At 38.2% G+C, this 72,089-nt stretch overlaps 5 protein-coding genes across 6 annotated transcripts; 2 read left to right on the top strand and 3 right to left on the bottom strand.

Annotated features, from left to right (window-relative positions):
• Nucleotides 1-24,053: 24,053 nt before the first annotated feature.
• Nucleotides 24,054-28,957, top strand: LOC141647564 (uncharacterized). Of its 2 annotated transcripts, none has more exons than XM_074455793.1 (7): nt 24,054-24,371; nt 25,412-26,026; nt 26,178-26,327; nt 26,474-26,632; nt 27,081-27,287; nt 27,388-27,701; nt 28,700-28,957. In XM_074455793.1, exons 1-6 carry the CDS (start codon nt 24,240-24,242, stop codon nt 27,652-27,654), a joined length of 1,530 nt encoding a protein of 509 aa, XP_074311894.1. In that variant the 5' UTR covers nt 24,054-24,239; the 3' UTR covers nt 27,655-27,701; nt 28,700-28,957. The 2 variants fall into 2 exon arrangements, with proteins under 2 accessions (XP_074311894.1, XP_074311895.1); XM_074455794.1 differs by having other exon boundaries at nt 24,070-24,371; nt 27,388-27,697.
• A 440-nt stretch (nt 28,958-29,397) lies between these two features.
• Nucleotides 29,398-30,871, bottom strand: LOC141647565 (non-specific lipid-transfer protein-like). The gene is made up of 2 exons (XM_074455795.1): nt 30,421-30,871; nt 29,398-29,501 (listed from the first exon to the last, which is right to left on the bottom strand). Exons 1-2 carry the CDS (start codon nt 30,768-30,770, stop codon nt 29,498-29,500), a joined length of 354 nt encoding a protein of 117 aa, XP_074311896.1. The 5' UTR covers nt 30,771-30,871; the 3' UTR covers nt 29,398-29,497.
• A 1,230-nt stretch (nt 30,872-32,101) lies between these two features.
• Nucleotides 32,102-32,848, bottom strand: LOC141648973 (non-specific lipid-transfer protein-like). The gene is made up of 2 exons (XM_074457679.1): nt 32,481-32,848; nt 32,102-32,207 (listed from the first exon to the last, which is right to left on the bottom strand). Exons 1-2 carry the CDS (start codon nt 32,846-32,848, stop codon nt 32,102-32,104), a joined length of 474 nt encoding a protein of 157 aa, XP_074313780.1.
• A 1,159-nt stretch (nt 32,849-34,007) lies between these two features.
• LOC141646053 (uncharacterized) lies at nt 34,008-36,171 on the top strand. The gene is made up of 4 exons (XM_074454143.1): nt 34,008-34,570; nt 35,513-35,662; nt 35,748-35,830; nt 35,908-36,171. The coding sequence occupies exons 1-4, from the start codon at nt 34,141-34,143 to the stop codon at nt 36,142-36,144; spliced, it is 900 nt and encodes a 299-aa protein (XP_074310244.1). The 5' UTR covers nt 34,008-34,140; the 3' UTR covers nt 36,145-36,171.
• Nucleotides 36,172-39,186: 3,015 nt separating this feature from the next.
• Nucleotides 39,187-40,421, bottom strand: LOC141646052 (non-specific lipid-transfer protein Lac s 1-like). Its single transcript, XM_074454142.1, has 2 exons — nt 39,995-40,421; nt 39,187-39,388 (listed from the first exon to the last, which is right to left on the bottom strand). Exons 1-2 carry the CDS (start codon nt 40,342-40,344, stop codon nt 39,379-39,381), a joined length of 360 nt encoding a protein of 119 aa, XP_074310243.1. The 5' UTR covers nt 40,345-40,421; the 3' UTR covers nt 39,187-39,378.
• Between the last annotated feature and the right edge of the window lie 31,668 nt (nt 40,422-72,089).

Below are 72,089 nucleotides of genomic sequence, written 5' to 3'. Positions count from 1 at the left end.
TTACCAAGCCAACAGAATGTCAAGAATATGCAAGGTAAGGGTAAAGGGACTCAAAATAGCGTAGAAGTTCAACGTTCCGACTCAACCTAAATGCAGTAATAAACGTGAATTTTTTTGAATTTAATATAAATTTATATAAATTTTTTTGAATTGAAACAACAATGCATGCGAAAATAGATAAACGTGCAAACTGAAATGCAACAAAACATGCAGACACAGATATGGACGCATACCACCCCAAACCAAACCGTACAATGCCCTCATTGTACCAAAAATAGGGAAAGAAATGCAAACTGAAGAGAAAAGGAGAGCGGGAGTCGGAAAACTTACAAGATGACGTAAATGAGGGACCTCCCCAAACCGACTATGAACATGGGAGGTCACAGATAGCCCACATATCAACGCAGCATGTGAGATATGGTAGCAGGACTACGCAGGTACTCGACCGAGGGCTAAGGGGTTCGATCGAGTGAAAATGGTGCCAGGGGCTCTTGATCGAGCAAAAGTGCCACTCGATCGAAAATAGGAATTCTGCGGGTACTCGATCGAAAGAAGGAAGTAATCGATCGAATAGAAGCGTCAGCAAAAGTGCTCGATCGAGTGAGAAAACCACTCGATCGACACATTTCTCGTGGGAAACCTGTAAAACGCGACAAAAGGTACTATGCAGCTCGCTAAAGTACGTACAAGTGCAGAAAAAGTTCGTAAAAACATAGTCTAAGCACACAAAAACCAAAGCAAAAAGTTTAAACAAGAGTTCAACAAAACAGTCTGGGTTGCCTCCCGGATAGCGTAAGTTTAAGAGGTCCCACACGACCTTTATGACTTCAATTAGCCGGCTCATCAGGATTGTCGAAGTAGAGAACTTGGACTCTGCTATCTACATCGTTTGCTTCATGATAATGCTTTACATACTGGCCATTGACCTTGAACCTGTTACCATCGGAACTCTCTAATTCAACGGACCCAAATTTAGTGACAGTTGTCACTGTATAAGGGCCACTCCACCTGGACTTCAGCTTGCCAGGAAATAAGCGCAGTCGGGCATTAAATAGCAGCACCTTCTGCCCGACATGAAATTCTCGAGGTATGATCCGTTTATCGTGCCATCTCTTCGTCTTCTCTTTGTAGATGCGGGAGCTATCATAGGCATTTAGCCTAAACTCCTCCAGTTCATCTAGCTGCAATAAACGGTTCTGACCACACAACTTAGGATCAAAGTTTAGTTCACGTATAGCCCACCAAGCCTTACATTCTAACTCAATAGATAAATGACAGGACTTACCATAAACTAGCCGATATGGTGACGCACCAATCGGTGATTTAAAGGCAGCCCGATAAGCCCATAATGTGTCCTCCAGTTTAAGACTCCAATCCTTCCGTGATTTAGAAACTACCTTAGCCAAAATCTCCTTAATCTCTCGATTAGAGACCTCAACTTGCCCACTAGTTTGGGGATGATACCCGAAACCGCGCCGGTGTTGGACATCAACCTTAGACAATATAGAGGTTAGTTTCTTTTCTTTAAAGTGCATTCCCCCATCACTAATGACCACCCTAGGGACACCAAATCGGGGAAAGATAATCTTTTTAAACATTTTAATCACGGTCTTGGCATCACAGTTAGGCGAAGCAATCGCCTCCACCCACTTAGAAACATAATCTACAGCTACCAAGATATACCTGTTGCCTCTGCTAGACGGGAAGGGTCCTTGGAAATCAATGCCTCAGACATCGAAAACCTCGACCTCTAGGATACCTTTTTGTGGCATCTCATGTCTCTTAGACATATTCCCAGAGCGTTGGCAAGCATCACAAGCTGAAACGAACAATTTAGCATCAGCAAACAAAGTAGGCCAGTAAAAGCCAGACTGAAGTATCTTAGCCACGGTGCGCGATGGACTGTGGTGACCACCATAGGAAGATGAATGACAGCCCTCCAAGATTGCTCTGGTCTCCCACTGCGGAATACACCGTCTGTAGAGACCGTCTGCACACTCCTTAAATAAATAAGGATCATTCCAGAAGTATTGCTTAGCGTTATAAAGAAAACGCTTCTTCTACTGATAAGAAAGGTCAGGTGGTAGCTCGCCACTAACAACATAATTAGCTAAATCTGCATACCAAGGATCATGGTTAGGATGAGAAGACATAATAGCAAATAAAGAGTAATCGGAAAAAGAATCATCAATAGGTAAAGAATCTTCTCCCTCTTGCTGCGATAGTCGCAACAGATGATCAGCTACTACATTCTCTGCACCTTTTTTATCTTTAATCTGTAAATCAAACTCCTGAAGGAGGAGTATCCACCTCAGAAAACATGGTTTGGCTTCCTTCTTAGCAAGAAGGTTTTTCAGCGCTGCATGGTTAGTAAAAACAGTAACTTCTGACCCTATCAAATAAGAACGAAATTTTTCTAGCGCATAAACCACAGCTAACAGCTCCTTATCAGTAGTGGTGTACTTCACTTGAGCCTCATCCAGAGTTCGGCTCGCATAATATATTGCATTCAAATCTTTGTCTTTCCTCTAGCCTAGCACCGCTCCTAGTGCATAATCACTAGCATCACACATAATTTCAAACGGCAAGTCCCAATTGGGAGACTGTATAATCGGTGCTGAAAACAAGGCTTGCTTCAACCTTTTAAAAGCAGAAATACACTCATCAGTAAATGCAAATGGGGGCATCCTTAAGCAATAGCTGTGTAAGTGGTTTAGCAATTTTTGAAAAGCCCTTGATAAACCGGCGATAAAAGCCAGCGTGACCAAGGAAACTCCTCACTCCTTTGACATTAACAAGAGGAGGTAATTGCTGAATCACTTGCACCTTTACTTTATCAACCTCAATGCCCCTGTTAGAAACTAAGTGCCCTAAGACAACTCCCTCATTGACCATAAAGTGGCACTTATCCCAATTAAGCATAAGATTAACCTCAATGCAGCGCTGCAACACTTTATCAAGGTTAGACAGACAATTAGAAAAGTCACTTCTATAGACACTAAAATCGTCCATAAAGACTTCCATAATAGACTTTATATACTCAGAAAATATCTCCATCATGCACCTTTGAAAGGTGGCAGGGGCATTACATAAACCAAAAGGCATCCTGCGATAAGCAAAAACACCTTAAGGACAAGTAAAAGTAGTCTTTTCCTGATTGTCTGGATGAATAGGGATCTGAAAGAACCCTGAGTATCCGTCTAGATAACAGAAAAACTTATGAGAAGCTAATCTTTCTACCATTTGATCAATGAAAGGAAGGGGAAAGTGATCTTTCTTTGTGGCGGCATTCAGCTGTCTGTAGTCTATGCACATCCGCCAACCAGTTACTACTCTAGTAGGTATCAACTCGTTTTTTTCATTCTTGACCACAGTAGTCCCTCCTTTCTTACGAACTACCTGAACTGGACTCACCCACTTAGAATGACCAACAGAATATATAATACCTGCGTCAGGCAGCTTCATTACCTCAGCCATTACAACGTCCTGCATCTTCTGGTTCAGTCGGCGCTGACCCTGTCTGCAAGGCTTGCGATCTTCCTCAAGCTCAATTTTATGCATGCAAATGTCGGGACTAATGCCCTTAATGTCATCTAATGAATAACCCATGGCCTTCCTATTTTTCTTAAGCACAGCTAACAAAGCAGTTAGCTGATTATCATCCAATTTAGCACTAACAATGACTGGATATTGTTCTGTATCATCTAAGAAAGCATATTTAAGATGAGAAGGAAGAGGTTTACGCTCAGGTACCTTTACCTCTATGGCGCAAAGAATATTGATCATTTGTACCACTCTCTCTCCTTCAGCGTCGGTGAGTTCACGCTCATCTAAAGCAGCTTCTAGCAAATCCAACACAGCATCATTGTTCTCTGGGTTATCTGCACACTCATCTAAAAGAATCAAAGCTTCTAGTGGATCCTTTATAAAAGAACCTGACCAGAAGTCATAAACAGACTCGTTAACAATATCAACTGAATAGCAAGTATCCTCTATCATTGGCCGAGCAAGTGTACCAGGCAGACTAAAAGTGATCGCATCATCCCCTACTGCAAGAGTCAAACGCCTGTGTTTGACATCAATAACGGCCCCAGCTGTACATAATAATGGTCTTCCTAGTATAATTGGGGTCCGGGTATCCTCAGCTATGTCTAAAACAATAAAGTCCATTGGTATAAAGAACTTGCCTACTTTGACAGGCACGTCCTCTAAGATACCCAAGGGTCGTCTTACAGATTTATCAGCCATCTGTAACGTGATATTAGTCCTTTTAAGGTGACCCATATTAAGCTTCTTGCAGACAGAAAGAGGCATGACACTGACACTGGCTCCTAAATCACAGAGAGCCTTGTCTATCACTTCATTCCCTATGGTACAGGTAATAGAGAAGCTACCCGGGTCTTTCATTTTCGGCGGAGCTTTGTTAAGAAGTAAATTACTAGACTCTTCCATAAATGCAACAATCTCGAATTCACTAAGCTCTCTCTTACGCGTCAAAATGTCTTTCATAAATTTTGCGTAAGTAGGTACCTGGGTAACAAGTTCAGCAAAAGGGACGGTTACCTGAAGATTCTTGACCACGTCCACAAACTTACCGTACTGTCGCTCGACCTTAACATCCTTCAGACGTCCCAGATAAGGAACCCTAGTAGCAACAAGCGGGCCTGCGACCTTCTCTTTACCTTTATCAGAACGTGGCACCTCCACAACAGGGGAAGATGACACGATAGCGGAATTAGACTTTGAAACTGAACTTCCGCTGGCACAATTGTTCGATCCCACTCGATCGAACAGTTTCTTCAGGCAAAGTACTCGATCGAGGAATGTGCACCTCTCGATCGAGTTCTTCAATTTCAGCATATTTCGATCGAGGGTCGAAATCACTCGATCTAACAGTATTTTTGGCCAAGTTACTCGATCGAGAGGATTGGTCTCCTCGATCGAATTATTCAATTTGAGCATTTCTCGATCGAGTAGGGATTATGTCCGATCGAGTACTTGGGGAGGATAAATCACTCGATCGAGTTAAAAGATCACTCGATCGAGCTGCAGGATGATGTTCAACAGGGACATCGTCACTTAACTCCTCAAAATCAATATCCGGGATCTCATCAGCTGTCACAACCCCGTCTTCCGGCATTTTCGGTCCATCATAAGTAAGACCGCTTCGGAGATTTATGGCATTGACCGGGTCACATGGAGAAGATTGATTCACTTGACTTTGCGCGAATGAAAGACGCGCAACTTGATCTTGCAACTCCTCTATAGCGTTTTCATTTTTATCGGACTTCTTTCCGAACTGAAGCGTTAAGTTTAACACTAGGGACTTCAATTCTGCGAGCTCTCCATTTGTAGAGGTTGAATCAATGGGTCATGGTATTGGTGTAGATGGGCTAGAGGTACTTGTTGTTGTCAAATCTTCATATAGCTTAGAGAATGGAACTCCTTGCTTGAATTTTTGATAGGCACGGACGCGCTCTATATCTGCCATACAAATAATAGGGTCATGCCCCTCTGTACCGCATCTACCACATATCACTTCCTGTTCAGTTATGGCACAAACTTGTTCATGCACACCCGTAGTTTGTAAAATCTCCGCACTATCTAACCTTCCACTAGGACTTTCCACCTCAGCTACCAAAAACTCATTTACGCGCCTACCACCTCTGGGATTTCCATATTCAGCAACGTGGATGGCCATTTCTTCAATAAGGTGCCATCCTTGATCATCCTCAACATTTTTCTGGAACCTCCCCTTGGCCGCATTATCAAGAATAGCTCTCTGGTCAGGATATAACCCATTGTAGAATTGGGTACATAAGAACCAATGCTTAAAGCCATGATGAGGTACAGATCGGACGAGTCTCTTGAATCTAGTCCAAGCCCCATTCAAATCTTCAGTAGGCAATTGCTCAAATGCAGTAATTTGGCCTCTCAATGCATTAGTGCGCTGTGGTGGGAAATATCGTCTGTAAAAGGCTAGAGCAAGGGAATTCCAGTCAGTAATATCGGCAGCTTCCCTGTCTAAATCTCTCAACCACTCCCGGGCATCATCAGTCAAAGAAAAAGGAAAAAGGACTCCCTTAACCTTATCCTGCGTCACCCCAGCAGCTAAAGGAATGGTGGAGCAGTATTCTGTAAAGAGCTCTATATACTTACAAGGATCATCGCCAGGTACCCCCTGAAGAGATTTCTCTCAACCAGCTGTATATAAGATGGATGGATCCCAAAGGTCCCCGAATCTGTAATGGGTAACAAGAAACCTTTAGGCAGAGAATCCACCGTAGGTTCTGAATGACTGGCGATATTCGGCATTTCAGCAAGTAGAGTCTAGAGAAAGGCAGGTATGACAATGTTCTCTTCTAGAACAGATTTCCTGCAAGATAATAAAGCAGTTGGAAAAATATGAGATCAATCTCAACGAATAAATTCCTTGAGACGAGAGACAAACTTAATATAAGCAAAAAAATTACGCCACCTCCCCGGCAACGACGCCAAAATTTGATACGGTTGTTATGTACCAAAAATAAATACCTAAGTATAACTAACAGAAGCTAGTGATAAGTTGGGTCAATCTCCACAGGGAGATGGGAAAATGTCTACTAAACTAAGTCCGTCTGAGTCACAATTTCTTGGGGGGGTTTTAGTTGATTGTTCTAATCTAGGAGATCAAGGAAGAGAAATACAGTAAGAGAATTAAAGAAGAGAATTGATAGCGATTAAGCAGAGAGAAAGTAGCTAAGACAGTCGGTTCACCATGATTCTCAGGAATCGTGTTCTAGGGTCTCAGGTCAATGCAAATTCGATCTACAGAGCAATGAATATCTCCTTCCGGTCTCAATTCACCCTAAAGCACTATTAGCTTAGCTTTCGCCCTCACTAAAGTGCCCTAATGTTCGCTACAGGTCTTACCTTTTCCAATCTTCCGATCTAGGTCAAGGTGTACCGCGATTTATTACCTATTTGCGTCGACTCAAATAGACAAGAACAGTTATATGAAGCGATTAACAACTTAGATCACATTCACATCAATTCTAATCACCTAAGACACAATTTCCTTAAAATCATGGCTCCCATATGTCTTAGCAAGAGAGAATTAGCTATGCATAATCATTGAACAAGCAACAACCATACATAAACCGCAGAAATTCAACATAATGAAGGATAACGAGAAATTAACAACAATAATGGAGATTAAAGAGAAGAAAGCAATAGAACAAAATAATAGATTAACATTAAGAATAAAGAGTAGAATAAGAGTACCGATTACAATGAGAAAATCCGTAGTTAGGGTTCAAGAGCAAAAGTCTCAAAGAGTAGAGAGAAAGTGTCCAAGGAAGGGAGGAGAGGAAGAGAGACCACTATCCCCTGCCGTCATAACCTTATATCTAATTACAAAGGCCAAACTCGAAAATAGTCCAAAACCCGCATAAAACACAAAGTCTCTCGATCGAGTGAAATGAAACCACTCGATCGAGGACAACTCTTAAAAATCCTTTCGATCGAATGAAGATGGAGCTCGATCGAACACTTCAAGTAACAGCTATCTCGATCGAGTAACAGCAAAGCTCGATCGAGTGATTCTTGATGGATAAAGCATTCGATCGACCATATAGAGTAGCAAAACTGGTTGATCGAGCTATATAAGCACGAGTGGACTACTTGACACCTTCCGAGGCTACTTCACGCATCTCTAAGTGACAGATTCCAAGCTCCGATTCCTTATTCTCCAAAATGCATGCGATTGGGACAAGTTTAGGCTTGATTTTGCTCCTTTCTGGTCCGTACCTGCAATTTGCACTAGACAAACCAAAGTAGACTATTCGGGGGCATTTGTAGCTAGATGCCACATAAATAACCGAGAGATGCATGTAAAAATGAGGTAAAAACCTTATATAAAATACACACATCACATACCCAGTTAAGCGAAATGCCTCTTACCTAGACCTATCAAAATATGACCTAAACAGTCGACTCGTTTTTTATAGGGTTGAGACTAAAAAAGCTTGGCCATTACGTATTTGACCTGTGCTCGAAAACCCCTGTAAATTTAAAGTTGAAACTCGATCCGACCCGCTTAACCACATGAGTCTAATATAAGTTTATGTTTAATGTGAATGTAAAATAGGCCCCACGTTTGATTGAGTTCTTGTAAATACGGGGCCATTAATCATCTGATTTTATATTATATGTGAATGTAAAACCGAGCCAACCCGCTTGACCCAATAAGTCCCATGTTAGTAATAGAGTTTCAACGTGTCACAAAAATTGACTATAATTATTTGTTTTTGAAGTATTACCATTATTTGCAATGCGATGAAAATGAGTTGAACTTGGGTCTTTACAATCTCGGAATTTCTTTTTATATAAAAAAATAATTATAAAAATTGTCTGAATCATGGTTGTTAATACAATACATAAAATTGGGTCTTATAATTATTCAATGTAATTTTGATTTTATCGAATTCGTTTATCTTTTTGTAATTATTTTTGTATAAGTGTATAGGTTTGTGGTTTGTAAGTTAATTTGGTTGATTTTTTATACAAAAACGGGGAGAAATGAGAGATGAAGTGAATTGTTAAAGTTCAGAGCAAAGTTGAAAATGTCCCGGTGTCTAATAATTTGTCGATGGTTTTTAACGACCCGATATCTCAAAAGAACCAAATACTCGGCCCAAAGTTTCAACCCTATCCCAAACTAATACCCTCATGCTCAAGCTAATACCCATAGATAATAATGGCCCATATATACGTTGCATTCCTAATACCATTTCACCAAACCCTTGAGTTTGTTCCTAGCTCCTTGCCTCCTTCACTTAATTTGTTACCCCACACTCATATTTCCGCTGAACTCTAACGCCATTCATACCCTTCTTCCAATCTCACCTCTTTGAGTCCTTTCCATTTCACTCTAAGGACTTACACAAATCTAAAGCCATCGATTCAAATAACCACATATTTCCACTGTACTATCTCGAAATTTGTAGATCTACCTTCTTATTGTATTTAAGTCTACCTAGTTTTTAAAAGGTAATATCAAAAAAGATCAATTGATGAAAACACCCTTTAATGTTGCACTTTTTAGAATTTAACACCTTATGAAAAGTTTTTTAAAATTTAATACCTTAATGTGCATTTCATTCACATTTTGGTACCTTAAGTGGATTTAGACCAAAAAAAATAGGATATTCCGACCATTTTTAAAGACATGACAACGCATTTGTGATGCACTCCATTCACATTTTCAACCTCTTCCCTTCCCTCTTATAACTACAAGTCACAGTTGATTCAATCTCGGCAGTATTTCACAAATTTTTTTGGCCTAAATCCATTTAAGGTACCAAAATGTGAATAAAAATGCACATTAAGATATTAAATTTTAAAAAAAATTTCCTGAGGTGTTAAGTTTTAAAAAGTGCAACATTAAAGGGTCGTTGTTGGTTCGGGTTATTTCGGGTCACAGGATGTATCGGGAGTCGGGTTTGGGCGGGTCATTACTAGAGTCGGTTATTCTATCACATTACTTCAATTTTTAATCATTAAACTTAGTTTTAAACCATTATTTGATTTACTTATTTCATTGTTAAGTCAAACGTATCAACTTAAAGTTCTAAACCACTTTCCTTTTGATCAATATTTAAGCTTAATAATCGTCGGGTCAATATAGGATCGGATTAGGCTTGGGTTCGGGTCACTGATAATCACTTCGTGTCGGGTTACGGGTCGGGTCAGGTCGGAATCTGTTCGCAACATTCTCGGGTTTTGTTTGGCCGAGTGTGGTCGGGTTCAGGTCAGGTCACTCGGGTCATGTCAGACTTACCAGCTCTAATTGTAACATATTTAAAAAAGTGTTGCTATTGCATCCACTAAATGCAACACTTTAAAAATAATGTTGCTATATGTAATGAAGAAACGCAACAATTTTACAAAAATGTTGCAATATTGGTATAAATGCAACATTTATGTGATAAGTGTTGCTTAGCTAATATCTCTAGTTAAATTTGCAACAATAAACGTAAGTGTTGCAAGTAAAATGTTGCAATAGAGCCATTTTGTAGTAGTGTCACCAATTGATCCTATTAAAAAATATACTCCGTATTATTTTTATATTTTCACTTGTATTTTATTTATTTTGTTTCTCTCTTTAATCTTCACTTGTATATCTTTTCTCCTTTAAAATCATTACTTGTATATCTTTTCTCTCTTTAATCATCACTTGTATATCCAATTAAAAGCTCTATGATATAATTATTATTTTGTTTTAATTTTTTGATGAAAATCTAAGTCTGTTACTCCATTAATTTTCAAAGCTTTCTAATTTTTGGATTGTAATTTCTAATTTCAAAGATTGTTATTTTTGGATTCATGAATATCTATTGTAATGTAGAATTTTTTTTTGTTTTCTTAAATATTATTATTGTTTTAATTTTTTTAATGAAAAAGTAAGCATGTCATTAATTTTCGAAGTTTTGTAATTTTTAGAGTGTAGTTTTTAATTTTAGAGATTTATTTGTACTACAATTTGTAATTTCGGGGATTATAATTTGTAATCTTTAGTTCAGAACAAATAAACGATGTTTTAAAAATTGGTTCAGCCTCTACTCCGAGGCCTACATCCAACCGTTATTTTATTGCTTGTTGATACCCGTCGTTGTGAGTACCAAAAATAAATTTATAATCTCCAACTACAACTATAGCTAGCGGCAGTCGGGTCGAACCACAGAGAGGCAGACGTAAATTCTAGTTGTTTAAATTCGGTCTAATGGTAACAATAAGGTGGGGGTTTGATTGGGTTGGTCTATAGCTAATGAGCAATAAAATAAAGTAAACTAAGCAAATAGATGAAATCAAATATAAAAGGGGGTACTAGGATGGTCGGTTCGTTATAGCTTCGGCGGCAGCATACTAAACAGGACTAAATCGAACACATGTGAGGCGGGAAACAAGAGGTCCTCTCGGTCCACTCTTAACAAATAGCATCTTTCGATCTCGTTATAGGTCCCTAATATCACTAATACGACTCTCGTCCCCGAAAGTGACTAACGGTCTAAACTCTACCTATCTTTCGATCTCAAAGACAGTTTAGTCATCTTAATTGGTGATCTAACAACTTTCCCTATCTTTCGATCTAATGGGTCAGTCATAAATTAAGCATCTAACTGGTCGCATGCATTCGATTCGTTAAATACAACATTAAAATCAATTAAAACGAAAGGTAACCTCACGTGGTCGATCGATCGACGGGTATGGCGATCGATCGATCGACACGCGATTTCATCAATTTTAATACTACGCCGCCTACGCCATAATTCCCCTACATCCTAGCACAATTAATTTAGCTACTCATGCTGAAGGTGATAACAACAATAAAACTAGGGTATAAATGTACTGAATTCATAATTAAAGCGGTAAAACAAACAAATAACATGCAATGATAAAACGGTTTCGGGAATCTAACTAGCAATTTTATACTAATAACGAAATAGAAGTGAATTGAAATAGGGCCGAAGAATACCGAGATTGCAGAGGAAAGATTAAGAATAAGAACGAAAATTCCAATGCTAAACAATATTCCAAACCCTAATAAAACTTAAGGTTACTGTGTAAAACTTAGATAAGAATCGGATCCTCAAACTGGTGTTCTAAGTTACGTTATATAGCAAACATGCGTAACTTTTATTTCCAAAACCTAAACTCAATGGGCTTGCGCTTCCTCGGTCTTTTAATTCTCGTCTGGGATAGCAGATTGGTCGATCGACTGAGCATGGTGGTCGATCGACTGATCTTCATTATGCAGTAGCTTCTGGAACCCGCAGGTTGGTCGATCGACTAATGGCAGTGGTTGATCGACTGCTTGAGCTGCTACTTGACTTCTATAATCTCGTGGATTTGTCTTTTGGGCCTTGAATTGCGCACTAAGCTCGTTCCTTAAGCGAATACTTCACGCCAAATGCAATGCAGGATACTCGGGGACGGATTTAGCTCGATTTCCGCTGGATTCTTCACATTTCTGCAATAATGTACAAAAATACGGAAGTAGACGGAAATAGGGAGAAATGGCAGCTTAAACTACACAAATGAGCTCTGAAATGCGTGTAAAATGGGATGTAAAACATCATATAAAAGACACGCATCAAACTTCCCCAAACCAAACCCTTGTTTGTCCTCAAGCAAGAACTAGACTCGATCTAATTACCTAATGGAACGAGTTCAATCTCAGAGCGAAATGCAACATGTAAAACCTAAACCAATTTAATGCACAACTAACAATCAATTAGCAAATGAATCATGCAAACGAGTTATGGAGCCGTTAAAACTACTGAACCGTCAACTGTAGAGACTCATCAAATTGGACTCTCACGGGTCGCTCATATCACTCAAACAAGCCCAGGTGAATAACGTAAAGATAGAAAGAATTGGTTTTGTAAAGACTCTCACCTAACTACGACCTATAATAACATGCCTGCAGTCTAATATGAAAGCAATCTCTACAACCGTACATACGCATTCCAACCAACAAGAGACCATGACACATGCCGAGGTATATATGTGGATATGTGAGGTATGGGTAAGAAGAGGCAAAACATTTATGGAAAAGTGGAGGTACAGGTGATCAAGCTAGTACCGAAACGGAACCATATGGCAACATCCAACTTCTTGCTCAAAAACAAATGGAACGGTAGTGCTATAGCAAGCAAAAATCTCACAATCTCCAGGTATAAAAGTAATCAACTAACTCCCCTCAAAATATGAATAATACATGGGAGTAAAAATCGCCAAAAGATAAGGATTTTGAATTATGCGAATTGATTCTTTATCTTTTTCTCGAACCTCAGTCGATCGACCAAAAGGGGCAGTCGATCGACCGCATGAACAGTACAGAACTCTTTTTTTTTTCTTTTTCCGAATCATTTTTTCATCTTTTTTTTTTCTTCTTTTCTATTTCTTTCTTTCCTCCTTTTCATCTTTCCAACAATATCTCAAACATGAGCATATCCTACCAAAACTAAGTAATAATCCCAAGAACACAGACTACTAGCTTGACAAGGGCAGGCTAAATGTAGGATGTAGTAAATGGGACAAAAAGGCTGTTTTTGGCAGTGTGGGGTTCATGGGCAAAACGAATAAGGGGAAACCTCTACCACATGTGTCAACTAACCACAAACCGAATGCGTACAGGTATTAAGCAGATTAAGTTCATATTTATGCACATTTATGTGACATGCCTCATAAGGAGTACTACTCACATTCCTAAATAAACTGGTCATAGATGTCACCAGTTATAGGCTCTAAATCTCAGAAATATGATGTAGCTTGCCAATTTTCAAAGTCAAGTCTCAAGTCCAAACAAATAATTAACGAAACTCGTAGGTATGCATTTATACGATTCTACTAATAACATGTTAATCAAGCAAGGCTCAGGCAAAACAGGTGCAAAATGCAATATCATCCTTGAAATACTACCGTTCCGACTCGACCTATATGCTAAAATAAACGTGCATTTTATGGAAATTTTTGAAATTTTTCAATTTTTTTGAGATTTTTTGAATTTTTGAATACAAGAATGAAATATTTTTGAATACAAGAATGAAATAAACAATGCAAAACAAAATGTAAACGTGAATGCAAGCAAATGATATGCGACGCAAAACCCTTCCCCAAACCAAATCGCACAATGTCCCCATTGTGCAAAATCATATAGTGAAATAAAAGATAAACGGGAAGTTGCGAGAAAATGAAGTAAATAAGACATGAAGTGGAAATCGGGAACTTACAAGACTTTAAACGCAGCAAAGGAAACCTCCCCAAACCAGCGTGAGCTAGGAGGTTTCAAAGAGCGATGCTACTAATAAGTACCTGAAAGACAAATAAAACCCACGCATAAAATTGAGAAGACAATTTTGAAGCGGTAAATATGTGCACAAATGAGAAAATTAGAAGAAATAAATAATTGGACGGAAAATAAAGTGGAGTAGAAAACTCCCTTAAGTCCGCATATCGACCAAACACAGCAGGGGAGAGGTCGTGAATAGGTACAGCAGCGTCCTTGGTCGATCGACGAAGAACGGCGGTCGATTGACCAATGTGTCAGGAACAGTAGCTCCTGGAAAGTGCAACTCAGTCGATCGACCAATGTAGCCAGTCGATCGACTGAAAATACTGCTGTACTCCTTATTTCTTTGTATTTGCTCAATAACTTGAGCTAATGAGGTCTAAAAACCTGTAAATGCACAATAATACGCGCCCAAAATTTCGCAAAACCCAAAATAAAGTCTAAAGCGCACAAAAATCCTAAGCAAGCAAAATAAAAATTCGAAGTTTCGCGCACACAAAAGCAATAAAAAGTGTCTAACAAAAGCAAATAAAACGTTTGGAAAACATGCGATCAACTAGTAGTTGATCAAGAACGGCCACGGGATGGCCCACTTCGTCGGCTTCTGGCTACTAGAGATAGCCTCAACGGTGCTTATCTTAGCAGCTGCACCTTTCTTAGCTTCCACGTCCGTATGGCTCAATGGATCAACAATTCCATCATCTCCCCAGTCAATGACCTCTTCTTGCTCATCGGAATCCAAGTCGGACTCTCTTGCCTTGACCAGCTCGTCATCAACTTCCTCGTCAGTGGCATAGCTAAGGCAACCAAGACCTCCTCGTGAAATGATTGGCTTCTTTGCAGCTAGAGTGACTTGCAGCTCTTCCTTCCCCAAACCAGCTCCTGCGATATCAGAAATAGACAAATCTTCCTCCAATTTGCTCCCGATCAGGGCGGAGGGGTTACAACAGGAATAGAGATAGGTAAATCAGGAAGCACAAAGTACGATTTCTTGTCAGAAACCGTGTTACAAGTCACAGGCCACATGAGGTCCTTTTTCTTAGCCGGTTGGGCAAAAACAATAGAATGCTTGCCTACTTTGAAAGTCAAGGTACCCAGACCAACATCTATGACTGCACCAGCAGTGTGCAGAAATGGCCTACCCAAAATAATGGGTATATGAGCATCCTCAGGCATGTCAAGTACAACAAAGTCAACAGGGAAGAAAAACTTCCCTATTTGAACAGGGATGTCCTCTAAGACTCCTATTGGCTGGACCGCAGATCGGTCAGCCATCTGTACTGTCATATCTGTTACTGCAAACCTAGTCAATTTGAGCTTCCTAGCTAGACTCAAAGGCATGACGCTTATACTAGCTCCTAAGTCACATAATGCCTTCTCAATAGAGAAGGTACCTATATTGCAAGGAACAGAAAAGCTACCCGGGTCCTCTAGCTTATGGGGTGCAGTGTGAGACAGATAAGAGCATGACTCTTTGGTTAATGCGACAGTATGGACATTTTCAAGTGACTTTTTCTTAGACAGGATTTGTTTCATGAATTTAGTGTAGGCAGGCACTTGATTGACCAACTCAAGGAAGGGTACTTGTACATTCAAACTACGGATAACCTTTTCAAATTTATTGAAAGATACCTGTTCCTTTGTCGGCACTAGTCTCTCTGGATACGGAGCTGAGAGAAGTACCTTAGCCCTCTCCTCTAAATCGCGCGTGCTTGATCTGTGGACTTAGGGCCGAAAGTCCACCACCTTCTCCTTATTGAAGCTTGAACCCTCCTCAGACCGTCTCAAATGTGAGCCATTAACCAACATTGGGTCAAACTTCGGAACCGGGACGGACCCATCAGCACTCGGATCTTTCCCCAACACTTTCGGAGTTGTCGAACCTCGGAACAAATGGTCTCTCAAATTATCGGGCATCGGAGGACGAAAAATCTCGCTATCAGCAGTGATCTTGGTCGATCGACTGCCATCCTCAGTCGATCGACCAAGGTGTACAGTTCCAGAAGCTGTTGTAACCCGCGTATCGATCGATCGGCCATCGGTGTATCGATCGATCGATGATATACCCGGTAGACGCCTTTTTCTTTGAATTATTCGTTCTGACTTTCTTTTGACTCGGATCTGCCTCATTCTTTTCAACAGCGTCCTCGACCATGGCAGGCCCCTCCAGGGTGGACCCACTCCTCAACGTGATAGCGTTTAGGGTCTCCTTTTGGTCGGTTTGAGTCGGTAAGTGTCCCCGAGCTCGAGTGGTACTCTTACTAGCCAATTGAGCGATTTGGCTCTCTAGTAGCTTCATCCCGGCCTCTCTTGCTTGGGACTCCTTCAGCAACAAGTTCTTGAACTCAGCAAAATCAGAACCATGGGATTGTTGTTGCTGCTGCGGCACATAAGGAGGTTTTTGATATTGTTGTTGCTTTTAATGAGGGGGCACATAGGGTTGCTGCTGCGGAGGTGGAGTTGGATTTAGGACATTCTGGCTACTCCACCTCAGGTTGGGATGAACATTAGGCTCATAGTAGGTGTTTGTCTGCCTATAATGTTGAGAGGCAGCACAAGACTCAAAGGGACTAGGACAATTCTTCGAAACGTGTCCCTCAGCTCCGCACCTTTCACGATACAAAAGGACCGTCGACACAAAGATTTACTTGGTAAATACCCCCCTTTGAAGCTCCTCCTAGTTCATACTTGTCAAATCTCGCAGTGAGGGCTTCTAGTGCAGCAACAGAGGAAGATTCAGCAGCTCTCCTCTGGTTTCCTCTCGAATTCCCATACTCGGCCTTATGAGTGGCCAAATCATCGATAATCTTCCACCCCTTAGTCTCTCCCATGTTCTCAGCAAATCGGCCATTGGCTGCAGCATCCAATATTGCCCTCTGATCGTCATACAGTCCATTATAGAACTGATTGCACAAGCTCCATTTTTCGAACCCATGGTGCGGTATGGTTTGCACCAACTTCTTAAAACGGACCCATGCTTCGTGAAAGTTCTCGTCCGGCCCTTGTTTAAAGCTCGTGATTTGAGCTCTAATTGCATTGGTCTTCGAGGCAGAAAAATATTTCTTGTAAAATGCCAAAGCCAATGAATTCCAATCGGTGATCCCATGAACGGCTCGGTCCAGATCTCTATACCACTCCCTTGCAGCATCACGAAGGGAGAAGATGAACATGGTCTCCTTGATCTGGTCTTGGGCCACGCCGGGCGGTGGTGGGGGTATGGAACAATGATGAGTCAATAAATGTCTCCATATGCTTAGCTGCATCTTCATTTGCGCTCCCCCGAATCGGTTTCTCTCAACCATATTAATGTATGAAGGCTTTGGTTCGAACTTCCCGTCATCTCCTGGTAATTCGAACCCCTTATAAAAATTTGCAAAATGTCGTCGGCTCGAAATGACTAGCTATACTCGCTTCCTCGCCATGACTGGAATTTCGGAGAAGTGACTGTCTCTCGGTGAAGAGGTGGAAACGGGTGAAGAATGTGGATCTTCCTCGAACAGCTCGTTCTCGTAATAGCTTGACAGAGTACTCAGCTCTTCCTCTGTCGATAATACCCTTTGTGATCGTCTCAACTCGCGCAAAGATTTACCACCCTGTGACCTGCGCATAAGAGGAAACTACAAAAAGAATATAAGAAAAGTTTAAGGAACGGATGTTCCTTAAACTAAGAAAGACTAAATTAAAACAACTAAAAATTAGAACTATTGCCTCCCCGGCAACGGCGCCAAAATTTGATACCCGTCGTTGTGAGTACCAAAAATAAATTTATAATCTCCAACTACAACTATAGCTAGCGACAGTCGGGTCGAACCACAGAGAGGCGGACGTAAATTCTAGTTGTTTAAATTCGGTCTAATGGTAACAATAAGGCGGGGGTTTGATTGGGTTGGTCTATAGCTAATGAGCAATAAAATAAAGTAAACTAAGCAAATAGATGAAATCAAATATAAAAGGGGGTACTAGGATGGTCGGTTCGTTATAGCTTCGGCGGCAGCATACTAAACAGGACTAAATCGAACACATGTGAGGCGGGAAACAAGAGGTCCTCTCGGTCCACTCTTAACAAATAGCATCTTTCGATCTCGCTATAAGTCCCTAATATCACTAATACTGACTCTCGTCCTGAAAAGTGACTAACGGTCTAAACTCTACCTATCTTTCGATCTCAGCACAGTTTAGTTATCTTAATTGGTGATCTAACAACTTTCCCTATCTTTCGATCTAATGAGTCAGTCATAAATTAAGCATCTAACTGGTCGCATGCATTCGATTCGTTAAATACAACATTAAAATCAATTAAAACGAAAGGTAACCTTACGTGGTCGATCGATCGATCGACGGGTATGGCGGTCGATCGATCGACACGCGATTTCATCAATTTTAATACTACGCCGCCTACGCCATAATTCCCCTACATCCTAGCACAATTAATTTAGCTACTCATGCTGAAGGTGATAACAACAATAAAACTAGGGTATAAAAGTACTGAATTCATAATTAAAGCGGTAAAACAAACAAATAACATGCAATGATAAAACGGTTTCGGGAATCTAACTAGCAATTCTATACTAATAACGAAATAGAAGTGAATTGAAATAGGGCCGAAGAATACCGAGATTGCAGAGGAAAGATTAAGAATAAGAACGAAAATTCCAATGCTAAACAATATTCCAAACCCTAATAAAACTTAAGGTTACTGTGTAAAACTTAGATAAGAATCGGATCCTCAAACTGGTGTTCTAAGTTACGTTATATAACAAACATGCGTAACTTTTATTTCCAAAACCTAAACTCAATGGGCTTGCGCTTCCTCGGTCTTTTAATTCTCGTCTGGGATAGCAGATTGGTCGATCGACTGAGCATGGTGGTCGATCGACTGATCTTCAGTATGCAGTAGCTTCTGGAACCCGCAGGTTGGTCGATCGACTAATGGCAGTGGTCGATCGACTGCTTGAGCTGCTACTTGACTTCTATAATCTCGTGGATTTGTCTTTTGGGCCTTGAATTGCGCACCAAGCTCGTTCCTTAAGCGAATACTTCACGCCAAATGCAATGCAGGATACTCGGGGACGGATTTAGCTCGATTTCCGCTGGATTCTTCACATTTCTGCAATAATGTACAAAAATACGGAAGTAGACGGAAATAGGGAGAAATGGCAGCTTAAACTACACAAATGAGCTCTGAAATGCGTGTAAAATGGGATGTAAAACATCATATAAAAGACACGCATCACTTGTTTAGAAATTTACTTAAACAACTAAACCCTTACAATGAAAATAACTCGTCAATCTACCCCGATTGCACTCAAACTTAAAGTTACTCCGCTTCAAGAGTTTATGTGTTCTATCTCACAAGTTTACAGAGTCTTTGAATCTCAAGGGTTCACTTAATGAACATGGAGATCATGATTAAGACTTAAACATGAGATCATGGAACAAACTCATTATGTCACTGTGCAGCGAACTGATACTTGGAAGTTTACAACTTTTGAAAATAAATGAAGACTTTAAAACTGAAAACGTTTTGCAAATACTTAAAGAACAAGGCTTTAAATGTACAAATGATTTGCAAGATTTCTCAATAAATGCTTTGGAAAGTCTTGGGTAATAAATGATGCAAAGACTCTCTATTTATAGTGGATTTGATCATCTAAGGAGTACACTTTAGAGTAATATAATCCATTAATAAATAAGTAGCTTTTGAGTGATGGTAAGTGTTGGGTTTAGACTTAAGCATACAATGCTTTAGTCTTTTTCAGAAAACAACTCCCCAAACACTCAACATGTGACAATTTACCAAAGTGGCAAAAAACTTTTATAGCTTTAAAACTTTGACAAGTTCAACTTTATATTTTGGTAAAAAGCAAATGTACAAATCTAGAGGATTTAGCTTGAGAGATTTGTGATTTCATTTTTCAGATTTGTTTTCAAACTTTTATATTTCAAATGTTAAAACTTTGAGTGTGAAATTTGTAAAGATTTTAACACTTAAACTTTTCGTATAAAATTCCTCCATACTGTAGCATCAGAAACCACAATGCAGCGTACTGTTACATGGTTTTGCAACCACTTGAAAATATGAGAATGTTATACTTACTCTTACAATATTTGACTAAGGCTTGGAGATATCTTTGTCTTGACTTCAATCTTGATCATTTGAGCATTCATGGAAGTCCTTTGATTGCTTCAAACACTAAGCATTTGTAACTAAGAGCAAACAATCAAATAACAATGAAACTTGACATCATCAACCAAGTGTGTTCTAACAGTTTCCACTTTAGCGCCGTAAGCGAAGACGGTAGAATTACAGCCACTAAAAATCTTAGGAATCAAGCCCTTCACTTCCTTTTCAAATATCTTCCCAACATTGTCATCTTCTTGATCAAAATACCCATCCAATTTTTAACACTCATTTCGATAGCATCCTCAAAATAATAATCTTATTTTTATAAATAGAAGAATATTTCAAGAAATTTGGTGCACCCACGTCATCACATACAAGTTTTTTTTTTCTTTTTTTTAAACAGTAAACATGGTCCCTAAAAATCAGGGAGTGAACAAAATTTTATTTCATAAAGGGCTCCATTTTTTTCTCACTGAATTAATTACCCTCTCTCATATAACTTTTACATTCTCTTACTTTGCTCTTTCTCTTTTATAACTACCACCGGTTCTGAGTCACAGTCATCCATACTGTGACATAGAACTGTTGTACCATCTTGTGAACTTACATTCCATTAAGTTTCTCAAGTTCCGTATTCAAAGATCTTTACTTGTGTTATCAATTAACCAAGTTAAGAATAATTTTTAAAAGATACACCTAATTCTCCCCCTCCCCCTCTTATGTATCGTTCCTAACTCTTCAAAAACACTTTCAATATATATGCAGGTATTCTTTCTTTTCTTTTTTGAGTAAAATTGCTTCATATTAGGTGAGGGTGGTTGTATGAAGTTTTTCACTTATGTATTTAAATTCCATATAATTATGAATTGATGTTTTCTCATGACATACAATACGAAACAGTTTTTAAAACCGTAAATGTTTGAGTTCTGCCTTATACTTTGTCTTGAGAGTTCTCTTCACGAATTCTTAAATGTCTCGTACTCTTTCCGTCTTAACCATTTGTTTATCGTTTATATTTAGTGTGAAGGGTATTTTAATTAAAGTAAACAAATGATTCGCCGATTTGAACATGCAGAGGAAGTATGTGTAAACGATGTATAGAGAATCTCTTTTTAATTTTGTATATGTATAAATGATTTCGTTGTTGTCATTCAAATCATCTGAAGATGCCAGTGATTCATATTTGGTGGTGGTTGTTGCACGATTATGTTTATCATACCGAGTGATATGCCGAGTATAATTCTTCTCTCATGTCATTATTTGATTATTAAAGTGTCACTGTACTATTTATTAAGGTGCATCAAATCTTCTATAAGACTGTCTTACTCTAAGATGGACACAAAACATGGTAAGCTTTACTTAATATTTGTAGTACTTGTGATTATATTTAACAGCTAAAGAGTATTATTTGGCTAAAGAACATTCTTAAGTATTTACTAGATTATAAACCAATGAGTTACTTCATCTATTCTCATCTGTTGAGTTATTCGCAGCTGGTTTATATAAAATAGGTGCATGAAACCGGTCCACAAAGTAGTGAGGTTCCATTATAAACCAACTAGGTTTAAACCCGTAAAAATTCACGGGCTTGTTTAAAATATTTAATATAAAAGATTACTATTTCATTATTAATATTCATAAAAACTAATATTTTGAGATTGAAATTATTTTTTCAGAGTGTTCGTAACCCTCACAATTTGTCAGGCTTTGAATATTTTTTCATTGTTTTAATGTACTCGATCACCTTATACACATTTATTATGATTTCTTATTTATTCGTATTGACATATAAAAAACATTATCTGGTATAAGTGAAGTGATCATGGCATCAGAAAGTTTGTCACTTATGTATATTCTCGATTTTTTACTCACAAAGTTTCTTATGTGGTGTATAAGTCTACTATGTTTTTGTACGCCCTAAACAATAAGACGGCTCATTTATTAAGACAATGGATGTTTCTGTTTATAATTATAATATTCTTATTCGTTTAAGTGTATGATAACGTCATATCCGGGGTACACCTAAGAATTTTTCTCTTATTGTGAATGCTTACCAAATTCACCAATTAATCTCTTTTATCCCAACTTACCGATTGTTTACTTTATCTATTTATAAATATTCTATTATATTAACTTTATCTGTCTCAAATATATAAGAACCCAATAAGATATTTATGTATTTTTTTTTAATATAAAGTGTTTCGTCACATGTAATTTATATGTGTTACAGTTTTTCCTTATTTGTGTCCAATAATATACTTTGAGTAATGGTATCATAAAATAATTATATCTTATACTGTAATATTTAAATGTAGTTGAAATCTTTTCGAAATAGGCTACGACTATCTAAAATTCCGTCTATTTAAAAAAATATGTAGTATTTTTCAAAATAATTTTGGCTAATTTTCGGAAAAGAAAATAATAATTTCGTAAAAGATATTTTGAAAATCACATGTTAATCCTCTTTTAATTATAATTGTAATCGTAATTTAATTAAGCTAAATGTATTTCAAAATAGATTTTAATATATCATAAAATGAGACATTTATAACGTATTAAAGATCATTGAACATGAGGATTGAATATAATATTTAGTAATAATTTTTTTATTAAAGGCAGATTTCAATTACTCTTTGTTTTTTCCTTATTTAGTTGTGCTTTATTTAACTGCCACATCAACTCTAGATGAAAACTATGATGCCACATCAGCACATTTGGCTATTGCATTAAAGAAATATATGATGATATATGATGATTGGTGACAAAAAGAGTAGTCCACTTACTTATAAGCTAGTCTCCTTCACTTTTTTTTTTTTATGAATGTGAGATAGTACTACACACACATATGGGAAAAGACCTCAACATCATCTTCTTCTCACCATCGCCATCTACCACCACCACACCTAATCTTTAATGGCACTCCGCCACCCATTGGTCACTCACCATAGTTAGGCATCACTACTACATGACACCACCACTCGGCCGCCATCCCTCCATCACTACCTCCCCCACTAGTAGTGTCGACCGCGACTATCGACGGGCAACCATTAGGTAGATAATTCGTTCACTGTGGTTGGGAACACTCTAACACCATATGACATCCAATGCTTAGTTGGTGCTCATGTGACACTCAAACGAAATAAGGTGGTCTTCTAAATCGGTTGATCCGTTGAATGTAATATTCGGCATTTTAAAGTTTGGTACATGACACCCTATGAATTCTTTCGTAATTTTCATCATCGATTATCTCCTTTCAATTCATTCAGTTCAATTCAACTCAATTTCATTCAATTTAGTTTAACGGCTATGAGCCGAAAAAAACATGGCCTAATCCCCTATATACTAAAAGATTAACACATCTTGAAAATTCTCGCTCAAAATTCCCGCCCATGTACTGAAAAATTGCGCTCAATGTTATATTCTGGCTAATTCTTATTTTCTAAATATATTCTAGCCAAATCTTTCTAAATATACTCACCCTTAATTGACTCCACTAACTAGCTACACTAAAAAAATATACCGTAAATAAACACTGAAATGATTTACACAATATTCATTAATCTTTACCTTCTTAATAATATATAATATAATATAATAATTCCAAGCTCCTTATTTTCTCAATCTCTACCCTAAATACATATATACAGATATTGTTTTTACCGGTTTTCTTTACGAGCCTAATACGCGTTTAATTAGATATTACATTTAACTTAAATGTATTATTAATGTCAAAAAAAAATTCTTAATAATAAAGTACAATAATATTAGTATTGCAAAAATAACTTAACGTAAATGTCTTTTAACGGTAATTATTTTCTTTTCTACCTCTTACTAATATTATATTAATACATTATAACATTAAATTGAAAGTACAGTTAATTTATGCAAATAATTTTTATTAAGACCGCATCTTTATAAATCAAATCTAAAATTACCGCGCTGTAGCGCGGGATCTATACTAGTTTAAAAACACAGGGAATACTCCGTATGTTATTGGTTTGGCGCTCAACTAAATTTGTAATTGAACTTCCTAAACTCATCCATATGTGGTTCATAAATTAATTAATCGTTTCAAACTTACATTAATTAATCCCTAACCCCAAACCTCCCTCCCTCCTAAAATCTTCCTCAGCAAGCTTCACTCTTCTCACCTCTCTCCCTGTATTCCTGATTTCCTTCATCTTCAACCTCTCTATTTTCTCCCTCTCTCTTCCCCATTTCGATTTACCCTCCCAAATCTTAATTAATTACTTTTAAATTTATTAATCTCTCTTTCAAAAAATGAGGAGAAGCTCCAGAAGGTCTTCCATGGCGGTCTCCCTCCACCAATCCCTCGATTCCGACACCTTCCCCCGCGCCTCCACTCGTCGATCTTCTATTTTCGTTCCGCCACCCGAAGATTCAAGAACTCAGGTAATTTCATTTTTTATTTTATTTATTTATTTTTGGTCTGATACTTTAGTAATTACGCTGTTGCTCAACTTCTAATATCAGTTCTATGTGGTGTAGTCAGTGACGGAACCAGCATTTTTAGTTAGCGGAGACAAAACATTAATTATTGGAGAAGCAAGGTCTCCTGCTAGCCCCCTAGTTCCGCCACTGTGCATGTAGTTATGCCAATTTTCATTATTCAATGAGGGACGAGTAATTGCTCCTGTTTTTGTGAATAGTTAGTATTATAATTAAGCTAATACGGTGAGGTGTAGTAGATTATTAATTGATAAAATTGAAATGGATAATTTTGAACATTGTTGTGGTAATTTTGTGATGGAGCTGTTGCTTTACATCTCGAGTTAGTATGATGTGGTGTTGTTTTGCAGATTTGAACTTTGATTTTTTGTTGATAGTGAAAAATTTTGGGTCATTTGAAAATAGTCGCTTTGTATTGCTAACACTAGGGTAGGGTTGCGTAAATTGAACCCCCTTACCTTGCAATTCGCGGGACTTTCTTGAGGCATTGGGGTATTGGTGTTGGAGTGAAAAGAGTTTGAACTTGCAAGTCTCCATAACAAATTTGTATCATCTGATTTTAGCAATATAAGAAAATAAGAATCCAATGAAAAATTTGTTTCCTGATCGGGTAGAAGATGAATTAATTCCTGATCTATGAGAATTTAAACGTGATGTAATCAGAAAAGTCATGTTTGGGGATGTCGACAATACAAGTAGGATGAAAGAATTAACTTTCTTGTTCTCTCGTTTTGTTCCGAACTTTGTATAACTATACATAGTTTTGTAAACTGATGCGCTGAATTCTAGTTTGTAAACCAATTTTGAAGTGCTCCTTATGAATTATGATGGTGTTTGTGACGATCTTATGAGTTCTTTTACTTATGCTTTCAAACATTAATCTCTTGTCCCAGTGACAGAGGACTAAGGTTTTGTGTAGAATAGGTCACAGTTTGAATTCTAAAGAGAAAAGGATATTAAACTTTATATTCCGTTTCTTGCAGGCTGGGAATTTTACTACTAAGTTTTCGATGTCTTCATTCATTAAGAAAGTAGAAGACCTTACACCTCAACAAAGAACTGCTATTGAAAATGTAGGGTTTGGTAAACTGCTGCGAGTGCCTCATCACACCCTCCGGAAGAATCTCCTAGTAGAATGGATGGAGCGATGGGAAAGTGAAAAAAAAGCGTTTCTACTTCTTGACCGGGAATTGACTATCACTTCTCTTGATGCTGCGTTGATCTTGGGCTTACGGGGTACAGGGAAGCCTATAGCCTTAAGCGTAGTAGAGCCCTTCTCTCAACTGGAAGAAGAGTATGGAGCTGATAGTGACAGTCGTAAAATAAGCCTGTCCTTGATTGAGCGTAGATTGACAAGTCTGGGTACATCAGCTGATGGTGATTTTGTGAGGACTTTTTTACTATTTACCTTTGGGACACTGCTCTTTCACAATTCTAATGGGAAGGTAGACTCGCGCTATCTTACCTTCCTTCATGATCTGAGTAAGGTACCCAATTACGCATGGGGTAAAGCTGTTGTTGAAGATCTTTTCAGTTGGTTATGCCGAAAAAAGGATGAACAAATAAAAAATATGGAAGGCTGCCTTATACTTCTTCAAGTAAGTTCCTAGTTTTGCATGCAATTTTCGTGTCCTTTTTCTGTGTGTGGGAGAGACACTCACATGATTCATATATCAATTATGGATTACTAAGTATCATTGACTTTGGGTTTATGTCTTGTTCTAATTTCCTATTTGAATGTTCAACTAGATATGGTCATATGAGCATGTAGATATTGGACGGCCCAATCTGGTTAATGAGCCATGTGGCATTCCCCGTGCCTGTCGTTGGGAAAGTAGCAGGACCAATATCACGAGGCATTTGATCACAACAAAGTTCAACGAGCTCGAAGAAGATCAGGTTTGTGTTATTTTCTGAGTTTGCTGGTACTCTACATATTCCTTTTGAGGTTCTTGTACCTGTTTTATAGACTTTGTTATTTTTGGTTAGAGTTATGTGAACATTATTGTAGTCCTGAATACAAAGATGAAAATAACCCTCTCCAGGTATTGTGGAAGCTACAACCAGTAGCTGCTGAGCTAAATATTCAGATTATCAAAGAGCTACTGGTATCAGAAAGCGAGGGAAACGAGGCTGCAACGCTAAAGCATTTGAATTCAACTACCACAAAAACTTCCGCTAAGTGTACGGGCCTCCCACCGAAGGTAAAATATCTGCCAAGAGTACCTACTAGCTTGAAATGCAAAGAGGACTGTGATTTAAAGTTCAGCAACATATATGCTGTATATCACTAGATTGGATGTGCTTAAAAAACCACACACGAGCGTGTCCAAATGTTTGGCTGCCATTTTTTGAAATATAAATATTTTTGGCTTAAAATGAGGTTTCAAATGTCATATACTGTGCAAGACTCAAGAAGTTAGACACGAGTACCCGAATTAATATGAAGACTCAAGGTAACATAGTATATCCCATGGAAATAAACCAGTAGAAATGTGCTCATGATAAAAAAGCTATTCTACAAGGATAGATAGTAAAAAAAAAGGGTATCACTAACCAGAATCAGAATCTTGTAGGCAATTGACCTACTAATTGAAATTCAATTATGAGAAATTGTTGCTCGATTTTGATTAGTGTTTCATCTCACTACAGAGCTTGAGCCAAGGGGATGTTATGGATGCGAAAAAGAAGGGAAATGAAAGAGGAGCCAAACATGATATCCAAGTTGATTGTCCAGAGAGCTCCTGTCTTTCTACAGATGCGTCAGTAGTAACTGTGGATTATCTTGAATGTTCCTCATCTTATGGTATGCGAGAAGGTGTAGAGCACCAAGTTGTGGAGTCTTCGCATAATTTTACGGTAATTAATGTGAATTACACCGACATTTGGTCTCTTGTTCTACAAAGCTTGAAACTTGTATCAGCTGAACTTGATTAATTGGCAATTCTTGTTTATGCAGGAAGATCATCAAACTTTAAAATCCAAAAATTTAAAGTTGGAAGAACAAAATGTGGAACTTAGGAGAGAAATTGATGCGTTAAGAAACCGGTTATCCATGACCCTAAAATTCAAAGAAATGAACGTAAGCTTAAAAAATGAAGTAGCTGCTTTGAAGAAAGAAAACACGTATCTCAAGTCCTGTGCTGCTTTCATAGAAGAGTTGGAAAACATTACACCTGAAGTATTTGATGGTATAGAGGATGTTTCACCAGATAGCAGCTTCTAACTTCTTGAATTCATACTGCTTTATAAGGAATTCCTAGGAATTGGTTGGTGTGTCCCTATATCTTGACATTTTTTGTTGTGCAACCTTTCTTTTCTCTACTTCCATCCCAAATTTATCGTCTTCATTTAATTTTGCTGGAGTATTGATGTCAACATACTAATAGTTTCTCCAAAATATCTTTAGATAAAATGTACTCCCTCTGTCCCGGTCATTTGTTGTCCTTTTCCATTTTTGGGTGTCTCAATCATTTGTTGTCCTTTCTATTTTAAGAATGAATTTGATGAGTAATTTGATATGCACACTCAATTTATTCCACTTGTCATTTAATAATTGGCCCCCTCCTCTTTCCTTGGTCTTTGTGCCAAAACCAAAGGACAACAAATGACCGGGACGGAGTGAGTACTCTCTAATTCAATCCATTCTACCCATTTAACTTTTCACGGTCTCTACAAGTCTACAACATTTTGACCCTATTTTTCTCCTTTTTGTATTACTTTTTGGTGTTGGAAATATACATTTGTAAAATATATTATTATTACAAAATTGTAAATATGTTAATATCATATTTTAATTTTTCATAACTCTCTAAAAGATGAAAATCAAAATTTGACAAAGTTGAATTCAAATAGTGACTAGGTAGATTGGGTTGGAGGGAGTACAATTTATTAGTTTGATTTAGAAAAAGTTCTACTATTTCCTGAAGTGCAACATTTTCCTTATTTAACATATTCAGTGAAATTGCTACAATACTATTATGCTCATATTTTGCGTGTTAAATGCCACGAGTACTAATTCATTTGGTGAGATCCACCTCTTTCTCACAACTTTAATACTTGTGCTACAAGTAAATGTTTTAATTTCAAAAGAATAGGAGAAAGTACTATTTTCATATTGTTAATTTCTGTGAAGTTTGTGACTATTGTTTACTATGAGAAAACAGCAGCCGTAGTCCATATTATTTGACCACCAAAGCCGGGTGTGGAAGGAATTTTTTTTTTGTGAATTCATTAATTTATCGCATATGAACCCACTTCTTTCTATGTAGGAGTTGCTTCAACTGATTGGAATTCCTGCTCAAGCATTCACAATTGTGTAGTAATCCTAGCTTTCATGGCGCTAAACAGTTTAGGAAGAGGGAAGGTATGCTTAAATTTAGTATTGCCCTTTGATTTCCTGTGTATAGTAGCTGTTTGTAGAGTGTAATCAATTTTAAAATGAGTTAGTTACACTGAGATTTCTTTTCCATATAAATGTATAATGATGAGTCACGTTTGTTTTTGTTTATGATTAATAATAATATGTAATATGCAAGAGTTCCCTTGTCTTCCCTACCTCTCATACTTCTTATACTTGTCTAGAAAATGTAACTAGAATCTAGACAATGTTATGAATGCCTCACAAGCTACATTACTCAAACTCGAACCCAGTTTAACGTGCTCATTGTCCAAGTGTTGAACTCGGTTATTGTTTAAATTTTTTTTCTTTATGTTTTCGATTTGAAATGAAGTGTTCAAATATCATATCCATATCTGAGTGCGAGTGTCGGAAAAAAACTACCCGAGTATATCAAGAGTTGGAGTAACATCGCTCAGTAGATCCCTAAGTTTCAAAGTGTGTAGATGAGTAGGAATAGAATATATGATGCGAAGCCTAGTAGTCTCATTAGATTACATAACTTATTGATATCCGTTTACATAACAGAACATGCTTAATTTTCATTACCAAACATTACACAGTTATTTGACATTATTAGAAAACATTCGGACTCTCAAGTTGAGTCCCATTAGTTTACTACATAATCACCCACTCGTTATTTTATTGGAGATTTCTCTTCCGTCAAGTCTTAACTGCAAAGCCATTGAAAGCAAAATGTCAGACAAAAGATAAACAGAAAATTTGGATTACTACCACTCGGAACCCATCAATTACTTTTGTAATGCTGAAGCATTTTATGAACTTCAAATGAATACTGAATGCTTAAGGTTTTGGTTTACTGTCAAACTTGGTTGTCGGGCAGACCAGGATTAATACTGATTTTTTCTACCTCGTCTTGGATGAACTGATGTCATTTCACATTTTCTGAACCTTCTGAATGTTTTTGAACATAAGGGGGTCTAACATTACCTAATTCAGTATCCATGTTTAAATGTTGGTGAATGCCGGTCTTTTAAACTGTAACCACCTTTACTAGTAATTGCCATTACTCATACTCCGTACTAATTTATATGAACTTCTGACTATGAATGAATGTACTAGTACGTGGATGGACTAACCATATATGTTGGTAGAATATGACTTTTTTGATGTCTTCCAAGACTCACCCTTAACATTTGGACGAATTCTTATTTTCAACTTTTTTAAGAACATGCACAAATTTACAATGGTTGATAGTTGATACTACTATATATTTCTGTTTTTTTTAGATGGTTTGACTTATGATCTTATTCGAAGAGGCATCAAACATGATTCTTGCGATAGATTTGAGATGAAATGAACTCTTGAGTTTTAGTGGCCCAAAGTTTTTCTCCTTTTCAAGTCATTTCCATACTTTTGTTCAAGTTATGTTAAGAGAGATTTTGAATAATGTATGGAAATGATGGAAGGAGTAGTAATTTGGGGCAGTCAGTGCTAGGGCTAATAGTGTAGACTGTAGACAGTAGAGAGGATCGTGTTTCTAAAATTCATTATTGGAAGAGGTGTATCTAAAGGTTTTAAGATGCTGCCGAAAAAAGAAAGAATTGTTTTTGAAAGGGTAGAAATGCTTACACTTTGGAGCAGTCAGTGTTAGGGTTGATAGTGTAGGACATAGTAACCCCACACTGACTAGCAAGCTTAGCAGCAAGGTCATAGTTGATCCCACCAACTTTAGTAGCCATATCCTTCATGCACTGGCATACTGCTTTTCGCTCACCTGTCGAGTCCGCTTGTGCTTTGACTGATTTAACCCCGGAACAACAGTCAGCTGGTGGTGTTGCCTGGGAGTCTTGGCTCTTTAGATGCCCTATGCATGGTTTCAGATTGTTTTCAACGACTGCACATGATATGGCTGCCTCCGTAGCATATGATGCAGCTATCACAAACATAGAAACAGCTAGAATTACACTAATGCCTTTCATTTTGAAGCTGTTTTTGTGATTCTTGATGTGGTTTTGGTGTTGTTAGCGTAGGACTAAGAATGCATTTATAGAAGCAATGAAGTTGGGGACTAGAGATGATAGAAAATGGAGTATGACAGGTGGTTGGTAACTTGGGAGTTGAATTGTTGCAGTGCAGCCAACTGTAGTAATTTGAGTTCATTGGTGTTTTGCTGTCCATTTCCTTGGGATCAAATTTGGATGGCATTGTGAATAATTCGCCACCCAATGACTTGACCTGATCCGATGTTTTTAGTACACTAAAAATTTAACTCAAATGATCCGTTGTAGACATGACTTGATTGTCAGGTCTTGTTGTAAGTTGAACTTGTGATATAGACGGTATCAAATGAGGTAGTCGGGATTTCATCTTGGATTAGGTGGTTAATCTCGTTTGTTTTGCTGAGAATGCTACCGATACTTCTCAAAATACGGTTGTGGTGACTATCAATAGATTAATAGGATTCTGATATGCATCAGGAAAATGCTATTTCTTGAACACGCCAGAATGCCCCTTTGTTTTATAGGAGTAACATTTACACTATATAGTGATGTAGTGTAGCGAAAATTGAGATTTGACGCAAAAAACTTGTTCTACTTTAGCACGTCTGTCTCATTTCTTATACACATCATCATCCATTACTTAAATTTAGGACCGTTAGATCGTTGCAAGATAATATCTAGACCGTTGAAAAGTAATAAAGATGAGAAGTAATGGAGACGATTCACATCTGTCTCACAAAGTGCGCCAAATGCTTGTGTTCCACATGCCATGGCTTATTTAGCTTTATGTTTTCTGAAATACTGCATGTTCAGTATGAGCATTATGTTTAAAGTTTTGGACCAAGTCTTTTTCCCCTTGCTGGCTTGCCATAGGAATGGAAGTGTTCGAAAAGATACAGATCTATTGAAAGTAATTAAGTTGGAATTGTGGAGGCGGACTTTGAAATCCCAAAGAACTAGACCCCATACTAATATCTGTAATAACTTCTCCGAAAGCTGTCCGTTCAAATGAAGCATTTAGGTTAGTCGTCGACCTTCATGAACTATGTGATTTAGACGTTTAAATGAAGCATTATGCGGTGTTGTAGCTTGTAGGAGATGTTTTGTCGACATGATATAACGTGCAACTAAAATATCGATAACATGATTTTTATTCGCAACTGAATATACATTGTTAAAGTAACATATGTTTTTATTCAAACTTCCATTGCATACATATAAGTTGCGCATGATCTATACGCATGTCTACGAAAAAGAAAACCGTAATTACTAAGAAATGGAGCCAAAGATCGATCCATCTGTTTTTATTGTTAGTTTGTCATGAAACCTTCGTCATTACCATGTTTGCAAACCCTTCCGAAGATGCTTAAGCTTACTGAATGCTGCACAATACGCACATCATAGAAATTAGAATACCTGTGTATATAAGATAGAAGTACAGTCTATACTAGAGAGACATCACCGAATTGAATATGCAGAAATCTCGATCTTTCTGAAGTCTTAGTTCATATTCAGCTGAATTTTTGCTTATCATATACTATATGATCAAGATGACAAAGTACCCCGAGTCAGTCTTCGATGGGACCGTTTTATGAAAGACGTAGGCTAAGACTGACTCATGCATGCGTGAAGAGTTTACTACGAATATTTACTGAAATCAAGTTTACGAAATTAGGGAAGAAAGCATACGTGTTACAGTTAATGTTGGGGCTGAGAGTGTAAGACATGCGAACCCCACACTGATTAGGAAGCCTAGCGGCATTCCCATAGTTTAGACCTTTCATCCGACCAGCTGCTGTTTTCATGCAATTACAAGCAGTCCTTCGGTCAGCGGTGGTTCGAGCCATGCCCTTTAGAGTCCGGACCCCTACACAGCAGTTAGGTGGTGGCGTGGGTCCGCCAGTTCCCTTTAGGTATGTCATGCATGGGGCCAAGGACTTGGTAACCCCAGGGCATGTCACTGCGGCCGAGGCGACTGCACGTGGGTTTGTCAAGGTCTGAAACACCATGCAGAGCACCATCATGCAAGCAATCTTGTCAAGAGTTGAGTTTGTCATTTCTTTTTTGTTTTGCTTGAGAAAGGATAAAATATGATGATTTGAAGTTGTTAAGAATGGGTGTGTTGGTTTTATAATGTAGAGGAGTTGGTTGTTGGTTGTTGATTGTTGATTGAAATGAATGCTCAAGGAAATTTAAATCTGTACTAAGGTGGGTTTTGGTGTGTAAAGGGAGATGTAAGATAGTTGATTTTGTAACTCTTGCAAACGTATACAAGTTTTGTTTGATTTGCATGAACATTGTGAGTTGTGACGCTGCCATTCTCACATTTGTTGCATCGTTTTGTTTTGATTTCCATCTACCTTTTCACATTTGTTTCGTAGGTAAATAAATCTATAAGGTGCCTTTTACGCCCATATATTGGGTAACGAAAAATTTCTACAAGTGTGAATGAGAAATTTCAACGAGTAGACAAACATGAAATTTTTCTCATAAATTTAACTAAAATTGGGATTTTCAGCGGCAACAAATTTACAACATATTTGTCCTTTACCATTACAAAAGAATGACTAATGTAAGGCCAAATTCCTAGATGAGTGGATGTTGCACAACTGTTGAAGAGGACCCGAGTATGCTAACTATTGGTAATGCCCGCAGTGACATATGTTGATATTAGTTTATTAAGGCGGAAGGAGTAGTTGATTACTCATCTTTTAAGAATCATTCACATAGTCGCTCTAGAGTAAACAATGATCCCAAACTAACTAGAATTCTTGATGAATTTAATCAGTGACACGAACACGAACCCAACATAACTCGATCTGTTTGTCAGGGTTTATTATTGGTTGATATTATTGGCTATGTATAATACTTAATAAAACTTTCGTAATATTATGTTGGGCACTTTGGAATCGAGACGTGAATAATTGAATATCTTCTAAAATATTTGCATTGTATTTCTTAAAAGATTAAAAAGTCACAAGTAATCTACACTATATTGGATGAAATATAAAATTTGGTTTAAAACGGGTATCTCCGTCTTAAATTTTAAGCGGTTCAAGTAAGATAAATAAGACAAATTGTCTACGAAATAACAAAAAGCACGTCTCTAGACTCTATATGTCGTTTTAATTTTAAGACAAATATTAATCATATTATTGTCATGCCGTCTTAAAAAAACCAACTATATAAAAACCTTAATAACGAACTGGGTACGGCATAGATAACATCACAACCCCATCACAACTAACTAATTCCATTTCCCCTCTTTCTCTCCCTCTTCATTCTTATAACTAACTTTCCCGCCAACCACCATTACTGAAAACTCCCCAAGAAAACTCCATTAATCGCCATGTCGGAACCTTCAGAAGAAATCGCAAACGCCATGCCTGCTGTTCCTCCCCAAGAAAACCCACCACCTGGTCCTAATTACAGCTTTTACGTAAAAATGAAACCTCTTCGCACATTGAAGCTTGCAATTGAAGATCTTCTTGATCCTACTTTCAAAGATGACCATGGGTTCGGGATCGTTGGGGCCACTACTGAAAGTCTCGTAATTTCTGTGACGAACAAGGATAAGAATGCTACTGCCGCTCTATCTCTCAAGTCTGCTGGTATGATCGAGTTTCGGAACAACGTACCGCCGCCACCATTACCAATAGTTCGACTGTGGGCTCCTTTGGATTTCATTTCTCAGGGTCTTCCTCGTAGTCTTGTTGGTGACGACGATACTGTCACTATTTTTCATGTTCAAGGAACTAATCGACTTTGCTTTGACTTTGGTAAGTTCGTCATCTATCAATTTTATGTTTATTCTTGTTTGCTTTGTTGATAAATCAGAGAAGAATTATTTTTTATTCATGTCGATCGTTCTTTCGATAAGTTATGTGAAAAAAATTATGATTTTTTTTTGGAATTTTGTTGATGTTGATCTGAATTTTGTTGAACATGAGAGTTTGTTGATATTGATCTGAATTCTGAACTAAAAAAAGATTACGATTATTAGGTCGATTCAGAAAATGGTAATTTGTCGATATTCTGCTGTTAAGTTTGGCAAAAAATAATGTTAATTTGTGCTGTTAAGTTTGGTAAGTTCGTCGTCTATCAATTTCATGTTTACGGTTGTTTTCTTTATTGAAAAATTGAAGAATTAGTTTTCTATCCAATGATTATGTGAAAAAGATTTAAGTTTTTGTTGTTTATCATAAGAAAGTTCATCGATGTTGATCTGGAATAAATGAATATTATGATGTCGATATAGAAAAATCTTAATTTGTAGATATTCTGCTGTCATTGTTTGTTGATTCGGATAAGGCTGTGTTGTTTCTTGATGATTTTCGACGAGAATGCTAGGAAATTGATTATGTGATGGGATTACCGGTTAACTATAATTAGAACAGATGTTCTTTGGTTGATCTTTGGTTGATTATGTAATTAGGTTTTTATATGGTTGGTTTCTTAATTAGTATAATAAGAACAGATGTTCTTTGGTTGATCTGTAATTAGGTTAGTAGTCTGTATGTTGCTTACTGATTTAATCAATTTAAAAAGCCGCGTTTTGTTTTCTGTTTTCGGTCAGTTTGGGTTTACTTTGAGTTTTCCGTTTTTAGTTCAGGTTCGAGTTAGGTTTGGTCGAGTCAGTTTTCTGATGTATTTTGTGCTAATCCTTAACTTTATTTGATCTGTATTCTTGTTTTGTTTCGATTTTTTTTGTTTTTGAGCAGGAACTGTACCCGCTAGTGGTTTTTGGGCTCAAATCGTCGAAATTCCTAATGCTACAATGTTTCCCCTTTTCACGGTCCTCCATGAAACTAGTGTACCTGTTAATGACATAAGGGAGATGATTGAGTGTACGCTGCAGACACGAGATCTTGGTAATGATACGGGCATACGATGTTTTCATATTAATTTGAAATAAAAAAATGGTGTCTTGATTTAGTTTGGTGCGCTTGTTTACAGTAAACATTAATTGGAAGCCAGACTTTGCAACGTTTGAGATTGGAAGCAACAAAAAATGGGAGTATGATTATAGCCAGAATGAGGTAACTACTACTCGGGTGCTTTCTCTTTTCGAACATGACTTATACATTCATCCGAGATTGAGTAAAAATGTGAACAGGTTAGAGAACCAACGGGGTTGAAAAACGGGCATACCTACCAGGCACAGTTCAATTGGAGTTATACAAGGTTGATGACGGAGGTGTCTTTATTAAGCGATAAAGTTGGCGTGAAATTTCTGACATTTCCGGAGCAGCACGTCTTGTTTCAGTTCCACATGGGAGAATTAGCTGATTTGAAGTTAATAAAGAAGGCTGTTTTGGAGGTCCCTGACAAGAACACACAAGGGGATGCATGAGATGAAGACTCTCTTCATATATACACACTGCATGCTGACTTGTTTCAGCCCGGTGACTTTGAGCTAGCTTGATGGCAATGAATCGATATAATATCTAGTTTTAGATGATTCAGGTCCAATAAAGTATAGAGTTGGATTCAGACCGAAATACATGGGTAACACTAGCCAATAGGCTCGATCACTTCATTTTTCCTTTGTTTTCAGTACGGACTACGGAGTAGAGCATTTTCCGAAAGGCTGTTAACAGGTAAAGCCTCTAACCCCAAATATTATTGCGAAGATATACATTAGACAGAACAGCATTACTCTCAAGTCTGGAATGCTTGCAAAAGAGGTCTTACGTTAATAATATTGATCTGTCACATATACCAATTCAGATAATAGTTCGCTAAAAATCTCATGAGAAAAGACATTGATCATTGTTTGGAAAACAACTTATAGGCCACATCATCCTTCACGGGTTTGTGAGTTACTCTCGGGTTTAGTTCAGAGCTATCAACTTCATCCGACTCCAAGTTCTGATTGTTATTATATCATCATTCAGGAGGTACCTTTTTTTATTTCATTCCCGAAAACACAAGTATACAAGAATACAACCCTTTTACACGTTTAAATGTTTTTCGACCGAGGCTAGTTTGTCGCATATCGGCATCCTCAATTAACCATCGCCGGTTCTCAAAATTCGCATGATTGCTTTATTTGACCTTAGCTAGGAACCGTCCGTGTGTTTTACACACATTTCTGTTCCGAGACCCTAGGATTCCGAAGACCATATATTATACACTTCAATTTGAGTCGTTCAGGAGGTCATACCTAGTCTTTTTTTTTTTTTTTTAAATGTTCCCCGTTTTTCTACCACGTATCTGGAGTTGCTCCAGGAGTTATCTTATTCGATTTTAGCTCTCAAATAACAAGTACTAACTAAATTTCACGATTATGCGATTTCTGGTCGAGGCTGCTTTATTGCATATCGGCCTCCTCAAATAACCATCGTTTCACCCCTAAATTTGTGTGGCCTCTTTATCTGGCTCGAGGAATTTTCCATTGAATTTCCAAACATTTTTTTTAGGGCCCCGGATTCTCCAAAAACCGTGTATTATACACTTCAACCTGGACCATTTGGAAGGTCATACCGAATTATGTTTTTTCACCCAGTTTTTCTACCACATATCCGGCGTCGGGAATTTCCCTATTCGATTATCCGAGTTACAGCCAATGCTTGACACGTATATGCAATAAGGACAACATGTAAGCATGACTTACAACATGATTTCATCCTATAAAACATATAACCGGTTAACAATACAAAAACGCGAATTAAAACCTCATTTTGATTAATGCCCTATTTCAACACGAGGATATGTAAACGAGTGCGGCACATCGATCACTTCCAGTGACGAAGCTAGGATAAAAGAGCAACCAGGGCCGATTTTTTTATTATTCTTTTTATATATAAATAGATAGATGTTGTATCTCAAATAAAGCTTACACTACTATTTGCGCGTTTTTAATATTTATTAGAGTTTATTTTTAGCGACGGACCTTTTTAAACTACTAGATGAGGATTACAAATTTATCTTATTTTCAAATATCGAATTATGAACTAACTATTCTCTTTAGAAAAAAAATCATTTTATAACACCTATGTGATGAAATAAATTAAATAAAAATAATATGAATAGATATATTTAAGACGATATTACAGTAACTTTGCAGACATCATTTTACAAATGAGAATAAAACGTTAGTATATTTGTAAAGAGCTTACTATAATATTCAAACCTTTCCCCAATAAAAATAATTGTTTACAAAATTACAATAATAAATAAGAGTATAAAATTGGATATTACTAAAACAATGTCAGTCTTGCTAAAGTCGAAAACGCCTAGATTCATTTTTTTTTTTGTAACGAGGGAACCCGCAGCCGCTACCTTTAGTGCGCACTGGGTAAATCCGCGGGTGTACGTGATAGTCTGCAAACCACGTATACCAGGTAAACCACCCAATGGTGACAGACTCGAAGTCTATACGGCTAGATTCATTTTATGTAAGTAATTTGATAAACTTACTAAAAACTAAAATAGAAAGTTTAATAAAGTGAAATTATGATTTAAAAAAAAACTGGAATATTTAAAAATTGGGTTATGATAAATATACAACCCAATGAGTTGTATTTAAGAAACTAAAAAAGGAAATAAACACTTAATATATGCATTAATTACATTGATTCATGTGTAATTTATTCTCTAATTTTTAAATTAATAACAAATTTGGAAGGGTATTAAATGGTTAAATAGGTTGTATATAAAATTTCCCAAATTTGTTTACCTATCTTATTTTGGTGTTTTTCAGTCAATTGTTGACTTTTATATTTTAAAAATGTCTTTGATGGATAATTTCTTCTTCCAAACTCAATCTGATCCACTTGTCATCTACTCCCCTCAGTAATTTACATGATGTTCCCATCTAACTTTGACCTTTTACGATTTTCTAGGTGACATTATTATTTTCGTAAAAAAATATTTTTATGAAATATTTCTTTGTAATAAATGCAATTATGTTTATATCTTATCATAACTTTTTATAACTTTTTTAATATCTATGACCAATGTTTACAAACTCTGACCTTAAAAAGTCAAATGGGAAAATCATTTAATTACGGATGGAGTAATAATTAATTTCTCCTATTTCCTTAATTTTTGTGTTAAAGTCAAAGATAAATAAATAACGAAAAAGGTGGGAGCACGAACATACTATTCATTACTTGATCGTGAGAGTGGCTAGTTTGTTGCATTGATCAAGCATGACAAATTGATTCGAATAACTCGGTGACCGATAAGAATCGAGTTACTTTTGGATCATAACCCTATAAGGGAAATGTTATATACAACTCAATGGGTTGTATTTAAACATTTAATACCCTTCCAAATTTGGTATTAATTTAGAAATTAGAGAATAAATTACACATAAATTAATGTAATTAATGCATATATTAAGTGTTTATTTCCTTTTTTAGTTTCTTAAATACAACCCAAATCGAGATTGAAAGAGTAATATAAAAGCAACATTTATTGATAAGAATGGTAGCAGTTTTACATATATTACATTACATAATAAATGGATAAATAGAGAGTATTATATTACAGGATAATGATATAGAATCTCAGTAAGAACACTAATCGGTCTTCACACCATCCACGGTAATAAATCTGTAAAGCTCATATATTAACCTCTTTAGTTCACCCTGAAACATTAGACAACACATGAACGTAGCAGTCAATCAGATATTAAATTGATTAGTAACAAATAAAATATTCAATTCCATGACTAGCTAATAATTACTACTCTATTAATTACATATACAGTTTAAAAACAAGCGAAATAAGTCATTTAAATTAGAGTTTTGAAACAATTTTAAGAAAAAAATCCAAATTAAGTGAGTAGTTTTAGCAAAAAAAAATTCAAAAGGGAGTAACTTTAAATATGTGAATTTCAAAAGGGAGTAAAATCTAATTTGTTCTTTAACCCAGAGATAGTCATATGTTTACGTAGCTTATTGTCAATTATGTAATCCTAGCCAAAACTTTATTTTATTTATAAGCTTATATTTGTGATTTTTTTTAAATCTTCACGACGACCTTACTCCTTTAATTTGTTCGAGTTGTAAAGTTTAAACTTGTAATGTCGAGCTTGTGTTGATTATAGACAATCGGATGAACCTCTACTATTGGGTTAAGACCTCATCACAATCCCGGTTATACATACTATTCTAATCCAATTAGTTCCAAATACACAACAACAACAACAACAACAACAACAACAACAACAACAACAAAGTGTGAAACCATACTTTGAGCAATCAGTGTTGGGGCTAATAGCATAAGAAATGGTGACACCACAGTCACCAGGAAGGTCAGCTGCCCTTTTAGTATCAAGACCGGTCATTGAAGAAGCCGCTGTTTTCAGACATCCACACGCGGTTTTTTTGTCTTCAAGGGTTGTAGCCAAGCCTTTAAGAGTGGTTACCCCGGTGCAACAAGCTGTTGACGGGCTCGTACCAGTACCCTTAAGGTACGTGACACATTGTGCAATGTTTTTGGTCACTGTGCCACAAGTTAAGGCTGCCTCGGCTCGTGGTGCCACTAGCACCATCGACACCAAAATGGCACAAGCAAACTTGAGTAGAGCAACGCGAGCCATTAAATTGATTGTCGGAGAGACGTAAATTAATTATGTGTGACAAGAATGTTATTCAATAGGTAGAAACTTAATTTGTATTATGGTGACAATGATGTAAGATATGTTCCTAGTTGGCTCTATTTATAGAGATCTTTAGGAGATTTGGACTGTATTCTTATTTAAGACGCGTATATCAATTTAAACTTAAAACGGGTTAAGTATTATGAGTAAGACAAAAACAAAATGTATAGGAAAAAAGTAAAAGATTTGTCTTATATGCTTAAATGGGATGCTATTTGACCCATTTTAATGTTAAGACCGATATCTGCGTCTTAAGGGAAACTAGCCGGTGATTTAGTTTGACTAATTGGGGTTTAGCACAAGAAATGGAAATAGTTGGTAGTTTCTTGTGTTATATTTGTGTTGTGTTGTACCATTGGATCATGGCTAAGATTGATGTATTAAGGTTTCGTGATACATTGTGTTTGATCTAATGGCTGAATTACGGCCTTGTTTTGGTACCATTTCCTTGTTACTTGCCCAAATGGTCAAAATGCTGGCACTACGTTATTCATCTATTACTTCATAGCATTTTCTCCCTGTGTTTCACAAATTCAATTGACTTGTTTGTTTGTTTTATTTTTTTTACTAACACTAGGATCGATACGGAAATGGTACACTGATTATAAACCGTTATATTTGAACGAATTCAAATCAAATTGAACTGGTATAGACAACTTTGGACTCAAATATGACTCACGGTGTAATAAAACGTGAAAATGGGTTTGGGCTTTACACAAAGGAAAGAAAAATGGATAGCTGGGTTTGGTATTCAGGGTAAGATTATGATAAATATTGTGTGAGTATAAAATATGAAATATTATTATTATCTTACGAATAAGTTAGTATATTCTAGATCTAGAGTTATTAAACCTTAAGTATGAGTTAGTACTATAAATAAGGTCTTATGTATTTATACCATAACCAGGGGCGGCTATGACCAGGTGCGGGCTGAGCGCCCGAACTGGGCCTCCAAATTTTTGGGCCTCGTGTTCGTATAAATTATGAAAACATTAGTCATATATACATAATAATCTCCATGTATATTAGCAGAAGTGTGATAGCGCATTGGTGAAAACATGTTTCAATTGTCCAAGCCACCCGAGTTCGATCCTTGCCTTAATTATTTTATTTATTTTCTCAAATTTTGAGGGCCTCCGTTTTCATTTTGCAACGTTTACGAAATACTCTCCTCTTATAAAATCTGTCATAGACACATGCAAGGTTCCATCCTGATTCAGTTAGCCAAATTTATGTTAATGGCGATTAAAATGGAAATAATTATCGAGAGAAGGAGATGAACAACTTTGAGGAATTGAGGAAGAAAATTTTGTAAATCTTGAACCCAGACGTCATGATGCCTGTTTACGTCGTGCTAGTTCGATGACCCGCAAGCTGAAGTTCCATCAATATTATAGGATGTTGTATACTCAAATACTCCATACTCCATACTCCATACTCCATAACTCCATAGTAAATAGTACTCCGTAGAGCTTTCAGCTTTACCAACGGTAGGATGACAGTGGTATTTGGGCGATTTGGCCCACAAAATTGCAAACGCAAACAATATTATTAGGTGAATTTACAGTTCTCGGCCCATGAACACCTTGCAAACCTCTTAACACCCTTATTTTCCCAATCGTCCTCGACTCATCGACACGTTACTCCGAATCGTCGACAATATTTAATGAACTTCCCAAATTGGGCCACCTAAGTCCTAACTCAAACAAATCAATAAAACTATACCCAACTACAATAGATGAGTAACATTACAACTCAAAAACATGAATAAAACTATTCACAGACAATTTAATCGACCAAACAAAACTAACTAATATCGAATAACAAATAATTGAAGAAACTTAGATTTGATTCACAAATCGGAAACCGATTAAACTAATCGACGTAAAACGAATCATTTTTTTTTTTTAAATTATAACAATGAATTTCTAAGTGAAACACGTTAAACTAATTGACGTACAACGGATCGATTTTAAAAAAACGACGAATTACTAATCGTGACAATGTAACTAATCGACGTAAAACTAACCAATTTGTTTTAAAAAAAAATAATATGTTCGGATGAGGACCATACACGTCCACACCTAGAGTTAGACGTGGGCCATACACGTCCAACCTTAGGTTTGGACGTGTATGTTCCTGTAGACACCTCGTTTCTGCACCTCCCGCCAAACACCTAGTGATGATTGGGCCGCATGTTTAGCATATGTCGCGATTTCATGACGTTTAGTAAATCGGTTAATAAAAGGTAACTCGTACACTTGTATATACCCCTTGGTCGTCATCTACGCGCCGATATGGTCGTTTTGACAGTAATTAGAGTTCATTTGGAGTCTGAGTCAAAAACCGTTTCCATTTTCTAAACCGTCTTAAATCCGACTCGGAATATTCTGGAATTTTCCGGAGTAATATTTCTAAATTTTATCTATTATCACGAAAATATCTACCTTGCGGAATAAGGAAGCCTACATCTTCCCCAATTCCTAAAACCAACCGCGTAAATCTTTCTTGCTGAGGAGGACACTGCCCAAGAGAAAACGCATCAGGTACTGCGCCTCTTGGAAAGGTCGCAGTTCCTGCTGCGCCTCTTCCTGTGCTGCTTTTTCTCCAGTTTCCGGATTTTCTCCGGATTTCTTTGCTAATCCTACTTTTTTCATAATTCATCCACGTGATTAGTATAAATAGAGGCCTCCACCTCACATATTTCTCACGCGAGTGTTCGCCCTTCTCTTCTCCCTTTGCATTCTAAGACCGCGCTCTTGCTTTTCGGCGCCTACGTGCTTGATCAATTCAACCACGTAAGCTCAGATCATTCTGAGTACCAGTAACGTTTGCATGCCCGACCAATTTGAGCACTACACTCTAATCAACTCAATCAATTTGTTTTAAAATCCTTTTTCAAGGGCACTTTCATATTTGCATAAATTGAGTCGAGTTACCACTAAAAGTCGATTTAGTTAAATCTCGCGAGGTTAACATGTAAGTCTGAGGGTGTAAAATCCCATCATAATTATGTATTTATTTTCTGTATTTGTTTTGTAAGAATTTATGTCATAAGCATGCTTAAAACCGTCTTCAAAAACAGAGTTTTAAAACCCTTTGACGGAACAGCAGAGAGACACCGTCGAGGAGAAACACAACAACTGTTGCGCCTCCTGTAATAATCCCAGCACTTGTTCCGCCTATTCCAAAGGCTGCCTAGCCGTTGTTGCACTTCTTCTTCTTCTTCCTCGTGCTTCTTCGTTACTTCGTTCAAGGTCTTTTCTCGTCTTATTTCTTATTTTCTTCAAGTTTTCACCTTTTCCAGTTTCTTAATTTATTTTATAAAATCCTTTTCAATAATTTTCGACTTAAATCCCTTATAATTCGATATTCGTGGGTTTTCGTCACTAATTCAAACTCGGATTTTATAGGTTCGATTCTTCCATATCGAGTCTTTAGAATTTGTCTTTTGTACATAAACATGATAAAGCACTTCTATTCGAGTCGTATATCAATAATCAATGTAAATTAACCAATGAATAATAACTAACCCACGGGTCTGACTTTCACAGTTAGAATCCAGCTCAAGAACAGTCGCATTAAGTGATGCGCCTCTTCTAGAGGACGCAATTGTTGCTGCGTCTATTCTGGGTTGGTTTCTGTCTCTGAACTCTTTCTCGTTTTGACGTAGACTTTCTAATTAGGTTTTTAATCGACTATTATTCATATTATCACCATAATTTTACATATTTTCCATAATTCGGCATATTTTCCATATAATTCATATTTTCCATATTTTCCATTTTATTTTTATTTCTTTATTTTTATTTTCCTAATTATTTTATTTCCTTATTTTTTCCAATTTTCTTATTTTTTCCAATTTCCTTGTTCTTTCAATTTCCTATTTTCTTTTAATTTCCTTATATCTTTTTCTTTTATCTTTTTTTTTTATTTCTCTCCTAAAATCTTTTGGCATGTTTATGGCATAGATCGTTTGTCACTTATAATTTCATTATAATTTGTAATATTTCATATTTATCTTGTATGATTTATTTGCTTGGCATATTCACATGTAATCTATCTAAATATTCTAACTTCGATTTAATTGAGTGCTAAATTATTTGTCAACCGACATAGTCTAATCTCACATGCTAGGATTAATCCATGTTTGTTGCATTATGTCACGGTCCGGTACTTTTGCCGGATCGTGGCGCGCACCCTTGCCCGTCTCAAGGCAAGATGCAAGCGACAAGGATCTTCGTACTAGTGAGGGATCGCCCACTAGCACGATACTCGGGTCTCGGGTGTGAGTGGGGATCCTAGTGTCGATCCCACAAACACGGCTTGTTAGAAAAGTGAAGGCAAAGAGTCGTTCACAACAAAGCAACAACAAGCAATACGAAGGTACAAGGTAGGAAGTAGATTTTCATTCACTAGTACTCCCTAAAGAGGGAAATTTGATATTTACATCCTGGTAGCAAGAGACATTGAAATTACAAGTTTAGTGTAGAATAGCGATATACCTATTTATGGAAAGAAAAGCTATTCTAAAACTATGCTAGACTAAGAAATTACTTACTACAAATGTACAATGGAAATGAAATTACATAAGCATAAATAAATCTAAGGGTTTAAGTGTGCGGATCGTCACACTCTCCCCCACCTAATCTGTTGCCGCCCTCGGCAACACAAAAATCTTGAATGGTGCTTCAGTGAGACATCCTCGGTGAGCTCGGTCTGTCCATGCAGTGTTGGGGATTGGCTTGTACAACTCGGCTTGAATGTGCGCTTCGTCCCAAACAATGACTGGCCTCTTCGTCCCTTCAAGGATAGGCTGGAGTTCCTTGACATAGAAGCTGCCGAATATCATGTTCTCCAAGTCCACCATGTGCTCCTTGTCTCTCGGGAAAGTCCACTTTGCCGTTGCTTGAAAAGACCTCGACTACTACAAAAATGATCAAAGATGTCAATTACTCATTTATAAATGCTACATATATAAGTTTGCAGAAATTCAGAACAAAGGCCCTTAGCATATACCAAAACAATGAAACAAGCTTGACAATATGACACAGTTTCATCTTGTTCAACTTATTCAGTAGCTCGGGAACAGATTAAAGAAGGTGCGCGCATATTGAAATCTCCCTTACGCAGAAAACTGAGTTCAAGTATCAAAACTGGATTTGGAGTCCATTACAATATTGATTTCATGAAACCCATTTAAGCCGCAGTAACTAGACCATGAAATAAGGATTAACCATGAAATTCGCTAACGGTTTAGCTCAAATCGATTAAAATGATTCATCTCCCAATTGAAATGAAGTTTAATTTAAAAACATAACCCTAATACTTAATTGTACCCTAATAGATAAAATAATTGAATCCATAAACCCTAAATGATAAAAATAACCTAAATTCAATTATAAACCGAAATCAAATGAGGCAAAACAAAGCATTTTAGAAAAAAAAATTGATAAAAACCAACCTGATTGAGAATTGCGATCTGGCCGTTGACGAGGTGCTTCCGGAAGTAACAAGGTGAGTCGCAAAGTTGGCTACCGCGTCACCTACCTCCGTTCTGCGTCGAGATGAGGACCAATTGTAACACCCCCATACTCCAAGTGCCTTACCAGGACCACTCAGGTATAAGGATACTACCATCTCGGTTGCCCGAGGTACTGAATATCATAAGACAATAAAGAAACGTACTTTTAAAGTAATTATAGATTAAGTGATTACATGTTCACCAAAACTAATAAAAGGAATTACAAGGTTCTCATATGGTCTACAGCTAAAACTATCAAAGCTACTAGACTTCGTCTGACACAGCGGAAGACTTCTAACTGCCACGTGATGACTCATCCCAGCTATCCCATACGCGTCATATCACACCTGCTCAATAACTGCTCACCACCCCCGAATGGATCACCACAGTTTTTAAAACATTTAAACGGGGTCAGTACTAATCACACAATTCAATACATATATCAACAATAAGACAAACAGACAGCTTAACTGTCACACACACACAACCAACCAACTCCAATCATCTCAATCACTGACTGTCCACTGGACCAGCCCTGCCAGTGGGGGACCGCAGCCGTTCCCACCTAAGCCCCGCTCATCATACGAGCGATAACCCTGTCCCATTAATGTGCACATCCCCTTCCGTGGCGGGTTCCACGAAGGGCGAAACTAGGGCGTGAAGTCACTCCCGCAAGTGACCCCACTCAGCCGAGAACGCATCTCGAGAGCCATAGACAACCAATCACAATCACAATCACAATCACAATCACAATCACAATCATCATATCAAACAACTAACTACAGCACATCACCAATATCCCATTATGGGACTAATACTGAGTAGGAAATCCTACCTGATATGCACACAATCAGACGGTCTCTACTGCTGAGCCAAAAAGCCTCTTCTATGAACCCTCCTCCTATCATACAACACATAAGAGCTACCAAATCACATACTACACATAAAACCCCCAAATCTCTAAATTAGGGTTTAACCACAACAAAGGAAAGACAATAAAAAGGACACGTAGATCTTACCCTCGACGCAAGGAACTCAACGGCATAAACAACAACAAGAACGACCGTCGAACTCCGGAATTGCTAAGAATGCGATTAGGAAGATGAACTGGTTGCTTTCTCTCTTAAACCGGGTTTTAGGTTTTGTAAAAGTGATTTAAAACAATGACGACTATGTTTAAATACCTTAATCGCATAATTAACAAAACCCGAGAAAACTCCCCAGTAAAACCTGGACACTCGATCGAGTACCCAAGGTACTCGATCGAGTACCCCTTACTCGATCGAGTACCCCGACTACTCGATCGAGTACCCAACAGGTCAGAAACTATTTTATCTCGCAACTTACCCTTACTCGACAGAGTAAGGGCTACTCGATAGAGTACCCCAAGACTTATAAATACGAAGTATTACAGTCTTCCCTCCTTAAAAGGAACTTCGTCCCCGAAGTTCAACCCATACATAAAAAAAAGAACAACCACACTGACTCGACCAAGACACAACAACTTAGCTATGGACTCAAGAACTCGACCGAACATAGAACGTGAACTCTTAACACCCACTTCACCAACTATGTTTACTTCCACAACATGACTCACTATACCGTATCTACCACATATATATCTCTCACGATACCAACTTCATACATAACCAACTACCATCCTCTAATGCTGCTAGCTCCATAATATTATCAACTATCAAATCCAATACCAAGACACTCATAGACATCAAACGGGATGTTACATTCTACCACCCTTAAAAGGAACTTCGTCCTCGAAGTTTACTCACACTCGTAACCTCATCATCCAACTGTCAACACTAGAGAAATATTCTCACACTCTTAAACATCACGCTACTACAAGCACGGTCATGACCTTTAATAAAATCACCCACAACACGAATCGATCTTTTATTCTACATCAAGACTCAACTTCCGAATATATTACCATATGTACAACCATCAAAATCTGTTTTATCGCATCCTACTCCTCTTAAGACAAATGTTACGTCCTCGTAACTCACTAATACCAAACCATATCTATATCTCATTACCCTCTGTACCACCACAAAGCAAAGATAACCGTCTATAAACCAAACACTCACCATTCTTATATCCAAGGCTCCCATACATAAACATTTCCCATTCCTCAACTCATTCGGCATCGCACCTAACCTATACCATAAACTCGTAGCAAATCACCATACCCACTCTTCATTATTACTTTGCCAAACAACATACCTCTCTATGTAAGGCACTTATCTCCCCGAAGCATAACTCACGATCCGCACTCGTTACGTACACGCACACTAGATCCTCAAGTTCTTTCTTTCATTACCGCAAAATTCATACACAACTTAACATGACACTAATTTCCCCAACACCCTACACTCACTGTCTCAACAAAAGATTATGAACTACCTGCCGCTTTCAGCTCATTACAACACATGTTCCACGAATCATTTTCCATTACCATGTCTACCGATGTCTCATCAGAAAACAAGATCAAAATTACCGTAACAACCTCTCACAACCGTGTCCCATCAACAGATTATCGCTATCCCATGACAACAACGAAACATATACAACTCTATTTCACATCATACTCTACCTCATCCCCAACTTAACTCGGTAAAGAAAACATGAATAAGCAAGACAACCGTCTATCAAAGACAAACCGACACTCGCAGAGAGCAACATCAAACAAAACAACAATCTATGTATAACTGGTATGTACTTTCAAAACCCGAATCATAATCATCCCGCCTACTCCACCACAACCGGTGACGGCATCACAACACCGCCACCAACAGCCCCACCGTAGTGCGAAAATACCCGCATCACAAAGATATGTACCGTGTCCGGATCGCCACCCGAGGCACCATAACCACACCGATAGACATCACAACCGCATACAATTCCCATAAACACTGACTTAGCATAACTTCTCAGACAAGAAAAAAAACTTACTCAAATCCACTTTATTAAATCACCACGCAACATATTATATGGATAAACAGATAAGCATCTCATGAACATCCTCTCTCGCCATTTTCCTAATACACATGTGTTATCAATACACATAAAATTATAACTAGCCATGTCAAATCAATCAAATTATTACCTTTTTGGATATCATTAAATTAAATTACCGTGTCCAACATATATATTACCGAACATTCATAAAACAATTTTATAATTATCACACCATACCACTTCTTGTGAGGTCAGAACCTCACACAAACATTTACACTTATCATAGACCCGTAATCACAACCCACTAGTCAATCCCGACCACGTAAGTTACCACTCGATCACGGTTACACCGCCGCCCGAGTTTAACTCATATGCCCCTCATAACATATTCCCCCATTCGCACAACCATCACTTCCTGCCAAATATAACCATACCTTCACTATTCAACTAATAGCGTCCGCCTCATCTAACCACATCTTATGCCCTCTCACAATCATACACAACAATCACCCTACCAAATCAACTTCTTTAGAATTGCTACCTTTCTAATATTTCATCACTCTTAACCATTAGTGATACACCACAATGCCACCGCTCAGTATATCAAATCTCTTACACTCATATTAAAATAACATGGTTTTTCTCCTATTTTTGGGTAACATTGCAAATAACGAACATCAAACCCATCCACAAAATTACCTCAACATCATTCCTAATGCTATCCTATTTGTATTGTCATCCAACTCTCCACCAAATATCTCGTATCGTGCCAATACTCCACCAACTTCTTACTCCCTTAATTCCTCGAAACTCATTACCAATCATGTTGCCCTAAAACTCCTATATAACCTTTAGCTAACATCCTCGTGATACCATCACATATTTCGATGATTTCTTATCTTTATATCACATAGCTCCGGTGAACATTTTCCTCAACTTACTTTTATCCTTCTTTTCTCTTTACACTCAATAATACCAATTAATAGTTCAACTCCTTATTCCTTCTAGTGACTCTTTAGAAATCGGTTACCCCTTCGTTGCTCCAAAACTCGAATTCCATTATTTTCTACCGACATCATCTCACTCTTTCTTACCATGGATCTTCTCTTATTATGCTATCACTCATACTTGCCACTAATCTATTCATAGAACCAACGTTTAATGTTCAAACAATTGCATCTCCCTTTTTACATCTCTAGAAGTCCGAATTCATTTAATACCGTTAATTACCCAAGGAAATCACACAGTAGTTTCATCTTTTAATAAACCAAACCTCCCAAACTCACTCACTGTCTACAAATACACCTCGCGACATGTCTCCACAAAGTTCACTATATATTACTCTTCTCAACCCCTTTAAACGAACTTTCACTACATAAATCCATAACCCACACGACTCCTAACCATTTCCCTCCTTAACTCTTTACACATCTCAAGCTGCCACTATCCACATTCTTACTTTCAATCTTTTCATTCTCACGTTCATTATACTCACATCATCCCTTGCCCACATTCACCTACTTTTACATTACTCAACACACAATCATATCACTCATCCCGTCTCACAAAACGTGCGCCATGCCTCAATAAACTATACCAATCTTCCTTTTCTTTTTCCACCATCTATCATAATCACATATAACTCATGTCCTCCCCACCGAACTCATACTCATCATAGTGCCACTCTTTACATCATAAGATTGGGTAACTTACGCTTCAGGACCAACACATACGTAAAACAATGCATAAAGAAGTAATACAACTCCTTTGAATTAAACATAATATGCAACGAATGTCAAAAGATAAACATATGACCCGAAACACGCATATGACCTGCACAGACCCCCACTCGATCGAGTACCAGAACCTACTCGATCGAGTTGAGGCTACTCGATCGAGTGCCCAACATGCTCGATCGAGTGCCCCGACTCCAGAACCCAAACAGACCTTCTGATCTCTGACTTACTCGACCGAGTAGCCTGGCTACTCGATCGAGTGACCCCATACTCGATCGAGTGCCCGAGGTACTCGATCGAGTGCCCAAAAACACGATTCTGGTCAAAATAACGACAAATACCCACTCGATCGAATCAAACCCACTCGATCGAGTCATGCAGACTCGTGAATACTACCCGAATGTTATCTCACATACCCTAACGTACTATGCATTCATTATTATTTCAACATTATGATTACAACTACGCATTCAAATCTGCGCGACTCCTCATACAATTAACAAAATAATCTACTTCGTGTTATCAAGTGCCACGTTATAAACAACCATCATGCTTTTCATCCAATTCGTTATATAAAACACATATCATTGAACCTCTATTCTTCATGTTACTACTTACCAAGAGCCAAACATTACCATCTATCATGCTCATATAACATTCAACTTTCAATCATATATTACCCGCATGTTTTAAATTTTCATAACTTTTCATAACACAAACCACACCCATACACTTCAAATCCTATTTCCATGTTGCTAATACAACAACATCACAAATCCACTTCATTACATAAACACTTTCATAATCAAGAAATTCATATCCTTACGAAATTGCCACTTCATCTTTTCCAATCAGTTCATCTAGTTCAATCACATACTTCATCTAACAAGCGCATATGATACGATAGTAGACAATTATACGAACTTAATATATAGCTTTTCGCAAACAAAACTACGAAAACAAATCTTATCACACCCCCTAACCACATGTTATTAGGATTGCCTCATTATAAATCATTCGTCCTGCAACATCACTATTCATCACACATCATCATATACGAACTACTTTCTTTTCCTACCACATCATTCATCATTCTCATATACCTTTTCAACGATTCCAACCAACATGTAAACCAACTATCATGAAACATGCTTTCGACAAACCATACACAGCACAATTAACATACACGTCGCACATATACACACGGACTCCACGTTCCCATACCATGTGACTGGCTTAAGTATCATGGGGCCAAGATTTTGAAGTGAGGGCGCCTACTCACCCAAAACCTAGCATCAACCGGGGCTCCCATTACACATACACCAGGTTCATTTTATTAGACTCCCTATGTTCATTATGTTCATTTGTTACAGGTTTCAAAATCGTCGCTCTGATACCATTTGTAACACCCCCATACTCCAAGTGCCTTACCAGGACCACTCAGGTATAAGGATACTACCATCTCGGTTGCCCGAGGTACTGAATATCATAAGACAATAAAGAAACGTACTTTTAAAGTAATTATAGATTAAGTGATTACATGTTCACCAAAACTAATAAAAGGAATTACAAGGTTCTCATATGGTCTACAGCTAAAACTATCAAAGCTACTAGACTTCGTCGACACAAATGAAGACTTCTAACTGCCACGTGATGACTCATCCCAGCTATCCCATACGCGTCATATCACACCTGCTCAATAACTGCTCACCACCCCCGAATGGATCACCACAGTTTTTAAAACATTTAAACGGGGTCAGTACTAATCACACAATTCAATACATATATCAACAATAAGACAAACAGACAGCTTAACTGTCACACACACACAACCAACCAACTCCAATCATCTCAATCACTGACTGTCCACTGGACCAGCCCTGCCAGTGGGGGACCGCAGCCGTTCCCACCTAAGCCCCGCTCATCATACGAGCGATAACCCTGTCCCATTAATGTGCACATCCCCTTCCGTGGCGGGTTCCATGAAGGGCGAAACTAGGGCGTGAAGTCACTCCCGCAAGTGACCCCACTCAGCCGAGAACGCATCTCGAGAGCCATAGACAACCAATCACAATCACAATCACAATCACAATCACAATCACAATCACAATCATCATATCAAACAACTAACTACAGCACATCACCAATATCCCATTATGGGACTAATACTGAGTAGGAAATCCTACCTGATATGCACACAATCAGACGGTCTCTACTGCTGAGCCAAAAAGCCTCTTCTATGAACCCTCCTCCTATCATACAACACATAAGAGCTACCAAATCACATACTACACATAAAACCCCCAAATCTCTAAATTAGGGTTTAACCACAACAAAGGAAAGACAATAAAAAGGACACGTAGATCTTACCCTCGACGCAAGGAACTCAACGGCATAAACAACAACAAGAACTGACCGTCTGAACTCCGGGAATTGCTAAGAATGCGATTAGGAAGATGAACTGGTTGCTTTCTCTCTTAAACAGGGTTTTAGGTTTTGTAAAAGTGATTTAAAACAATGACGACTATGTTTAAATACCTTAATCGCATAATTAACAAAACCCGAGAAAACTCCCCGTAAAACCGGACACTCGATCGAGTACCCAAGGTACTCGATCGAGTACCCCCTTACTCGATCGAGTACCCCAGCTACTCGATCGAGTACCCAACAGGTCAGAAACTATTTTATCTCGCAACTTACCCTTACTCGACAGAGTAAGGGCTACTCGATAGAGTACCCCAAGACTTATAAATACGAAGTATTACAGTCTTCCCTCCTTAAAAGGAACTTCGTCCCCGAAGTTCAACCCATACATAAAAAAAAGAACAACCACACTGACTCGACCAAGACACAACAACTTAGCTATGGACTCAAGAACTCGACCGAACATAGAACGTGAACTCTTAACACCCACTTCACCAACTATGTTTACTTCCACAACATGACTCACTATACCGTATCTACCACATATATATCTCTCACGATACCAACTTCATACATAACCAACTACCATCCTCTAATGCTGCTAGCTCCATAATATTATCAACTATCAAATCCAATACCAAGACACTCATAGACATCAAACGGGATGTTACATTCTACCACCCTTAAAAGGAACTTCGTCCTCGAAGTTTACTCACACTCGTAACCTCATCATCCAACTGTCAACACTAGAGAAATATTCTCACACTCTTAAACATCACGCTACTACAAGCACGGTCATGACCTTTAATAAAATCACCCACAACACGAATCGATCTTTTATTCTACATCAAGACTCAACTTCCGAATATATTACCATATGTACAACCATCAAAATCTGTTTTATCGCATCCTACTCCTCTTAAGACAAATGTTACGTCCTCGTAACTCACTAATACCAAACCATATCTATATCTCATTACCCTCTGTACCACCACAAAGCAAAGATAACCGTCTATAAACCAAACACTCACCATTCTTATATCCAAGGCTCCCATACATAAACATTTCCCATTCCTCAACTCATTCGGCATCGCACCTAACCTATACCATAAACTCGTAGCAAATCACCATACCCACTCTTCATTATTACTGCCAAACAACATACCTCTTTATGTAAGGCACTTATCTCCCAGAAGCATAACTCACGATCCGCACTCGTTACGTACACGCACACTAGATCCTCAAGTTCTTTCTTTCATTACCGCAAAATTCATACACAACTTAACATGACACTAATTTCCCCAACACCCTACACTCACTGTCTCAACAAAAGATTATGAACTACCTGCCGCTTTCAGCTCATTACAACACATGTTCCACGAATCATTTTCCATTACCATGTCTACCGATGTCTCATCAGAAAACAAGATCAAAATTACCGTAACAACCTCTCACAACCGTGTCCCATCAACAGATTATCGCTATCCCATGACAACAACGAAACATATACAACTCTATTTCACATCATACTCTACCTCATCCCCAACTTAACTCGGTAAAGAAAACATGAATAAGCAAGACAACCGTCTATCAAAGACAAACCGACACTCGCAGAGAGCAACATCAAACAAAACAACAATCTATGTATAACTGGTATGTACTTTCAAAACCCGAATCATAATCATCCCGCCTACTCCACCACAACCGGTGACGGCATCACAACACCGCCACCAACAACCCACACCGTAGTGCGAAAATACCCGCATCACAAAGACTATGTACCGTGCCCGGATCACCACCCGAGGCACCATAACCACACCGATAGACATCACAACCGCATACAATTCCCATAAATACTGACTTAGCATAACTTCTCGGACAAGAAAAACTTACTCAAATCCACTTTATTAAATCACCACGCAACATATTATATGGATAAACAGATAAGCATCTCATGAACATCCTCTCTCGCCATTTTCCTAATACACATGTGTTATCAATACACATAAAATTATAACTAGCCATGTCAAATCAATCAAATTATTACCTTTTTGGATATCATTAAATTAAATTACCGTGTCCAACATATATATTACCGAACATTCATAAAACAATTTTATAATTATCACACCATACCACTTCTTGTGAGGTCAGAACCTCACACAAACATTTACACTTATCATAGACCCGTAATCACAACCCACTAGTCAATCCCGACCACGTAAGTTACCACTCGATCACGGTTACACCCGCCCGAGTTTAACTCATATGCCCCTCATAACATATTCCCCCATTCGCACAACCATCACTTCCTGCCAAATATAACCATACCTTCACTATTCAACTAATAGCGTCCGCCTCATCTAACCACATCTTATGCCCTCTCACAATCATACACAACAATCACCCTACCAAATCAACTTCTTTAGAATTGCTACCTTTCTAATATTTCATCACTCTTAACCATTAGTGATACACCACAATGCCACCGCTGCTCGTATATCAAATCTCTTACACTCATATTAAAATAACATGGTTTTTCTCCTATTTTTGGGTAACATTGCAAATAACGAACATCAAACCCATCCACAAAATTACCTCAACATCATTCCTAATGCTATCCTATTTGTATTGTCATCCAACTCTCCACCAAATATCTCGTATCGTGCCAATACTCCACCAACTTCTTACTCCCTTAATTCCTCGAAACTCATTACCAATCATGTTGCCCTGAAACTCCTATATAACCTTTAGCTAACATCCTCGTGATACCATCACATATTTCGATGATTTCTTATCTTTATATCACATAGCTCCGGTGAACATTTTCCTCAGCTTACTTTTATCCTTCTTTTCTCTTTACACTCAATAATACCAATTAATAGTTCAACTCCTTATTCCTTCTAGCTGACTCTTTAGAAATCTGGTTACCCCTTCGTTGCTCCAAAACTCGAATTCCATTATTTTCTACCGACATCATCTCACTCTTTCTTACCATGGATCTTCTCTTATTATGCTATCACTCATACTTGCCACTAATCTATTCATAGAACCAACGTTTAATGTTCAAACAATTGCATCCCCCTTTTTACATCTCTAGAAGTCAGAATTCATTTAATACCGTTAATTACCCAAGGAAATCACACAGTAGTTTCATCTTTTAATAAACCAAACCTCCCAAACTCACTCACTGTCTACAAATACACCTCGCGACATGTCTCCACAAAGTTCACTATATATTACTCTTCTCAACCCCTTTAAACGAACTTTCACTACATAAATCCATAACCCACACGACTCCTAACCATTTCCCTCCTTAACTCTTTACACATCTCAAGCTGCCACTATCCACATTCTTACTTTCAATCTTTTCATTCTCACGTTCATTATACTCACATCATCCCTTGCCCACATTCACCTACTTTTACATTACTCAACACACAATCATATCACTCATCCCGTCTCGCAAAACGTGCGCCATGCCTCAATAAACTATACCAATCTTCCTTTTCTTTTTCCACCATCTATCATAATCACATATAACTCATGTCCTCCCCACCGAACTCATACTCATCATAGTGCCACTCTTTACATCATAAGATTGGGTAACTTACGCTTCAGGACCAACACATACGTAAAACAATGCATAAAGAAGTAATACAACTCCTTTGAATTAAACATAATATGCAACGAATGTCAAAAGATAAACATATGACCCGAAACACGCATATGACCTGCACGGACCCCACTCGATCGAGTACCCGAACCTACTCGATCGAGTTGAGGCTACTCGATCGAGTGCCCAACATGCTCGATCGAGTGCCCCGACTCAGAACCCAAACAGACCTTCTGATCTCTGACTTACTCGACCGAGTAGCCTGGCTACTCGATCGAGTGACCCCATACTCGATCGAGTGCCCGAGGTACTCGATCGAGTGCCCAAAAACACGATTCTGGTCAAAATAACGACAAATACCCACTCGATCGAATCAAACCCACTCGATCGAGTCATGCAGACTCGTGAATACTACCCGAATGTTATCTCACATACCCTAACGTACTATGCATTCATTATTATTTCAACATTATGATTACAACTACGCATTCAAATCTGCGCGACTCCTCATACAATTAACAAAATAATCTACTTCGTGTTATCAAGTGCCACGTTATAAACAACCATCATGCTTTTCATCCAATTCGTTATATAAAACACATATCATTGAACCTCTATTCTTCATGTTACTACTTACCAAGAGCCAAACATTACCATCTATCATGCTCATATAACATTCAACTTTCAATCATATATTACCCGCATGTTTTAAATTTTCATAACTTTTCATAACACAAACCACACCCATACACTTCAAATCCTATTTCCATGTTGCTAATACAACAACATCACAAATCCACTTCATTACATAAACACTTTCATAATCAAGAAATTCATATCCTTACGAAATTGCCACTTCATCTTTTCCAATCAGTTCATCTAGTTCAATCACATACTTCATCTAACAAGCGCATATGATACGATAGTAGACAATTATACGAACTTAATATATAGCTTTTCGCAAACAAAACTACGAAAACAAATCTTATCACACCCCCTAACCACATGTTATTAGGATGGCCTCATTATAAATCATTCGTCCTGCAACATCACTATTCATCACACATCATCATATACGAACTACTTTCTTTTCCTACCACATCATTCATCATTCTCATATACCTTTTCAACGATTCCAACCAACATGTAAACCAACTATCATGAAACATGCTTTCGACAAACCATACACAGCACAATTAACATACACGTCGCACATATACACACGGACTCCACGTTCCCATACCATGTGACTGGCTTAAGTATCATGGGGCCAAGATTTTGAAGTGAGGGCGCCTACTCACCCAAAACCTAGCATCAGCCGGGCTCCCATTACACATACACCAGGTTCATTTTATTAGACTCCCTATGTTCATTATGTTCATTTGTTACAGGTTTCAAAATCGTCGCTCTGATACCATTTGTAACACCCCCATACTCCAAGTGCCTTACCAGGACCACTCAGGTATAAGGATACTACCATCTCGGTTGCCCGAGGTACTGAATATCATAAGACAATAAAGAAACGTACTTTTAAAGTAATTATAGATTAAGTGATTACATGTTCACCAAAACTAATAAAAGGAATTACAAGGTTCTCATATGGTCTACAGCTAAAACTATCAAAGCTACTAGACTTCGTCGACACACATTAGAAGACTTCTAACTGCCACGTGATGACTCATCCCGGCTATCCCATACGCGTCATATCACACACTGCTCAATAACCGCTCACCACCCCGAATGGATCACCACAGTTTTTAAAACATTTAAACGGGGTCAGTACTAATCACACAATTCAATACATATATCAACAATAAGACAAACAGACAGCTTAACTGTCACACACACACAACCAACCAACTCCAATCATCTCAATCATCGATCGTCCACTTTGGACCACCACGCTGGGGGACCGCACCGTTCCCACCTAAGCCCCGCTCATCATACGAGCGATAACCCCGTCCCATTAATGTGCACATCCCCTTCCGTGGCGGGTTCCACGAAGGGCGAAACTAGGGCGTGAAGTCACTCCCGCAAGTGACCCCACTCACCGAAACGCATCTCGAGAGCCATAGACAACCAATCACAATCACAATCACAATCACAATCACAATCACAATCACAATCATCATATCAAACAACTAACTACAGCACATCACCAATATCCCATTATGGGACTAATACTGAGTAGGAAATCCTACCTGATATGCACACAATCAGACGGTCTCTACTGCTGAGCCAAAAAGCCTCTTCTATGAACCCTCCTCCTATCATACAACACATAAGAGCTACCAAATCACATACTACACATAAAACCCCCAAATCTCTAAATTAGGGTTTAACCACAACAAAGGAAAGACAATAAAAAGGACACGTAGATCTTACCCTCGACGCAAGGAACTCAACGGCATAAACAACAACAAGAACCGACCGTCCAACTCCGGAATTGCTAAGAATGCGATTAGGAAGATGAATCTGTTGCTTTCTCTCTTAAACGGGGTTTTAGGTTTTGTAAAAGTGATTTAAAACAATGACGACTATGTTTAAATACCTTAATCGCATAATTAACAAAACCCGAGAAAACTCCCCGTAAAACCGGACACTCGATCGAGTACCCAAGGTACTCGATCGAGTACCCCTTACTCGATCGAGTACCCCTGCTACTCGATCGAGTACCCAACAACAGTCGAAACTATTTTATCTCGCAACTTACCCTTACTCGACAGAGTAAGGGCTACTCGATAGAGTACCCCAAGACTTATAAATACGAAGTATTACAGTCTTCCCTCCTTAAAAGGAACTTCGTCCCCGAAGTTCAACCCATACATAAAAAAAAGAACAACCACACTGACTCGACCAAGACACAACAACTTAGCTATGGACTCAAGAACTCGACCGAACATAGAACGTGAACTCTTAACACCCACTTCACCAACTATGTTTACTTCCACAACATGACTCACTATACCGTATCTACCACATATATATCTCTCACGATACCAACTTCATACATAACCAACTACCATCCTCTAATGCTGCTAGCTCCATAATATTATCAACTATCAAATCCAATACCAAGACACTCATAGACATCAAACGGGATGTTACATTCTACCACCCTTAAAAGGAACTTCGTCCTCGAAGTTTACTCACACTCGTAACCTCATCATCCAACTGTCAACACTAGAGAAATATTCTCACACTCTTAAACATCACGCTACTACAAGCACGGTCATGACCTTTAATAAAATCACCCACAACACGAATCGATCTTTTATTCTACATCAAGACTCAACTTCCGAATATATTACCATATGTACAACCATCAAAATCTGTTTTATCGCATCCTACTCCTCTTAAGACAAATGTTACGTCCTCGTAACTCACTAATACCAAACCATATCTATATCTCATTACCCTCTGTACCACCACAAAGCAAAGATAACCGTCTATAAACCAAACACTCACCATTCTTATATCCAAGGCTCCCATACATAAACATTTCCCATTCCTCAACTCATTCGGCATCGCACCTAACCTATACCATAAACTCGTAGCAAATCACCATACCCACTCTTCATTATTACTTTGCCAAACAACATACCTCTCTATGTAAGGCACTTATCTCCCAGAAGCATAACTCACGATCCGCACTCGTTACGTACACGCACACTAGATCCTCAAGTTCTTTCTTTCATTACCGCAAAATTCATACACAACTTAACATGACACTAATTTCCCCAACACCCTACACTCACTGTCTCAACAAAAGATTATGAACTACCTGCCGCTTTCAGCTCATTACAACACATGTTCCACGAATCATTTTCCATTACCATGTCTACCGATGTCTCATCAGAAAACAAGATCAAAATTACCGTAACAACCTCTCACAACCGTGTCCCATCAACAGATTATCGCTATCCCATGACAACAACGAAACATATACAACTCTATTTCACATCATACTCTACCTCATCCCCAACTTAACCTGGTAAAGAAAACATGAATAAGCAAGACAACCGTCTATCAAAGACAAACGACACTCGCAGAGAGCAACATCAAACAAAACAACAATCTATGTATAACTGGTATGTACTTTCAAAACCCGAATCATAATCATCCCGCCTACTCCACCACAACCGGTGACGGCATCACAACACCGCCACCAACAGCCACACCGTAGTGCGAAAATACCCGCATCACAGCACTATGTACCGTGCCCGGATCGCCACCCGAGGCACCACAACCACACCGATAGACATCACAACTGCATACAATTCCCATAAATACTGACTTAGCATAACTTCTCAGACAAGAAAAACTTACTCAAATCCACTTTATTAAATCACCACGCAACATATTATATGGATAAACAGATAAGCATCTCATGAACATCCTCTCTCGCCATTTTCCTAATACACATGTGTTATCAATACACATAAAATTATAACTAGCCATGTCAAATCAATCAAATTATTACCTTTTTGGATATCATTAAATTAAATTACCGTGTCCAACATATATATTACCGAACATTCATAAAACAATTTTATAATTATCACACCATACCACTTCTTGTGAGGTCAGAACCTCACACAAACATTTACACTTATCATAGACCCGTAATCACAACCCACTAGTCAATCCTGACCACGTAAGTTACCACTCGATCACGGTTACCTGCCGCCCGAGTTTAACTCATATGCCCCTCATAACATATTCCCCCATTCGCACAACCATCACTTCCTGCCAAATATAACCATACCTTCACTATTCAACTAATAGCGTCCGCCTCATCTAACCACATCTTATGCCCTCTCACAATCATACACAACAATCACCCTACCAAATCAACTTCTTTAGAATTGCTACCTTTCTAATATTTCATCACTCTTAACCATTAGTGATACACCACAATGCCACCGCTGCTCGTATATCAAATCTCTTACACTCATATTAAAATAACATGGTTTTTCTCCTATTTTTGGGTAACATTGCAAATAACGAACATCAAACCCATCCACAAAATTACCTCAACATCATTCCTAATGCTATCCTATTTGTATTGTCATCCAACTCTCCACCAAATATCTCGTATCGTGCCAATACTCCACCAACTTCTTACTCCCTTAATTCCTCGAAACTCATTACCAATCATGTTGCCCTGAAACTCCTATATAACCTTTAGCTAACATCCTCGTGATACCATCACATATTTCGATGATTTCTTATCTTTATATCACATAGCTCCGGTGAACATTTTCCTCAGCTTACTTTTATCCTTCTTTTCTCTTTACACTCAATAATACCAATTAATAGTTCAACTCCTTATTCCTTCTAGCTAACTCTTTAGAAATCCAGTTACCCCTTCGTTGCTCCAAAACTCGAATTCCATTATTTTCTACCGACATCATCTCACTCTTTCTTACCATGGATCTTCTCTTATTATGCTATCACTCATACTTGCCACTAATCTATTCATAGAACCAACGTTTAATGTTCAAACAATTGCATCCCCCTTTTTACATCTCTAGAAGTCAGAATTCATTTAATACCGTTAATTACCCAAGGAAATCACACAGTAGTTTCATCTTTTAATAAACCAAACCTCCCAAACTCACTCACTGTCTACAAATACACCTCGCGACATGTCTCCACAAAGTTCACTATATATTACTCTTCTCAACCCCTTTAAACGAACTTTCACTACATAAATCCATAACCCACACGACTCCTAACCATTTCCCTCCTTAACTCTTTACACATCTCAAGCTGCCACTATCCACATTCTTACTTTCAATCTTTTCATTCTCACGTTCATTATACTCACATCATCCCTTGCCCACATTCACCTACTTTTACATTACTCAACACACAATCATATCACTCATCCCGTCTCGCAAAACGTGCGCCATGCCTCAATAAACTATACCAATCTTCCTTTTCTTTTTCCACCATCTATCATAATCACATATAACTCATGTCCTCCCCACCGAACTCATACTCATCATAGTGCCACTCTTTACATCATAAGATTGGGTAACTTACGCTTCGGACCAACACATACGTAAAACAATGCATAAAGAAGTAATACAACTCCTTTGAATTAAACATAATATGCAACGAATGTCAAAAGATAAACATATGACCCGAAACACGCATATGACCTGCACAGACCCCACTCGATCGAGTACCAGAACCTACTCGATCGAGTTGAGGCTACTCGATCGAGTGCCCAACATGCTCGATCGAGTGCCCCGACTCCAGAACCCAAACAGACCTTCTGATCTCTGACTTACTCGACCGAGTAGCCTGGCTACTCGATCGAGTGACCCCATACTCGATCGAGTGCCCGAGGTACTCGATCGAGTGCCCAAAAACACGATTCTGGTCAAAATAACGACAAATACCCACTCGATCGAATCAAACCCACTCGATCGAGTCATGCAGACTCGTGAATACTACCCGAATGTTATCTCACATACCCTAACGTACTATGCATTCATTATTATTTCAACATTATGATTACAACTACGCATTCAAATCTGCGCGACTCCTCATACAATTAACAAAATAATCTACTTCGTGTTATCAAGTGCCACGTTATAAACAACCATCATGCTTTTCATCCAATTCGTTATATAAAACACATATCATTGAACCTCTATTCTTCATGTTACTACTTACCAAGAGCCAAACATTACCATCTATCATGCTCATATAACATTCAACTTTCAATCATATATTACCCGCATGTTTTAAATTTTCATAACTTTTCATAACACAAACCACACCCATACACTTCAAATCCTATTTCCATGTTGCTAATACAACAACATCACAAATCCACTTCATTACATAAACACTTTCATAATCAAGAAATTCATATCCTTACGAAATTGCCACTTCATCTTTTCCAATCAGTTCATCTAGTTCAATCACATACTTCATCTAACAAGCGCATATGATACGATAGTAGACAATTATACGAACTTAATATATAGCTTTTCGCAAACAAAACTACGAAAACAAATCTTATCACACCCCCTAACCACATGTTATTAGGATTGCCTCATTATAAATCATTCGTCCCCGCAACATCACTATTCATCACACATCATCATATACGAACTACTTTCTTTTCCTACCACATCATTCATCATTCTCATATACCTTTTCAACGATTCCAACCAACATGTAAACCAACTATCATGAAACATGCTTTCGACAAACCATACACAAGACAATTAACATACACGTCGCACATATACACACGGACTCCACGTTCCCATACCATGTGACTGGCTTAAGTATCATGGGGCCAAGATTTTGAAGTGAGGGCGCCTACTCACCCAAAACCTAGCATCAGCCGGGCTCCCATTACACATACACCAGGTTCATTTTATTAGACTCCCTATGTTCATTATGTTCATTTGTTACAGTTTCAAAATCGTCGCTCCCGATACCATTTGTAACACCCCCATACTCCAAGTGCCTTACCAGACCACTCAGGTATAAGGATACTACCATCTCGGTTGCCCGAGGTATTGAATATCATAAGACAATAAAGAAACGTACTTTTAAAGTAATTATAGATTAAGTGATTACATGTTCACCAAAACTAATAAAAGGAATTACAAGGTTCTCATATGGTCTACACTAAAACTATCAAAGCTACTAGACTTCGTCGACACAAATGGAAGACTTCTAACGCCACGTGATGACTCATCCCGCTATCCCATACGCGTCATATCACACACGCTCAATAATCGCTCACCACCCCCGAATGGATCACCATAGTTTTTAAAACATTTAAACGGGGTCAGGACTAATCACACAATTCAATACATATATCAACAATAAGACAAACAGACGACTTAATCACACACACACACAACCAACCAACTCCAATCATCTCAATCACCGATCGTCCACCACCGACCACCGCCATGGGGGACCGCAGTCGTTCCCACCTAAGCCCCGCTCATCATACGAGCGATAACCCTGTCCCATTAATGTGCACATCCCCTTCCGTGGCGGGTTCCACGAAGGGCGAAACTAGGGCGTGAAGTCACTCCCGCAAGTGACCCCACTCAGCCGAGAACGCATCTCGAGAGCCATAGACAACCAATCACAATCACAATCACAATCACAATCACAATCACAATCACAATCATCATATCAAACAACTAACTACAAAGACATCACCAATATCCCATTATGGGACTAATACGAGTAGGAAATCCTACCGATATGCACACAATCGGACGGTCTCTACTGCTTTGAGCCAAAAAGCCTCTTCTATGAACCCTCCTCCTATCATACAACACATAAGAGCTACCAAATCACATACTACACATAAAACCCCCAAATCTCTAAATTAGGGTTTAACCACAACAAAGGAAAGACAATAAAAAGGACACGTAGATCTTACCCTCGACGCAAGGAACTCAACGGCATAAACAACAACAAGAACCGACCGTCGAACTCCGGAATTGCTAAGAATGCGATTAGGAAGATGAATCTGTTGCTTTCTCTCTTAAACGGGGTTTTAGGTTTTGTAAAAGTGATTTAAAACAATGACGACTATGTTTAAATACCTTAATCGCATAATTAACAAAACCCGAGAAAACTCCCCGTAAAACCGGACACTCGATCGAGTACCCAAGGTACTCGATCGAGTACCCCCTTACTCGATCGAGTACCCCTACTCGATCGAGTACCCAACAGGTCAGAAACTATTTTATCTCGCAACTTACCCTTACTCGACAGAGTAAGGGCTACTCGATAGAGTACCCCAAGACTTATAAATACGAAGTATTACAGTCTTCCCTCCTTAAAAGGAACTTCGTCCCCGAAGTTCAACCCATACATAAAAAAAAGAACAACCACACTGACTCGACCAAGACACAACAACTTAGCTATGGACTCAAGAACTCGACCGAACATAGAACGTGAACTCTTAACACCCACTTCACCAACTATGTTTACTTCCACAACATGACTCACTATACCGTATCTACCACATATATATCTCTCACGATACCAACTTCATACATAACCAACTACCATCCTCTAATGCTTTCTAGCTCCATAATATTATCAACTATCAAATCCAATACCAAGACACTCATAGACATCAAACGGGATGTTACATTCTACCACCCTTAAAAGGAACTTCGTCCTCGAAGTTTACTCACACTCGTAACCTCATCATCCAACTGTCAACACTAGAGAAATATTCTCACACTCTTAAACATCACGCTACTACAAGCACGGTCATGACCTTTAATAAAATCACCCACAACACGAATCGATCTTTTATTCTACATCAAGACTCAACTTCCGAATATATTACCATATGTACAACCATCAAAATCTGTTTTATCGCATCCTACTCCTCTTAAGACAAATGTTACGTCCTCGTAACTCACTAATACCAAACCATATCTATATCTCATTACCCTCTGTACCACCACAAAGCAAAGATAACCGTCTATAAACCAAACACTCACCATTCTTATATCCAAGGCTCCCATACATAAACATTTCCCATTCCTCAACTCATTCGGCATCGCACCTAACCTATACCATAAACTCGTAGCAAATCACCATACCCACTCTTCATTATTACTGCCAAACAACATACCTCTTTATGTAAGGCACTTATCTCCCAGAAGCATAACTCACGATCCGCACTCGTTACGTACACGCACACTAGATCCTCAAGTTCTTTCTTTCATTACCGCAAAATTCATACACAACTTAACATGACACTAATTTCCCCAACACCCTACACTCACTGTCTCAACAAAAGATTATGAACTACCTGCCGCTTTCAGCTCATTACAACACATGTTCCACGAATCATTTTCCATTACCATGTCTACCGATGTCTCATCTGAAAACAAGATCAAAATTACCGTAACAACCTCTCACAACCGTGTCCCATCAACAGATTATCGCTATCCCATGACAACAACGAAACATATACAACTCTATTTCACATCATACTCTACCTCATCCCCAACTTAACCTGGTAAAGAAAACATGAATAAGCAAGACAACTGTCTATCAGCACAAACTGACACTCGCAGAGAGCAACATCAAACAAAACAACAATCTATGTATAACTGGTATGTACTTTCAAAACCCGAATCATAATCATCCCGCCTACTCCACCACAACCGGTGACGGCATCACAACACCGCCACCAACAGCCACACCGTAGTGCGAAAATACCCGCATCACAGCACTATGTACCGTGCCCGGATCGCCACCCGAGGCACCACAACCACACCGATAGACATCACAACTGCATACAATTCCCATAAATACTGACTTAGCATAACTTCTCAGACAAGAAAAACTTACTCAAATCCACTTTATTAAATCACCACGCAACATATTATATGGATAAACAGATAAGCATCTCATGAACATCCTCTCTGCCATTTTCCGGAATACACATGTGTTATCAATACACATAAAATTATAACTAGCCATGTCAAATCAATCAAATTATTACCTTTTTGGATATCATTAAATTAAATTACCGTGTCCAACATATATATTACCGAACATTCATAAAACAATTTTATAATTATCACACCATACCACTTCTTGTGAGGTCAGAACCTCACACAAACATTTACACTTATCATAGACCCGTAATCACAACCCACTAGTCAATCCTGACCACGTAAGTTACCACTCGATCACGGTTACCTGCCGCCCGAGTTTAACTCATATGCCCCTCATAACATATTCCCCCATTCGCACAACCATCACTTCCTGCCAAATATAACCATACCTTCACTATTCAACTAATAGCGTCCGCCTCATCTAACCACATCTTATGCCCTCTCACAATCATACACAACAATCACCCTACCAAATCAACTTCTTTAGAATTGCTACCTTTCTAATATTTCATCACTCTTAACCATTAGTGATACACCACAATGCCACCGCTGCTCGTATATCAAATCTCTTACACTCATATTAAAATAACATGGTTTTTCTCCTATTTTTGGGTAACATTGCAAATAACGAACATCAAACCCATCCACAAAATTACCTCAACATCATTCCTAATGCTATCCTATTTGTATTGTCATCCAACTCTCCACCAAATATCTCGTATCGTGCCAATACTCCACCAACTTCTTACTCCCTTAATTCCTCGAAACTCATTACCAATCATGTTGCCCTGAAACTCCTATATAACCTTTAGCTAACATCCTCGTGATACCATCACATATTTCGATGATTTCTTATCTTTATATCACATAGCTCCGGTGAACATTTTCCTCAGCTTACTTTTATCCTTCTTTTCTCTTTACACTCAATAATACCAATTAATAGTTCAACTCCTTATTCCTTCTAGCCGACTCTTTAGAAATCCTGTTACCCCTTCGTTGCTCCAAAACTCGAATTCCATTATTTTCTACCGACATCATCTCACTCTTTCTTACCATGGATCTTCTCTTATTATGCTATCACTCATACTTGCCACTAATCTATTCATAGAACCAACGTTTAATGTTCAAACAATTGCATCCCCCTTTTTACATCTCTAGAAGTCAGAATTCATTTAATACCGTTAATTACCCAAGGAAATCACACAGTAGTTTCATCTTTTAATAAACCAAACCTCCCAAACTCACTCACTGTCTACAAATACACCTCGCGACATGTCTCCACAAAGTTCACTATATATTACTCTTCTCAACCCCTTTAAACGAACTTTCACTACATAAATCCATAACCCACACGACTCCTAACCATTTCCCTCCTTAACTCTTTACACATCTCAAGCTGCCACTATCCACATTCTTACTTTCAATCTTTTCATTCTCACGTTCATTATACTCACATCATCCCTTGCCCACATTCACCTACTTTTACATTACTCAACACACAATCATATCACTCATCCCGTCTCGCAAAACGTGCGCCATGCCTCAATAAACTATACCAATCTTCCTTTTCTTTTTCCACCATCTATCATAATCACATATAACTCATGTCCTCCCCACCGAACTCATACTCATCATAGTGCCACTCTTTACATCATAAGATTGGGTAACTTACGCTTCAGGACCAACACATACGTAAAACAATGCATAAAGAAGTAATACAACTCCTTTGAATTAAACATAATATGCAACGAATGTCAAAAGATAAACATATGACCCGAAACACGCATATGACCTGCACAGACCCCACTCGATCGAGTACCAGAACCTACTCGATCGAGTTGAGGCTACTCGATCGAGTGCCCAACATGCTCGATCGAGTGCCCCGACTCCAGAACCCAAACGGACCTTCGATCTTCGACTTACTCGACCGAGTAGCCTGGCTACTCGATCGAGTGACCCCATACTCGATCGAGTGCCCGAGGTACTCGATCGAGTGCCCAAAAACACGATTCTGGTCAAAATAACGACAAATACCCACTCGATCGAATCAAACCCACTCGATCGAGTCATGCACTTCGTGAATACTACCCGAATGTTATCTCACATACCCTAACGTACTATGCATTCATTATTATTTCAACATTATGATTACAACTACGCATTCAAATCTGCGCGACTCCTCATACAATTAACAAAATAATCTACTTCGTGTTATCAAGTGCCACGTTATAAACAACCATCATGCTTTTCATCCAATTCGTTATATAAAACACATATCATTGAACCTCTATTCTTCATGTTACTACTTACCAAGAGCCAAACATTACCATCTATCATGCTCATATAACATTCAACTTTCAATCATATATTACCCGCATGTTTTAAATTTTCATAACTTTTCATAACACAAACCACACCCATACACTTCAAATCCTATTTCCATGTTGCTAATACAACAACATCACAAATCCACTTCATTACATAAACACTTTCATAATCAAGAAATTCATATCCTTACGAAATTGCCACTTCATCTTTTCCAATCAGTTCATCTAGTTCAATCACATACTTCATCTAACAAGCGCATATGATACGATAGTAGACAATTATACGAACTTAATATATAGCTTTTCGCAAACAAAACTACGAAAACAAATCTTATCACACCCCCTAACCACATGTTATTAGGATTGCCTCATTATAAATCATTCGTCCTGCAACATCACTATTCATCACACATCATCATATACGAACTACTTTCTTTTCCTACCACATCATTCATCATTCTCATATACCTTTTCAACGATTCCAACCAACATGTAAACCAACTATCATGAAACATGCTTTCGACAAACCATACACAGCACAATTAACATACACGTCGCACATATACACACGGACTCCACGTTCCCATACCATGTGACTGGCTTAAGTATCATGGGGCCAAGATTTTGAAGTGAGGGCGCCTACTCACCCAAAACCTAGCATCAGCCGGGCTCCCATTACACATACACCAGGTTCATTTTATTAGACTCCCTATGTTCATTATGTTCATTTGTTACAGGTTTCAAAATCGTCGCTCTGATACCATTTGTAACACCCCCATACTCCAAGTGCCTTACCAGGACCACTCAGGTATAAGGATACTACCATCTCGGTTGCCCGAGGTACTGAATATCATAAGACAATAAAGAAACGTACTTTTAAAGTAATTATAGATTAAGTGATTACATGTTCACCAAAACTAATAAAAGGAATTACAAGGTTCTCATATGGTCTACAGCTAAAACTATCAAAGCTACTAGACTTCGTCGACACACAAAGACTTCTAACCGCCACGTGATGACTCATCCCGGCTATCCCATACGCGTCATATCACACACCGCTCAATAACGCTCACCACCCCGAATGGATCACCACAGTTTTAAAACATTTAAACGGGGTCAGTACTAATCACACAATTCAATACATATATCAACAATAAGACAAACAGACACTTAATCACACACACACACAACCAACCAACTCCAATCATCTCAATCACCGATCCCACTGGACCCATACGCCAGATGGGGGGACCGCAGCCGTTCCCACCTAAGCCCCGCTCATCATACGAGCGATAACCCCGTCCCATTAATGTGCACATCCCCTTCCGTGGCGGGTTCCACGAAGGGCGAAACTAGGGCGTGAAGTCACTCCCAAAGTGACCCCACTCGGTAGAGAACGCATCTCGAGAGCCATAGACAACCAATCACAATCACAATCACAATCACAATCACAATCACAATCACAATCACAATCACAATCATCATATCAAACAACTAACTACAGCACATCACCAATATCCCATTATGGGACTAATACGAGTAGAAATCCTACCGATATGCACACAATCGGACGGTCTCTCTCACCGAGCCAAAAAGCCTCTTCTATGAACCCTCCTCCTATCATACAACACATAAGAGCTACCAAATCACATACTACACATAAAACCCCCAAATCTCTAAATTAGGGTTTAACCACAACAAAGGAAAGACAATAAAAAGGACACGTAGATCTTACCCTCGACGCAAGGAACTCAACGGCATAAACAACAACAAGAACTGACCGTCTGAACTCCGGGAATTGCTAAGAATGCGATTAGGAAGATGAACTGGTTGCTTTCTCTCTTAAACAGGGTTTTAGGTTTTGTAAAAGTGATTTAAAACAATGACGACTATGTTTAAATACCTTAATCGCATAATTAACAAAACCCGAGAAAACTCCCCGTAAAACCGGACACTCGATCGAGTACCCAAGGTACTCGATCGAGTACCCCCTTACTCGATCGAGTACCCCAGCTACTCGATCGAGTACCCAACAGGTCAGAAACTATTTTATCTCGCAACTTACCCTTACTCGACAGAGTAAGGGCTACTCGATAGAGTACCCCAAGACTTATAAATACGGAGTATTACACCAATAATAGGGAATTGAAGTTTGGTGTTGAGGGAGAAGAGAATCAGAATAAAGAAGGGGTAGTGAGAGACACTAGGGGTTTAGAATGGCGGTCTTTAGGGATTGAATAGAGAACGACTAAGGATAGGGACCGTGCTCTGTGTTTTATCAAGGAGAACGGTTCTGGATATATAACCGGTCTCTTTTATATTTTAAGACGGTTGGTCAAACCTAACCGTTCTCTTTGTTAATGTAAGAGAACGGTTTGAACAAACAACCGTTCTCTATTAGAATCCTATATGCCCGCCAAACTAAAAATAACAAAGAGACCGGTTCCGCTATCAACCGTTCTTGAAGGGGCGTTCTCTTTGCCTTAAATTGTAGTAGTGCTCTCTCGAGATTCCTTCAAGTACTGGCCCCAACGGACCTTCATCTTGTCTCTCGTCACTTCAGCACCTGTATTCAAGGGAATGTGAGATCTCCAGGACGCCGAATCAGCATTTCGGCGCGGCCCCCTGATGGTACGAGGCCTTATCTCTTGGGTCGAC

The sequence above is a fragment of the Silene latifolia genome, chromosome 3 (genome assembly GCF_048544455.1).
Source record: "Silene latifolia isolate original U9 population chromosome 3, ASM4854445v1, whole genome shotgun sequence".
NCBI lineage: Eukaryota > Viridiplantae > Streptophyta > Magnoliopsida > Caryophyllales > Caryophyllaceae > Silene > Silene latifolia.
Note: the sequence above shows the minus strand (reverse complement) of the source record. Positions and strands in the feature narration are given on the sequence as shown.

Bases quoted from the DNA above. Each gene is read 5' to 3' on its own strand.
- LOC141648973 (XM_074457679.1), bottom strand. From the start codon at position 32,848: ATGACAAACTCAACTCTTGACAAGATTGCTTGCATGATGGTGCTCTGC. The intron at 32,208-32,480 runs GTATGCTTTCTT...TTATATACACAG, and splicing joins CCCAACATTAACTGTAACAC to GTATTCTAATTTCTATGATG.
- LOC141647565 (XM_074455795.1), bottom strand. From the start codon at position 30,770: ATGAAAGGCATTAGTGTAATTCTAGCTGTTTCTATGTTTGTGATAGCT.
- LOC141646052 (XM_074454142.1), bottom strand. From the start codon at position 40,344: ATGGCTCGCGTTGCTCTACTCAAGTTTGCTTGTGCCATTTTGGTGTCG.
- LOC141647564 (XM_074455793.1), top strand. From the start codon at position 24,240: ATGAGGAGAAGCTCCAGAAGGTCTTCCATGGCGGTCTCCCTCCACCAA. The intron at 26,633-27,080 runs GTAAAATATCTG...ATCTCACTACAG, and splicing joins GTACGGGCCTCCCACCGAAG to AGCTTGAGCCAAGGGGATGT. The intron at 27,288-27,387 runs GTAATTAATGTG...TTGTTTATGCAG, and splicing joins AGTCTTCGCATAATTTTACG to GAAGATCATCAAACTTTAAA.
- LOC141646053 (XM_074454143.1), top strand. From the start codon at position 34,141: ATGTCGGAACCTTCAGAAGAAATCGCAAACGCCATGCCTGCTGTTCCT. The intron at 34,571-35,512 runs GTAAGTTCGTCA...GTTTTTGAGCAG, and splicing joins TCGACTTTGCTTTGACTTTG to GAACTGTACCCGCTAGTGGT. The intron at 35,831-35,907 runs GTAACTACTACT...AAATGTGAACAG, and splicing joins ATGATTATAGCCAGAATGAG to GTTAGAGAACCAACGGGGTT.